This window comes from Melanotaenia boesemani, chromosome 17 (assembly GCF_017639745.1).
Source record: "Melanotaenia boesemani isolate fMelBoe1 chromosome 17, fMelBoe1.pri, whole genome shotgun sequence".
Classification (NCBI taxonomy): domain Eukaryota; kingdom Metazoa; phylum Chordata; class Actinopteri; order Atheriniformes; family Melanotaeniidae; genus Melanotaenia; species Melanotaenia boesemani.
This window is the reverse complement of record NC_055698.1, coordinates 32528363-32600451: the sequence shown is the minus strand read 5'-3', so window position 1 is coordinate 32600451 and position 72089 is coordinate 32528363. Positions and strand designations below refer to the sequence as shown.

Below are 72089 nucleotides of genomic sequence, written 5' to 3'. Positions count from 1 at the left end.
CTCCCGGTCCCTCTCTGCTGTTTTCTAGCTGGCCCGTACCATTACACTGCCTCCGAGTGCGGGAGCATTTTAAGCCACATTAGGCAGGTTGGCGGGTGTTCATTTAGAGTCCTGCACATAACTGTAATATACAGTACATTTCAGCTGTTGTTTGATCTGGGATCATTTCATGCCCTTTGTCATATTTTTTTCATTTTGTCTCAAATCATTTTATTACAGTCAGGAACTCAAGACTTTACAAGATCAAACAATAAAAGCCACTTACCATCGGTCCAATAAAATCACCAATAAACACCACAAAAATAAATTAAAAAGAAAAACAACACACAACTTGGCATCTCTGATGTAGGTTTTGAATCAGATTGTGGATCTTCTGTCTGTGGTCTCTGTAACGTTGGGTCTATTGATGAACTCATCCACAGGTCAACAATCTCTCAGGGTGTTTGGGTGGCTCCACAGGTGGTTACCGGCTCCATGAGGCCGAGCCACCCGCCCGTCTGGACCTCAGGTCTGCCTCCGACCTGGACCCTGACATTTTGAGTACACGTGATTGGCGGTGGTAACGAGCTGAGACGTCGCTGCAGGTTTGTGTCTCGGAGGAAGAGGAGGGAGGACGGCTCTTTGATCCCGGCGGTTTGTCTCAGTCCAGCGGGACGCTGACCTCTCTGCCGCTCGGGTTTGGAAGTAAACACAGACTGACGTGGTTGTACCGGCAGGAATGCGACGGTGATGTTCTGGCAGGTGAGCCTGCAGAGCTTTGGAAGCTGGATCAAAGCTTCACGGTTGTGGGTTGTTATGTAAGAAAAGCTGATGCTGGATTTCTGCTGATTGAGCCACATCTGATCCGAACTAGATCTGGATCCGACAGGGGAAGCTCATCATGAATCTCACAGGAATACGTGACGTAGCTTCACCTGTGGAGGTCATGCCATTTATTTCACCTGCCAGACCAGTTTGCTTGGTTACCATGGCAACATCTAAAAGACCCATTTATGCTCCCTTACGTACGTAAATATCAGCATCCGTTTCAAACATTGTCATAGTCACCGACCTCATACTTCCATGCATCTTTTACGTTGCCATGGTTATTAAGTCAGTTCCTCCACTAGTGGGCAGTGCTGAGTTCAGAGCTCACTTCTGCAAGTCGACATCAGTTTCAGACACCGGTTGACAGCAGTAATGTGTCGCTATAAATTTGTTGTTTTTCCAACACACCAACCAAGTTATTTCCAACCCCCAACCCGCTCTAACCACTCGCATACAGTCTTTCTTCAAAACTAATGCAATTTTGACAGTTGTTATCATTGTGTTCATTCTTCTTCTGCTTTTTTGTCTTCCTGATCTTCTTCTTCTTCACTGTTTTGTTGCATGGTTGCATGTCAGCTGCTCAGCACTTGACATCACTGTTGTCAATGAAAAGCCCTGCAGAAAAAGTTTGGGAATCACTAGTTTACGCCAGTGATTCTCAGTCCTGGTCCTCAGGGACCACTGCCCTGCATGTTTTAGTTCTGTCCAACTCCAGCACACCTGATTCAGATTAATTGAACTGCTTGTCAAGTTCTTTGCAAGCCTGCTAATGAGCCATTCATTCGAGTGGGGTGTGTTAAAGATGGACACCTCTAAAACATGCAGGGCAGTGGTCCCCGAGGACCAGGATTGAGAAACACTGGTCTACGCTAAAACCAGGAATCAAATTACAGGGGAGCTAAGAGGAGCTCGGCTCCCCTGAAAGACAGGAGCTCCCCTAAAGATGTTCAGCTGATAACTTTAGAAGGAGCCCTAAAAGTAGTCCACTTTCAGGTTACATTTCATTTTTCAATAAGATTCCTGATGAAAAGATCAGCATTAATTTCTCAGCTTTGTCTGTTTATTCATTATTTAATTTAATTAATTAATTAAATCTTCCACATTACAGGTCGTTTCCTTCAGCACCGTGGACAGCAGCACTGTTCGTTGTGTGCTGTTAGCGTCCATACAACGACCACTTGATATGCTTCTTTTTGTGGTTTTTAAAGAACGCTCCATTCCTGTTTCTGATTAAACAAGCTGCATACAATAGTATCAGAGGGGTTTTTTGAAAGTAACCATATTTTTGACTGCACTACATGCACTAAGATATATGCATGTGCATGTCACTTGCAAAGTCGCAGTACATGCGTTAAAATAAGGCTCCCCCAAGAGCCCCGGTATAATTCGATCCAAGGCTAAAGCAGAGCTAAATTGACTAATTCTACTGTTCTTATGCTGTGGTACACGAACCACTGATGGTTCTTGTCTTAGCAGTACAATTATTCAGTGGTAAAATTACAGCATTATTGATGTCATTGCTCCAACCAATGTGAAAGTGATCGCTGCCAAAAAGAGAGCTCCATGGAGAAATGCCACGCTGGTAAGAGCTGGAAAACCAGAATGTGGAAAAGCTGAACGCAGGTGGTGGAAAACAAAGCTGCAGGTTCACTATGAGATCTATAAAGAGAGACTGAGGATTTCTAACCTGGAGCTGAGAAATTCAGACCATCTTTCTTTCTGACATCATTGCTAAGAACAGGAATAAAGCTCGAGCCTTGTTCGTTACTGTTAACAGGCTAACTGATCCTCCTGGTCAGTAACCCAGAACTTCTATCCAACCGGGCCTGGAATGAGTTTGCTTCTTTCTTTACTGACTACATCCAGAAAACCAGGCAGTCAGTGCTTCCATGCCAGGGGAGGACATATGTCCCTGTGTCCACTCAGAGACATGAACACCAGGACACACTTTTCTCCAGTCAGTCCCAAAGACCTGGATGAGATCCTTGGCCATCTGAAAACCACCACTTGCTGTCTTGACGTCTTGCCAACCAGGTTTTTAAGAATGTTTCAGGATGCATTGTCTTAGATATTTTCCAGGTTGTAAACATGTCTCTGCCTTCAGGCGTCTTCTCTCAGACCCTAAAAACAGCCGTCATCAAGCCACTACTGAAAAAGAAAAACCTGGACTCGTCCCTCATGAGCAGCTAAAGGCTGATACCAACCTCCCCTTTCTGAGTCAGATTCTAGAAAAAGCTGTCTTCCTGCAGCTACACAACTTCCTGACACTAAATACCTGTTCTGATGACGACCAGTCAGGTTTCCGACCAAACCACAGCACTGAGATGCTCTAGTTCAGGTCTTTAATGACATCCGCCTGAGCACAGATAGCAGGAACATGTCAGTCCTGGTACTGCTGGATCTCAGAGTTGCATTTGACTCGGTCGACCAGAACATCTCACTAGACCGGCAGGAAAACTGGGTTGGACTTTCTGGCTCTGCAGTTAACTGGTTTGAGTCTTATTTAAAAGACAGGGACTACTTTGTGTCTATAGGTAACTATAAATCTGAGTGAATCAAAATAACCTGTGGAGAAGAATGATGCCGCTTGAGTCCTCTCTAAGACCAGGAAAGTAGATCCTAGAAATCCAGTCCTCTCTAAGACCAGGAAAGTAGATCCTAGAAATCCAGTCCTCTCTAAGACCAGGAAAGTAGATCCTAGAAATCCAGTCCTCTCTAACACCAGGAAAGTAGATCCTAGAAATCCAGTCCTCACTAAGACCAGGAAAGTAGATCCTAGAACTCCAGTCCTCACTAAGACCAGGAAAGTAGATCCTAGAACTCCAGTCCTCGCTAAGACCAGGAAAGTAGATCCTAGAACTCCAGTCCTCACTAAGACCAGGAAAGTAGATCCTAGAACTCCAGTCCTCACTAAGACCAGGAAAGTAGATCCTAGAACTCCAGTCCTCACTAAGACCAGGAAAGTAGATCCTAGAACTCCAGTCCTCGCTAAGACCAGGAAAGTAGATCCTAGAACTCCAGTCCTCACTAAGACCAGGAACGTAGATCCTAGAACTCCAGTCCTCACTAAGACCAGGAAAGTAGATCCTAGAACTCCAGTCCTCGCTAAGACCAGGAAAGTAGATCCTAGAACTCCAGTCCTCACTAAGACCAGGAAAGTAGATCCTAGAACTCCAGTCCTCACTAAGACCAGGAAAGTAGATCCTAGAACTCCAGTCCTCAGATCTTTACACTGGCTTCCTGCTGTTAGTTTACAAAGACCTGAATGGTTTAGGACCAGAATCCATTTAGGATCTTCTGGTTCTTATGAAGCAACCAGATCCCTCAGGTCATCAGGGTCAGGTCTACTTTCTGTTCCCAGTCAGAACTAAACGTGGAGAGGCAGCGTTCAACTTTTATGCTCCTCACATGTGGAACAAACTCCCAGAAACCTGCAGGTCTGCTGACTCAGCAGTTTTACATCAGAGTTAAAACTTTTCTATTTGCTGTTTTTTTTTTTTATCAGAACAGCTGTTAATTCCCCACACTAGAACTTTATTTCTGGCTTTTTATCTATTTTATTTGAGCTTTTCTCTGTTTTTATTTAATTTATTTATTTTAAATTATGTTTTTAGTGCACTTGTTATTGGTTCCTGTACCCTGCTCTGATGCTTTTAATGTTTTATGTAAAGCACTTTGAATTGTCTTGTACATGAAATGTGTTATAGAAATTAACTTGCCTTGCAATAAAGAATTTTCCTGAAATTTTAGCCCAGAACGGCTCATATACTATCATTAAACAATCTTTGTGCTCCCTTCAATATCAACTGTGCAATTCCTTAAAACCACCAAAACCATGCAGCGAGTTAGCAGGTATCAGTGAGAGTAGACACAACCAGTTAAACTAGTCAACATGACTAGATATCTTGTAAACACGACCAGTTAACCAGACTATGTCCTACAGAACATGTTACTGCACCAACATTAGATATATCTTCGTTAAATGATAAAGACCAGACCAAAATGATGATCTGCTTTTCAACTATAAATATACCAAAACTCACAAAACCATCATTTCCTGCAGCCACAGACATATGCAGCTTTCCATCAGGGCAACAGTTGTAGTTTAACACGTTTTCATTGTTTAATCTGCAAATAAATTCTATTAAACTATCAAAAATAAAAGTTTAGTCACCCTGTAGTGTGAATATTGTTTCCAGACAGAAGAAGGCAGGAAATGATGTTTTTGGGCCCTTTGTGGAGCAAAACATTAAAGCTGTTTGTTTTGAAAAAGTCCACCAGAAGGGCTTTCAGTATGGCTTCCTGAGAGTCATGTGACAACCTAAAGCATTGCTATTGGCTCCTGTGGTCTTCCCTCCTTTTTAAAGTGTTGCATCATTCATAGGGGTGCATGTAGGGAGCGTGGAGCTAAAAGCTGGTGTGTAAAACACAATGCAAAAGAAAGTTAATACTTGAATATTTAAAAACATTTATAAACTGAGAATGAAATAATTTGAATTCAACTTGTTTTAAATTTGCTGGATTTTTAATACATTTTAAAATAAGTTAAACTGGACCAGTTTCAGAAAAGGACACATTCATTTATGGCACGTTAGCCTCGTTATAAGATCTTCATCTTAAGACAGGAAGCAGCTCTAAAACTTTGTGAACTACAACAATTATTGTTGGTTAAAGTGGATTTTTTAACCCACTTCCCACCTGTAGGCTTACCTGAGGATGCATACAGACAGGTGATCTGGTATTGTGATTATTATATCTCACACTGCAAGGCCGGTTTCATGGGAGAATCCTACATAAAAGGAATCTTACAGAAAAGTTATTGTTAATGTGTTTTTTTCAGTCTCATTCTGGGAGGAAGACATCCCCCATCTCTCAAATGAAGATGCAGTAATATCACAACAATGCACACTTGGGAAATGTCTAAACCAATAGTCTTTTTTCCCACCCTCTGCTCTCGTTCCTCTAAGGTATAGGTGGTGGGTGGGCAGATTGTGGGGTAAAAATAAAGAGCAAAGAGAATGAGTCACCGTTTCCTCAATCCCAGTCTGGATAAAAATACATCCTCATAGACACACATACGTACACGCTTCTCCACGCGTGGCTGATGTTACATAAGCTGCAGCGTGGGAGGTGAGATGCGAGGCATGTATAATTCATCACTGTGGGGCTGAAGTGAAGGGAAGCTCCCAAACAGTTTTGGGTTGAACTTGATGTTTGAATCCGTTCCAGAGATTTTGGGTTTTAAAGTTAAATCATGACCCAAACGTGGAAAGGACCAGAAAACAGTATGAGCAGTATCATGTTGCTCGTACACAGTTACTGATACAGTCCAGATTTCTGCTGCTTTTTTTACTTAAACATTCAAGCATAAAGTTGTCTGGACTGAAATGTCTGGTTGATGTCAGAGGTCAGAGAAGAATGGGCAGACTGGCTGGAGATGAAAGAAAGACAACAGGAAGTCCAGTAAGCACTGGTTCCTACCAAGATCTGCAGAACAGCATCTCTGAACACACAACACGTCCAGCTTTGAAGCAGATGGGCTACAGCAGCAGAAGACACACCGGGTGTCTCCTGTCAGCTAAGAACAGGAAACTGAGGCTACAATTCACACACACTCACCAACACTGGACAATAGAAGATGGAGAAACGTTGCTGGACTGATGAGTCTCCATTTCAGCTCCACATTCAGATGCTCGGCTCAGAATCTGCTGGAAACATCATGAAAACATGGATCCATCCTGCCTTGGATCAACGCTTCAGGCTGCTGCTGGTGTGATGGTGGGGGGAGATTTTCTTGGTCCACTTTGGGCCCCTTAGTACCAACGTGGCCTGGTTTAACCAGCACAGCCTACCTGAGTATTGTTGCTGACCATGTCCATCCCTTTATGACCACAGTGGAGCATCTTCTGATGCTACTTCCAGCAGGATAATGCACCATGTCACAAAGCTCAGATCATCTCCACCTGCTTTCTAGAACATGACGATGAGTTCACTGGACTCCAACGGCCTCCACAGCCACCAGATCTCAGTCCAGTAGAGCAGCTTTGGGATGTGGTGGAACGGGAGATTCTCATCATGGATGCAGCCGACAAACCTGCAGCAACTGTGTGATGCTGTCATGTTAATATGGAGAAAACCTCTGAGGAAGGTTTCCATCACCTGCTTCCATTTATCACACCAGGATTAAAAAGGTCCGACCCGGTACTAGAAGGTAGACCCGATGAAGAGGACGACCCGGTACTAGAAGGTAGACCCGATGAAGAGGACGACCCGGTACTAGAAGGTGGTCCCGATGAGGATGACGACCCGGTACTAGAAGGTGGACCCGATGAAGAGGACCACCCGGTACTAGAAGGTAGACCCGATGAAGAGGACGACCCGGTACTAGAAGGTGGTCCCGATGAGGATGACGACCCGGTACTAGAAGGTGGACCCGATGAAGAGGACCACCCGGTACTAGAAGGTAGACCTGATGAAGAGGACGACCCGGTACTAGAAGGCGGTCCTGATGAGGATGACGACCCGGTACTAGAAGGTGGACCTGATGAAGAGGACGACTCGGTACTAGAAGGTGGACCTGATGAAGAGGACGACTCGGTACTAGAAGGTAGACCCAATGAAGAGGACCACCGGGTACTAGAAGGTGGACCTGATGAAGAGGACGACCCGGTACTAGAAGGTGGACCTGATGAAGAGGACGACCCGGTACTAGAAGGTGGACCTGATGAAGAGGACGACTCGGTACTAGAAGGTCGACCCGATAAAACAAATGAATTTGCAGCCTTTGCAAATGAATTAAACACTAATATAATTGTGTGCTCATGCACCGGTTTACTGGTGAGATCCATCGTCCCTGTAGGCAAGAAGCTTTAGATGTTAGGAGCATGATTTTGTTTTATTGTCCAAACTAGGGGTCAGGAACTATATAGTATAAAAATATGTGTGAGATGTTATACATGTAATGTGTTTTTCTATATTTTTAACATTCTGTGGTCTCTAATGTCCTTTATTGTTCGGCAAATAGATGAGAAAGTGGGTCAGGGAGACCTCTGGATTGAAACTTGGGCAGCTTCTTTGCCAGATTAACTAAACACCACGTCCACAACTTTAGATTATTTTCTTTGTTTTCTGGTCTATTTGCTCCTGAAGCAACATTTCTTTGACGGTTTAGTAACCGCGCTGCTCTGTTCTGTTGCCTTCACTATCGGGGAAACCTCCAACAGAAACAGTTTTTAAACTTTCCTGCTTCGACCTCCAAACTGAGCTCGAAGCGGAGGAGAGGTGATTCCTCCCAGGTGAAGCAGAAGCTAGCTTCAGGGTTAGCTCCCTTCACTTCACCCAGCAGCTAGCTTCAGGGTTAGCTCCGTTTACTTTACCCAGCAGCTAGCTTCAGGGTTAGCTCCGTTTACTTTACCCCGCAGCTAGCTTCAGGGTTAGCTCCCTTCACTTCACCCAGCAGCTAGCTTCAGGGTTAGCTCCCTTCACTTCACCCAGCAGCTAGCTTCAGGGTTAGCTCCCTTCACTTCACCCAGCAGCTAGCTTCAGGGTTAGCTCCGTTTACTTTACCCAGCAGCTAGCAGCAGCTAGCTTCAGGGTTAGCTCCCTTTACTCTACCCAGCAGCTAGCAGCAGCTAGCTTCAGGGTTAGCTCCCTTCATTTTACCCAGCAGTGATGAAGCAGACTTGGGACTCTGATGGAACTAGCAGAGCTGTATGGCGTGTATTGCTAAAGCTTATAGCAAAACATTCACTGCTACACAGAAAGTTCCCCACAGCGACTTCCTCTGCTGCGACGTCCCCCCTCCCCTCTGGCTGCAGAGCTCCACTCTCAGGTCACCTCCACCATACAGTTGGAAGAAACAAAGTTGACCTCGCCCACCAAACGCCACCTCTGAGACGACTAGATGAAGAAGAACAGATTGAACAGATTAAATTCTTTTACAACTTAACATGCAAAACGTAAAATGTGGCTTTTCTATTGGTGGCCGGGAAGTGCAAAACAATATTACATCCAGTGAAACACTTTCACAAGTTTATCAAAACACAATTACAAGGATAGACTTTTCACCAAAATCTGTGACCCATCAGCATCTGGGACTGCAGGGAAGACCAAAGACCAAAGTCTTCAAAATACTTAAGTGTGAGTTCATTATAATGCAGCTACAGTAAAGTAACACATTCTGATAGCTATCAGAAATGTGTTTTCAATACAAGTGTTCAAGACTGTGCTCGTGTTCTAAGATTTACATGCAGAGAAATGTACACTATCACTCCCTGTGGTCACAGATTCTGATGGATCACAGATTTTGGTGCAACACCTATCTTTGTAATTGAGTTTCGGTAAACTTGTAAAGGTGTTTTGCTGGATGTAATATTGTTTTGCACTTCCCGGCCACCATACTTTTCTATGCTCTTTGTAAACAACAACCAAACCAACTTTCGGTTCGTCTCCAGAGTGGCTTTGGCTGTTTTTAGTTTACTGTTTAACCGTTAGGACGTTGGCCCACAGATCAACATGCAGGCCTGGACTCAGAGCTAAGCAGCATACAAAGATCTTGTTGGGATGTTGTATTTCGCCTCAGCTGATGTATAGTTTCAATTCTATTCTGTCTTTTATAGATGCATCCATCTGCTTTATCAAATGGAAACCTGCAATTAAAGCCTGGTACACACAATGATTTTCGAGCTGTTTTTATCCCGATTTTGCTTCTTCCCGACCTCGGACGGCAAACGCTCGATCATCATGAGATTTCCCTGTCCAATCATTTGGTCTGTGGTTACGAGCCAATTTGTCCGAAACGGGTCGTAGCCGACAACTGGGAATATTGAACATGTCCAATATTTCAGAGCTGATTTCTGAGGAACGCTGACGACACGTGCATTGTGACTGCGTGGATGGTGACGTGGTACTGAATGTAGCCAATCAGAAAGCGAGCTGGCTGGGGAACAAGGAAGTAAATAAAGTCCGTGTTCACGCCATCTCCAGTCTGGTATTTTTTTTCAGTTCTGGTTTTTTCTGTATATATATCTATATGTCTTCTTCCATGCTGGGTGTTGTATTTTCCAATTGTTACTATGTTTCTTCTTCTTTGTTTTTTTGCCGGTTGTTGCTATGGTTGTTCTTCTACGTTTCATGTGTGTGTTGTTCAATGATTAGATTATCAGAGCCACCACACACATTATGATCAATACTGTTTAATGCCTGATTTTTTATCTTCATGTGTGAGGTCTCAAACCGATAAAAAATCTCATACGATTAAAAAAATCGTGTGTACCAGGCTTTAAATAAAGCTCAAACTGCTGCAACCTGCTCCATGTGTCTGAAATTCAAACAACCAGGTCGTGCAGGCTCCAGCGGCACCTCCACGTGCATGTAGGTCATTATTTTCTTCAACAAGGACATTTTGTGGGGCTGTGTGCGTTCTTGTTAGCTAATTTATTCAATCTTAAAGTCTCTTTGTTTTTGTTAACTACTTGGTTTTATGCAGCTTTTAGATTTTAGAAAACTTTCGGTCACTGAACCCTTTAAAAAGGAAAGAACTGACGGATTTGCAAATACAGGTAAGACTTTATAGCAAGTATTATTTAAATTCAACAGAACTAACACGCTAATCTACGAACTCCTTGTTTCCAGAACCACCATGACTTTATGCTCCTGGTGACACGTTACCTGTTAATCTCTGCTGACTGCAAACCTTGTCATATAGTTTTTATTCTTAGTAAGTCCTGTACACTGGACTGGATGCAGCCTAGAAGTATCTGATCCAGTTTACTTATAGAGCACTTTAGACACAATACTGTTGACCCAAGTGCTGACAGTAAATCCTGGATGGCACTGAACTTTATTTTAATGATTCAACTCCAAGGTGATGGTGTTTGGACCCAGTTCTGCTGGTGTTCCTCATGCAGATCTGGATCATTTAAAGTATTTTGTAAGCCAGAGATTGTAAATCTGGGTTTTAAAATGGATTCTAAACCAAAGCTTGAAAGCCAGATTGGGTCAGTCGTTGGATCCAGCTTCTTCCTCCTGAGGCAGCTGGCCGAAGTGAAGCACTGAAACAGAAAACCATGCCTTTGTAAGCACCCAGCTGGATTACTGCAATGCACTTCATTTTTGGGTGAATCAGTCCTTTATTTCTCAACTTTAGCTCGTACAAAATGCAGCTGCACATCTTTTATCTGGCACTCATGAGCAAATCACCCCAGTTTTATCTTCTCTCCACTGGCTGCCCGTGCACTTCAGGATCCATTTAAAATTACTTTTATTTGTTTTTAGGTGTTTAAATGGTGCCTCCCCTTCGTACCTCTATGAGCTCCTCCGTCCCCAAACACCTTCTCAGGCTGTTATGTCGGCTGACCAGCTCCTCCTGAGTGGGCCCAGGACTAGCCGGAAGCTCAGGGGGGACCGGGCCTTTGCAGGTAGGGATGTGCGTATCGATCCGCGAATATCAATACTTCCGATCTGGGGACGTGTTTTTTAGAATCAATCTTTATATCAAAATATCGATTCCAAGTCCACTTTTACAGGAAATATTAATACTTTTATGACACCGAATCTGTAATCAATTTTATATAAGTAAATAGTGAAACTTGTGGTCAATATATGTGTCAGATATGGAACTACTTTTCCGTCTGGCTTCCGCTTCCAGTCCGGCTTGTCCACGGTCGGCAGCTCGCGCACTGATATGCGCGTGCATTGCACACACGCGCCAGCAGCCGTCACTTGTCAGTCAGTCACAGCGGAGGAGAAAGAAGCATGTCAGTTCGAAAAAGGAGCATCATTTGGAGCTATTTCACTCCAGTAAGCTCAAATGAAGCTACATGTGACGTATGTACAAAGCGTGTTAAGCATTGTGGCAATACCACAAACCTTTCTAAACACCTTAAAGTAAACCACATAAAAGAGCATGATGACCTGCAGAGGAGGAGGTTAGAGGAGAGTGAGAGAGGGGGAGTGCAGGGAAATGCCCCCACACCTGCAGTCCAAATGAGGCAGACCTCTCTAATGGAAGCCTTCAGAGAAGCAGGCAATACCCAGGTATGGTGAATACATCACAGTGCCCACCATCATAGGCATAAAGACATAGATGAGATAAATGTACAAAAAAATACCAGAATGTTTGTGTCAATTGTGCATTAATGCATATTTTATTTATTTAATTTTATTTAGTTAGTTAGATAAAAATGTTTCCTCCAAGTGTAGGCATTCAATCACATTCCTGCCATCATCTTAACACAAATCCGTATAACTTTCAAATTGAAATTGTATAATAGTTAAAGTTTATTACTTAAATTGTGTATTTCAAGTAAAACTGCGGCTATTTAGTCTACTTTTGGTTGTATGTGAGTTATACGAACCATAAAAAGACTTCCTTTTACATCAAAAATAATGTCATTATTTAATTTCTATTTAATTTCATAGATGACTCCCAAAGAGCTGCAGAGATTACAAGAAGTCTGGGAGAAATGATGCCAAGGACCTACAGCCAATATCAATTGTAGAGGACAGAGGAGGTAAACGTATGATGGAAGGCACAATTACAGACTTGTACAACAGCTGTAAAGAGAAAGTAAAGGCAGCTCTGCAACATGCACAAAGTGTGGTTCTCACAACAGATATGTGGACTTCAAGGACCACAGAAGCATATTTGACTGTATCTTGTTATTTCATTGACAACTACCAAATGCAAGAGTTTGTTCTGGAAACTCGTTGTTTCCCTGGTCAGCACACAGCAGACATCATCAATCTAGAGCTGAAAAAAATAACAGATGAGTGGGCCATAACTCAGAAGGTGATAGCAGTTGTTACTGACAACGGAGCTAATATGGTTTCTGCAGTTCACAAGGCTGGGTGGAAGCACTACCCTTGCATTGCTCACACCTTAAACCTAGTCATAAAAGATGGCATAAAAGCAGTACCTGAAGTTGTTCAGCTCTTGACAAAATGCAGTAGCATAGTCTCCTTTTTCCACCATAGTGCAAAAGCTACAGAGAAGCTGAAGCAGATCCAAAAACAACTGAAGGGTGCAGAGCATAAATTAATCCAATCAGTGGAAACAAGGTGGAATTCAGTTTTCTACATGTTGGAGAGGTTTCACGAACAGAGGGAAGGGACCACAGCCCTTTGTCTACTTGGGAAGAGCTCCCTGTGCTTAAATGATGAAGAGTTCTCCATGATCCATCTAACTGCTAAGGCCTTGAGACCCTATGAAGAGGTGACAAGAGAGGTCTCATCAGAAAAATATGTCTCGGTGTCAAAAGCAATCCCCCTTGTGTCACTACTTCACAGAGCAGCTGCAGCCACTGAGCATCAAGGTAGCGCTCTGTCAGCAGAGTTGGGACTGCAAATTCAACGCAGATTCCATGGGATTGAAACCTGCTACAGTCTTGCTGCAAGCACTTTCCTGGATATCAGGTTTAAAAACCTAGTATTCCGTCACAAAGACAATGTTGAAAACATGAAAAAGCGACTCCTCACTGAAATGCAGGAAACTTATCACCTAACCTCTGAGTCGTCTTCTGCAGGCCCACCGGCAGCTGCCTCATCACCTGGACCAAGCTCTGCCTCACCAGGGAGTCCTGCACCTACTTCCAGCTCTGCCTCACCAGGGAGTCCTGCACCTACTTCCAGCTCTGCCTCACCAGGGAGTCCTGCACCTACTTCCAGCTCTGCCTCACCAGGGAGTCCTGCACCTACTTCCAGCTCTGCCCAAGTAAAAAAAAGGGATATGGGCTGATTTTGACTCAAGTTTTGGCAGCCCAACAGCACCGCACCACAGGTACTGATGCACTTACTGAAATGCGTCGCTACATGGAGGAAAAGCCAGTTCCAAAGGGACCAGGACCCATTACTTTGGTGGAAAAGCCACGAGCAAGCCTTCCCGTCCTTAAGCAGACTTGCAGCCAAGTACCTCGGAATCACTGCTTCATCTGTACCCTCAGAGAGGATATTTTCCAAGGCAGGAGAGTTAGTGAGCCAGAGAAGAAACCGACTGACGGGGGATCATGTCAACATTCTGTTGTTTCTAAACAAAAACATATAAATGTAAAATAAATGTTAATCTACAATGTGAACTTTGTTGTGGTTCGAGTTCAAATTATGTCAGGCTCTAACCTGAAGACCACTCAGTCTGGTCCAAAAAGAATTATATCTAAGTCAGAGGAGCTGTTCTTATTTTCTCTATTTTGAGAGATTTTTTTTTCTAAATGTGCACAGATTTTCAGTTGACCTGTTGGTTGCATGCTCTGATTAAAGAAAAAACAAAGTTTGATATCTGGCAGCTTGTTTAATTCTTATTCTGAGTTATAAAATACATTTTCATAATCACAAGTTTTCATTGTAAAACTCATTTTTTTCAAGTTGGACAGCTAAAAGTATCGGTATCGGTATTGGTACCGGGATACTAGCCTTAGTATCACCTGGTATCGGATCGAAAGGAAAAATAGTGGTATTGCACATCCCTATTTGCAGGAGCGGCACCTGAACTGTGCCTTTATCCATCATACAGGCCTCCTCTAGATCAGTTTTTAAACCTTTAGCACCGAATGACGAGCTGACATTTTGATCTGATTTTAGTTTATTTTAATTATTTTATTTAAATGTGTTAAAATGGTTTCATTTGCTTTCGTTTAATAGTTTTAAAGTCATGTGTACATTGTAGCACTTTGTTCAACTTTGCTGTTTTTAAAGTGCGCTATAAATAGTTTCCCTCTGAGGACCAGGAGCAGCTGGAGACTCTGCAGGCTGGCTCATGTCATGGGGAGGAAACTGTGGAAATGGGAAGCTTTTTTCTAGTTGTACGTATTTGTAGTTGCACCAGTTTTGTTGTAGAAGACTAACATTTTCCCCACTTTTCTAAAGGACCACAAAGTGGTTCATGACTGCAGGAAAGCAGCAGAGTGGCTGCGGGAAGCTAAAATCTTTTTTATGGTACGGTGCGGTTGTCTGATGTGCTGACGGTGGTGGTGGAAAGGGTGGCAGAAGCTGCAGAGCTCTTCAGTTAACTCTGGCAAGAACACAGCGACTGCACTGATGAGCAGTGAGGGAAATGATTTTAGAGCCTTTTGAGTTTATTTCTGAGAACATGTGGATGTTTGTGGAGGAGGTGGCGGATGGCCAGGGTCGTCTGTTATACTACAAACGACCAATAAACAAAGGACCTAAATCACTGAGTATTGAATGATTCCCTGTTTATACCGTAACGAAAACTCAACTGCAACTTTATGTATAATATACTTTAAAACAATAAAGTTAGTTGAACAAAATGCTACAATGTGCACATACCTTTAAAACTATTAAACTAAATAGTTACGGACAACATTAAATATATGAAATATAATTAAATAAAATTAAATAAAATTAGTTTCTTAAAGTTAGTTTTTAATGCACTTGTTATCGCTTCCTGCACCCCGCTGTAATGCTTTTAATGTTTTATGTAAAGCACTTTCATGAATGTGCTATAAACTTGTTTTGCGTCTTTCATCTGGATTATTGTCAAAAGTTATTTTTTGCACCACACTGCTGGGGTCAATGACACCAGGATAATTAGCATGAATGTGGTTTTAGTTTTCACTTCTTTGTGGTGCACAGTATTTAAAATCTGAACTAAATTTAAACATTTGACACTGAATACAACGAAACTAAACTGCAGTAAGCAGAACCCGACCATAGAAACTGAAACTAACGAAAACAAAAATTAAAAACTCAAATTACGAACCTAAAACTGATGTTGTCATGTCATGTTGTCATTAGTAAAAATACATCACACCCAGCTTAAGATCTCATGGCTTACAATTGAAGTACACATACTGGGCCTATCATACGCAGTTATCAATATTTTCCATATTGATTGTGCCTAAACATTCAATTATTAATTATTAACTGAAAAGTAGGACAGGAGACCGTATGCTTGTTTGATCGATGCTCTTATATGATATTTATAACGTGATCCAGACTGCAAGACGCAGCTATAACACATCGTTGGCCAATTTGTTAGTGCATTTTATTTTGAAAAATCTTCAATGCAGTTCCGGAATGTTATTTATCTTGAAAATATTTAGTTTCTTCCTGCCGTACAGTGAAGTTGACCTGAGAGTGGAGCCTGCACCGGATCCGTCTCCACAGCGGAGCTCTGCAGCCGGACCGTCCTGGAGACCCCTGAGCTGGGCGTCTCCCTCCTCTCCAGCCCTTAAAGGAGCCACGCTGTTCTTTACCACAGCGATGTAAACCCCAACCAACCTAACAGCAGGTCAAAGTTAGAACACATTGTACGTCTGAGTTATTCAGTTAAAAATTTGTAAAACAAAATGCCCCAATTCCCAATAACACTCCTGACTGAAAGAACAATTACTGAATCTATAAATCGTGTTGTGGAGGTTTGTCTGATTCTCACTTAACATTAGACTGACTCTCAGTGACTGGAGAGATCTCAGAGGAGAGACGGGATGAAGACGATACCGGATTAGCTGTCGTTAGGGGAGATCTTAAAGAAGAGACGGACGAAGATGATGCTGGATTAGCCGTCGTTAATGGAGATCTCAGAGAAGAGACCGGACGAAGACGATGCTGGATTAGCCGTCGTTAGGGGAGATCTCAGAGAAGAGACAGGACGAACACTATGCCGGATTAGCTGTCGTTAGGGGAGATCTTAAAGAAGAGACGGACGAACACTATGCCGGATTAGCTGTCGTTAAAGGAGATCTCAGAGAAGAGATGGGATGAAGATGATGCTGGATTAGCCGTCGTTAGGGGAGATCTCAGAGAAGAGACGGGACGAAGACGATGCTGGATTAGCTGTCATTAGGGGAGATCTTAAAGAAGAGACAGATGAAGACGATGCTAGATTAGCCGTCGTTAGGGGAGATCTCAGAGAAGAGACGGGATGAAGACGATACTGGATTAGCTGTCGTTAGGGAAGATCTCAGAGAAGAGACGGGATGAAGACGATACTGGATTAGCTGTCGTTAGGGGAGATCTTAAAGAAGAGACGGATGAAGACGATGCTGGATTAGCCGTCGTTAGGGGAGATCTCAGAGAAGAGACGGGATGAAGATGATGCTGGATTAGCCGTTGTTAGGGGAGATCTCAGAGGAGAGACGGCATGAAGACGATGCCGGATTAGCTGTCGTTAGGGGAGATCTTAAAGAAGAGACGGACGAAGACGATGCTGGATTATCCATCGTTAGGGGAGATCTCAGAGGAGAGACGCGATGAAGACGATGCCGGATTAGCCGTCGTTAGGGGAGATCTCAGAGGAGAGACGGGATGGAGACGATGCCGGATCAGCCGTCGTTAGGGGAGATCTCAAAGAAGAGACGGGACGAAGACGATGCTGGATTAGCTGTCATTAGGGGAGATCTTAAAGAAGAGACGGACAAAGACGATGCTGGATTAGCTGTTGTTAGGGGAGATCTCAGAGAAGAGACGGGATGAAGACGATGCCGGATTAGCAGTCGTTAGGGGAGATCTCAGAGAAGAGACGGGATGAAGACGATGCCGGATTAGCAGTCGTTAGGGGAGATCTCAGAGAAGAGACGGGACGAAGACGATGCTGGATTAGCCGTCATTAGGGGAGATCTCAGAGAAGAGACGGGCATGGTAAGCTTCACATCGCTGTTCAGTTCAGGCTCACTGATGCTGCTATTCAGGCTCCTTTCTGTTAATGAAACATTTGGTTGTGTTAAACTGGAGAAATAATTTTCCTTGCCTGATATTCATCACCACAACCTCAAAAGAAGAGTCAGCAGCAGAATCAGCTGATTGGCAGGTTTTTCCATCAGCGCTACCCACAAGGAGTGAAGACGCCTTTGTGTCATGTGACTCCTGTATGGATGCAGCTGCACCAGCTTCCTGAGTGCAATTTAAGGTTCTTTTATTGACATGGAGAGCTCTTTGTGGAGAGACAGCAGGTTATATCAGAGGGCTTCGTCACCCATATGTTTCTGATCCTGAAGTCCTGCGACCAGGGCCTGCTGATGGGGTCTCATGCTACACTGATCAAGTATCATCTTCATTCTACCTGAACTCTGAGATCTCTCCAGCCAGTAAGAGTCTTCTCTTGACTCTTGTCTTCTCTCTTGTTCCATCTCCTCTCCTCTCTTCCTCTGATAATGTCTTCTTGCATTTTGCTGAATCAGCGAAGGCGTGCATTTAAAACGGCCTGCTGCTAGCATGTTACGTGGTGCATAAACTTAGAAGATGGAAGATCATGGAAGATAAAGTAGTGAAGCGGTTTCTCAGCCTCAGGACGCTGCAGTGCTTAGAAATGTAGATAATGGATGTCACTGTGCCATCAAACGAGTCCAGAACGCAGAGTTTTAAAGCCAGAAAGTTGCATAATGCATCTTTAAAGTAGTTTATAATGTTGCCATGAAGATGAGGATGTAGAAGAAATCGAGACAGTCCAAGTAGCATGTTAGGGACTGCCGGGGTCGACACTTTCCAGACTGTATCGAGAAATTTAATGTTTAAATCTGCTTTTATAAATGTTTTATTGTTGTTTGTATTTTGTTTCTGTAAATTGTTAAGCACTTTGGACTCATTTCTGGTGGGGATGAGTCCGCTTACAGGTGGGAGATTGACCATCTGGTGTCTTGGTGCAGTCAGAATAACTTGGAGCTCAATACTGTAAAGACAGTGGAGTTGGTTGTGGACTTCAGAAAGAATGCAGTCCCACCGCCCCCATCACCCCTTGTGACTCACCAGCAAGCGGCAACCTCTGGCAGTAAAATGTGAAGCCTATGCTAAGTACAAAAAATTGCAGTTCCTCCCTCATCCACTAGGGGCTCCAAAACAGAGCAAATCCCCATAGACTCCCATGTTAAAAAGACCAACTACACAGCAGAAATAAACATGTTTAAAGCCTGGTACAAAAATACATTTTAGGATTAACAGGTCAAGTTTACCTTCATGACAACTGTGAGGGGGGTGAATTTTTTTCTAGCTCATCCGTTTGGATGTTATTTAATCTTGAAATTCGGCATAATTAGGGGCGTGTCCTTTTGATTAACGGGTATCCAATATCAATGACCCTTAGCTTTAGCCGACCCACCTTTGTTAGTCGGTTAGCTACCGTTAGCTCCGGGTTAGCTCAGTTAGCTCTTAGCTACAGGCGGCTCGGAGTTTGATTGGTGTCAATCATCCACCCCCACCTTCACAGTCCCCCTCTCTGCTCCACCTCTTTGCCCATTTTTGGATTTTTTGGGACTAATGACATGCATGATGCTGCCAAGATGGCGATGGTGGGAACACCCAACGAGCTTCACTTTTGCAAACCTAAGGGTGACGTCACGGAGGCTCCGCCCATCTTTTATATACACTCTATGCTCACCAGTCAGCACTGTGGCGTCCTTCCGCTTCCTGGACACCATCATCAGCCAGGACAGAACATCAGCTCCTTCACCAAGAAAGCCCAGCAGAAGATGTACTTCCTGCGGCAGTTGAAGAAGTTCAACCTGCCAAAGACAGTGATGGTGCACTTCTACACCTCCATCGAGTCCATCCTTACCTCCTCCATCACCAACTGGTAGCATATCATTCGCTCTGCAGAGAAGGTGATTGGCTGCAACCTGCCTTCCCTCAAGGACTTGTTCACCGCCAGGTCCCCGAAGCATGCAGGAAAGATGGTGGCTGACCCCTCCCACCCCGGTCACAAACTCTTTGAAATGCTCCCCTCTGGCAAGAGGTCCATCAGGCCCAAAACCTCACCCCATAAAAAGTTTCTTCCCTTCTGCAACCGGCCTCATCAACATAGCCCGGGACCCCCCATGACTCTGACACTGGTTCAACCATCACCCCCCATGGACAGTACACGTTACATCATCCCTTACATCAATGCTGCTACAAGCTGAGCGTCACACATCCTCAGTTCAGATTGTACTTACATTTATATTCCATTTATTTGCACAGCTCCTCTTTTTATTATTATTGTTTTTTCCTATTTATTGGCCTATTTAATTTTTATTAATATTATAAAAATTTTCGTAAAAACCTACTTGGCAATAAAACCTGATTCTGATTCTTTGGTTGTTATTTTAATGTACTATACAAAAAAAATTGATTTGATTTAATATTTATTATGGATTTAACTAATTTACAGATTAGTACTATATGATAGTACTAATGTAGTTGTATCAGCTGTGGAGATGTTGGTCCGGATGTCTTCTTGTAGGTGCAGGCTGATATTTTTTTTTTAAGATCTGTATTTTTTGTTTTTTGTTTTGTTTTGTTTTTTTTTTGTTTTTTTACAGTGGTTTTATCTTTTTTATCTTGTACCCTGAGTCTGTAATAAAGATTGCATTGAATTACAGAAAACAACCACAAACAGCAGCCATCAACTCATATAACAGCCCAAATCAGATGTCAGGAAAGCCCAGAAAAATGTAGTTTAAAGCTGGGAATGTGGTTTTAAAAAAAATATAAATAATAAACACAAAGAGGCAGAAAAAAGAGCCGGAAAGCGTTTTACCTGAAAGGCGTTTGGATTATTTTGTCCCAACTTTCTGATTCGAGGCTGTAAATCACAACAGAATATTTAAAGTTGTTTGACATCTTTGCTGCCCTGGACGCCCCCTCCCACAGAAGTTTCTGAATCTGGTTACATAACTGTTCTCAGGGAATATCGTGTTAGACGGTCCTGATGAGCAGCAACGACAAACGTTCTCCCTGCGTGAATCCATTACTGAGGAGGAGGAGGAGGAGGAAGAAGCTTGTTTGGATGGAGACACCAGCAGACGCTCTGCAGTTACAACACGTTACATAACGCAGCAGCAGGATGGAGGAGGAAACCCTTCTCTGCTGTGTGAGAAGCATCTGACATGCTCGGTGTGCAGGGCGATGCTTTCTGAGCCACGAGGTCCCGTCTGATGAGAGAAGAGAGAAGCTGGATGGACGATATTCTGCAGCAAGTTTACAGACAGCAGAAGAGCTGCAGGTTGAATGTAGATGTAAAAACTGATGAAAGATCCCTTCATGTTTCAGTCAGATTATTTCTCCATCCTCACAGTGAAGAGGAGGCCTAAACTGAAAAAAAGCCCAGGATGCAGATAAACGAGATGAAACTCCAGTTTTCCACAGAATCTCGTCACACTCGCCAACAGATGGACGATCACAGCGTGAGACGAAGTTCTGCTGAATCTCACAGCATCAACGGCGACATGCAGACTGTTGGTCCTGCTGCAAGAGGAAAACAGAGTGTGGACATTAATCCAGCCTCATTTCTTTAGAGATTTCCTGGAAAACAGGAAATAGCAGCAGGGATTAATAAATGAATAAATATAAATCCAGAATCTGAGTCAGAAGCAGTCAGTCCCTGGAACTGGTCCCTGGTCTGGTTCCAGTGTCTCCTTTCTTTTCCAAATAACTTGTTTTTATGACCTCAGATTAAAAGATTTATATCTTCATTGCTACATAGCTCAGGATTGTGAGATCAATTTGAAAGAAAAAAAAAAAGATTTGTTGTTTTAAAATGAAAAGTCTTCCATGGTTTGGGTTTTCTGGATTTGGTCTCTGTGCGTTTGCATGTCCTCCTCGTGTCTCCTGGTTTATTAGTGGCTTCCTCTGTGTATGTGTGACAGACAGGTGAACTGACCAGGTGTACTCTACCTGTCAGCGGGGACAGGAAGCAGCTCCTCGGGAGGTTGTACAGATAATTACCTGTCAGTCACCGGCTGAGTCTGGAAATGGAGGAAGCGTGCTGGTGATGGCTGAACAGGTGAATCTGCAGGTGTGAATGAATGACGCTGAACTTTTCTGCAGGTTTATTTTTTAGTTATTCCTCTGCCATCACTCCACCTGGGCCGCAGGTGATGAAAGACTCGGCTTACAGCAGATCATCACCTCTCAGGTCGGATATCGACTCGTTAAATGACTGATGGCTTTGGTGACTTGACGGTTGGCCCTGCCAGCTCGGAGGATGAATCACAGCGGGATCCCAGCAGACCACAAGAGTCTGAGCTAGACAGTAGGGGTACAACGCTGCCCTCATGTGGCCTTTACTGAGAACTACACCTGACCAGCTCAGAGCCAGTTAGAGGGAACTTTTATCCTCCTAGTCTGACTAACAACTTGTGCAGGATGATTGATGAGAATCCATCTTTGATTGGTCAATTTCAGGAAGTTCATTTTGATCCCTGATTGGACACGAGGATGAGCAGCTTCTTCCTCAGGTGACCAGACCTGGGAACTAATATATATATACATATATATATGCTGAAGCTGAAGGGTCATCCTGGAGGAACTAGACTTCATCTCGATCTTTATTCCATCTTTCTAAAACCTGGAAATGTGTTGTTGATTCAGAAGGAAAACCAGAGAAAATTTAACAAAGAGAATTAAACTCCTAATTTCAGAAATGAAATGATTTCATTAAATTTGATTTTTTTTCTCACAGCTGAATCCATCATGTTTCCGAAAGAAAAGCACTAAGAATTTTCTCAGCCGTCCGCGTCTGCTTTGTCTTTTTAATCCAAATTATTCTGAAAGTTTAATGATCCAGTTTGTTCCTGGTTTGGCTTTAAATTCAGCCTAAAACACGAGTTTCTGGTCTAAATAAGTAAATAAAATATAAGTTAAAGGGCAGAAGATCCGAGGGAAACCAAATGTTTTTGTTCCTATATTTAGGATTTTTAGGTTTTCCAGGATTCCTGGTGGTCCTTCCTGTCTGGAGACGGAGCGGTGGCGCAGGAGGGGTCAACACTCGCACGCGACCACTGTTGTCCAGGACAATGGTTCTTCACCAGAAACTCATCAGTGAAGGAGGGGGTGCATTGTTCAAGCAGAAACGGGAGTGACTAAGCCACGTTCTGCAGAACAATGAAGGCAAAGAAAGTTTGTTCCTCCTCATCATCATCATCATTTTAGATGACATCAGGAGGCAGACAGGAGTAAAAAGAGCCTACTTCCAAACCTAATTTTATCAGCGGATCCATTTCCTAAAATCTGATCACTTTCAGCTACTTTGAGATGACCTTATCTCCACCCTTTTAATATATTTTCCATCTATCAGCTATCCCGAGGTTGGGTTGCCATACCAACATGCAGAATATTCCAAATTGGGAACATTTTCTAGACTAGAAAATATATCACTCGTCCAGAAAACAGCAGATTATTTCCAAAACCAGGAATCCAAAAACGTACAGTGTGTTACTGCCATCTAGTGGTCAGATTGGAAACTGCAACCCTCTCAAACACCAACAAGCTGAAACGTGCAGGTAAAACCTAGAGGAAACAAACACCTTCAGCATCACTCTGAATATTTTTATTCTGAATTCTTTGAAAATTTCCTCTCTCTGCTGAACTTCTTCCTCCTGCAACTACTGATTCCTGATCTGAATACACCATTCATTGCTTTCATTCTGGATTACAAACATTACAACATTAAAAAACTTTAGAGATCATCTCAGACATAAATTATCTCCCACAGTCACGTCACATCCAGCAGGTTTATGGTTTGACAAAGTAACTGCCCATATTTCCACAAAGCTGAGCTCTTATTTAACCAAACAGGATTCTCGTCATCACTCCTCTTCATCCTCTGACAGGTTTGCATGTTTCACAAAAGCTGTAAATGACACCCAGGCCCGTTCAAACTCTTCCTGCTTTCCTTTCAGTATACAAGTTATTTCTCTTAAGCAAGTCTACTCAGTTCAGTCCTACGACACGCGCACGCGACCACTGTTGTCCAGGACAATGGTTCTTCACCAGAAACTCATCAGTGAAGGAGGAGGGGGGCATGGAGTCCGAATGGGCTGTGTTCTGTGCCTCTATTGTCGAGGCCACCAGCAGAAGCTGTGACCATAACGTCGGTGCCTGTCGTGGGGGTAACCCCCAAACTCGTTGGTGGACACCTGCCGTCAAGCTGAAGAAGGAGTCCTATCGGGCTTTTTTGGCCTGTGGGACTCCAGAGGCAGCTGATGGGTATCGGCTGGCTAAGCGAAGCACAGCTTCGGCGGTCGCTAAGGCAAAAACTCGGGCATGGGAGGAGTTTGGAGAGGCCATGGAGAATGACTTCTGGATGGCTCCGGATGGCTTCGTCCACCATCCGGCAGCTCAGGAGGGGAAAACAGTGCTCCACCAACACTGTGTACGGTGGGGATGGGGGGCTGCTGACCTCGATTTGGGACTTGTGAGGGAATACTTTGAGGACCTCCTCAATCCCACCAACACGTCTTCCAATGAGGAAGCAGAGATGGGGGACCCTGGCGTGGCTCTGGATGCCGTAGGGCTGTCTTAGCTGACATGCCTCTGCAGCATCGCGTGGACATCGGGGACAGTTCCCCTGGACTGGCAGACTGGGTTGGTGGTCCCCCTCTTCAAAAAGGGGGACCGGAGGGTGTGCTCCAACTACAGGGGGATCACACTCCTCAGCCTCCCTGGTAAGGTCTATTCGGGGGTGCTTGAGAGGAGGGTCCATCGGATAGTCGAACCTCATATTGAGGAGGAGCAGTGTGGTTTTCGTCTCGGTCGTGGAACAGTGGACCAGCTCTACACCCTCTTCGGGGTCTTTGAGGTGGCATGGGAGTTTGCACAACCAATCTACATGTGCTTTGTGGACTTGGAGAAGGCATTCGACTGTGTCCCCCGGGGACTCCTGTGGGGGATAATTCGGGAGTATGAAGTGCTGGACCCCCTTATACAAGCTGTCCGGTCCCTGTACGACCGGTGTCAGAGCTTGGTCCGCATTGCCGGCAGTAAATCAGATTTGTTTCTGGTGCGGGTTGGACTCCGCCAAGGTTGCCCTTTGTCACCGATTCTGTTCATAACTTTCATGGACAGAATTTCTAGGCACAGCCGAGGTGTTGAGAGGATCCAGTTTGGTGGCCTCAGGATTGGGTCTCTGCTCTTTGCGGATGATGTGGTTCTGTTGGCTTCATCAGGCCGTGATCTTCAGCTCTCACTGGAGCGATTCACAGCCGAGTGTGAAGCAGCTTGGATGAGAATCAGCACCTTTTCCGAGACCATATTACTCAGCCGGAAAAGGGTGGAGTGCTCTCTCCGGGTCTGCAACACGGTCCTGCTCCAAGTGGAGGAGTTCTCGTATCTTGGGGTCTTGTTCACGAGTGAGGGAAGGATGGAGCGGGAGATCGACAGGCAGATTGGTGTGGCATCTGCAGTGATGCGGACTCTGCATCAGTCTGTCGTGATGAAGAAGGAGCCAGAAGGCAAAGCTCTCGATTTACGTTCCTACCCTCACCTATGGTCACGAGCTGTGGGTAGTGACCGAAAGAACAAATTCACGAATACAAGCAGCCGAAATGAGTTTTCTCCGCAGGGTGGCCGGGCTCTCCTTTAGAGATAGGGTGAGAAACTTGGTGATCCGGGAGGGGCTCAGAGTAGAGTCGCTGCTCCTCCACATCGAGAGGAGCCAGATGAGGTGGCTCAGGTATCTGGTTAGGATGCCTCCTGGACGCCTCCCTGGTGAGGTGTTCCGGGCACGTCCCACCAGAAGGAGGCTCTGGGGAAGACCAAGGACACGCTGGAGGGACTACATCTCTCGGCCGGCCTGGGAATGCCTCGGGATCCTCCGGATGAGCTGGTGAATGTGGCAGGGGAGAGGGAAGTCTGGGCTTCTCCTTAGGCAGCTGCCCCATGATCTGACTCCGGATAAGAAGCAGAAAATGGATGGATGGAATAATTTTTCTTCTTTATTATTATTTTTTTTTTACTATTTTTGCTTATAACTGCTGGACTGGAGAAACAGAAGGAAAAGGTGAATAGAGGAGAAACAGGAAGAAAAAGATAGAACAAAAAGGGAGAACAAAAAGGTAGAAAACAAAACAACAACAGCAATCAAAGCTAAACAGAGAAGCTGAACAGCTGCTGCACCTGGAAAGAAGCAGGAAACATCCTGGAAGCCTCTAGAGAGCAGCAGACCATCTAAAGGGGCCCTGGGAGTAGGAAAACTAAAAACCACGAACAGCAACAAACCCACCAGCAACTAGTATATGTGTGTGTGTGTGTGTCTGCATGTGTGTGTGTGTGTGTGTTTGTGTGTAGGGTTGTGGTTGTGTATGTAGGTGTGTGTACCAAGCATTTTGGATGAGTTGTGTTAAATGATCATGCAAATGCAACCGCACCTCCTCCAAGAATCAGAGGCAGACTGATAGGACCCCAAGCCCTGAGAGACCAGAACCGAGACAGTCCAGCGCAGAGACCAGAACCGAGACAGTCCAGCGCAGGAACAGCCATGCATCCAGACAGAAGGAGGCAGGGGAAGGCCGCAACCAGAGCCCCCTGCTGGATGGGACTTCTGTTTTTGCAAAGCCATGTCAGTCCAAAACAACGTCGCAGTGAGCTGCAACATTTCAGAGACAATATGACTCAATGTTGTTTTAAGTTTGTAAAGTTTAGCCTATAATCTGAAGGTCATGCGGTTTGGTTCAGTAAACACTGATTTCACTTCCAACAATTATGCCGCAGTTCTTCTTCTTCTTGATGTTTTTGGTGGTTGGCAAAAACTAATTGGTGCATTGTTGCCACCAAGTGGTGGATGTGGACCAGAATGTTTCCAAGAGCCCGAGTTGTCAAAACATTAGTTCCTCTGCTGTAATTTCCCCAAACACATGTGTGCCCCCCCCTTATGTTGCTGCATTATGTTTCTGACACTTCTGTGGTAATCTGTCTCAGCTTTCTGTAGAAACCAGGATTATACACACAGCCCTGGGAGCTGTGAAAATGTACTTTATTTTTTGGTAATTTCAGACAGGAGACAGAAAAATGGGCCTCGTCAAGAAGAGCTAAAATGCCCCTTTATTATTATTATTATTATTATTATTATTTATTATTATTACTGCAGAGGATTCAGTCATCTTCAGGTCCGTCAGTATTTTGATGATTAAAATAGTTTATTTTCTGGTTTACCGTAATCTTTGAATAAACAATTGCTCACCAGCTGCTGTTTTTCTTTAATAAATCTATCAAAGTGATCATTGTCTGAAGAAAAACCTGCAAAGTCTCTTTGAACAAACTTAAACTTGGAACAAATGCAGCACTTTTAAAGAACAAAGTACATTTTGGTCATTCTTGTGAGGTTAAACACCCCCCGCTCAGGTTTCATTGTGTCACCCTGTAGGAGAGGTGGCTCCTTGTTTGAGATCTTACAGTCCAAGAGGATCCGCCTCCCAGACGGAGATCACAGCTCGGCCCAGACGGCCGGCGCTGCTCTGACGGAGACTGTTTGTACGCTGTCTGCCATTTATATACTGCACATTATGATCAACTGAAGTCCAGTTAGTGCACACAAAGGAAAGGTCAATAATGTGAAGTGATCTGCTGGGTCAAAGACTCGGCCGGCCGCCAGACATTGTTCAAGCAGGCGTTTTTTCAAAGCAAGCATGCAGCCCCCTCGTCTCTACTGACGCTCTACTCTGGAGTATTTCCTGTGCAGGAAACAATAAGACAATAGGCTCAGTGGTCGGCATGAAGGGATACGTCCCAGGAGACGACAGGGTTTTAATTATTTTATAGGCAAAGTGGCATCCTTATCTGTGTACACTCAAAAAGCTAGGACAGTTAATGATGGAAGAAAATGATCCAGTAGTAAAACCCCACTTCCCAAAAAAGCTGGGACTCTTTAAAATGTGAATAAAAACATAACTCAATGATTCATAGATCTCATCAACTCATTTTATTTCGAGTAGAAGATTAACATCATATCAGATGATGAAACGGACATTTTCCATTTGCTGGAAAAGTACCTGGTTCAAACAGAAGCACCTGGAGGAGCACTGGACAACTAACCAGGTTACCTGGCAACAGGTCAGTAACACTAACAGTGTCTGTTAGACATCATCAGCATGTTGGCTGCAACTGTTTTTGGTTTGACTTATTTTTGGTTTAATTATTTGTGTGAGAAGGGCAGATTATATACGATTTTCTTGTTTCTGCTCCTATTCATTAGTGTTTGTAAATTATGCTGCATTGATGGTTTTGTTTTTACTTACAAATTAAATACTTTCAAAAAGAAAGATGAAATGGAGACGTTTCACCATGTGATAAAAATTAGAGCTGATAGTGAATCTGATGCAGCAACATGTCTGGAAAAAGTTGGAACAGGAGCAACAAAAGGCTGAAAAAGTACCTGGTACAAACCAGAAACACCTGGAGGAGCATTGGACAACTAACCAGGTTACCTGACAACAGGTCAGTAACATGACTGGTATAAAAGGAGCATTTCAGAGAGGCAGAGTCTCTCAGATGATGGACAGAGCTTCATCAATCTGAGACAAACTGGATCTAAAACTGGAACAATTTCAGAAAAATGTTCCTCAAACTTTGAAGATCCTCCATCTACAGTGTAGAACATCATCAGAAGATTCAGGAGGAATCTCTGTGTGCATGGGACAAGGCTGGATGCTGGTGATGTTCTGCATTAAAAGCAGACATGATTCTCTACTGGAAACCACTGCATGGACTCAGGAAGACTTCCAGAAACCACTGTCTGTGGACACAGTTCACCATGAAACCCACAAATGCAGGTTAAAGCTCCATCATGCAGAGAAGAAGCCAGATGTGAACAGGATCCAGAACCAGCTTCTTCCGTCTTCTCTGGACCAAAGCTCATTTAAAATGGTCTGAGGCAAAGTGGAAACCTGGATGAAGATGTGAAGTAGTTTGTGGAAAGCATGGACGGCGTGTCCTGCAGACTAAAGAGGAGAGGGAGCATCCAGCTTGTTATCAGTGGACAGGTGAAAAGCTGCATCTCTGATGGGATGGGGCTGCATTAGTGCCTATGGCGTGGGCAGCTTCCACATCGGTGAAGCTCCATCAATGCTGAAAAGTACATGGAGGTTTTAGAGCAACATCTGCTCCCATCCAGACAACGTCTCTTTCAGGGAAGACCTTGCAGATTTCAGCAAGACGATGCTGAACCACATCCTGCATCCATCACAGCAGCATGGCTTCACAGAAGAAGAGTCCAGCTGCTGAACTGGCCTGCCTGCAGTCCAGACCTTTCACCAGTACACAACATCTGGAGCATCATGGAAACAGGAATCCAGCAACCAAGGTCCAGGATTGTAGAGCAGCTAGAATCCTGCATCAGACCAGAATGGGACGACATTCCTCTCCTAAAACTCCAGCAACTGGTCTCCTCACTTCCCAGACGTTTCCAGACATGTTAGAAGAAGAAAAGATGCTACACCATGCTGAACACCACCCTGGAACTACTTTTTACACCATGCCGAACACCACCCTGGAACTACTTTTTACACCGTGCTGAACATCACCCTGGAACTACTTTTTACACCTTGCCGAACATCACCCTGGAACTACTTTTTACACCATGCTGAACATCACCCTGGAACTACTTTTTACACCGTGCCGAACATCACCCTGGAACTACTTTTTACATGCTGAACATCACCCTGGAACTACTTTTTACACCATGCCGAACATCACCCTGGAACTACTTTTTACACCATGCCGAACATCACCCTGGAACTACTTTTTACACCATGCTGAACATCACCCTGGAACTACTTTTTACACCGTGCTGAACATCACCCTGGAACTACTTTTTACACCGTGCCGAACGTCACCTTTGAACTACTTTTTACACCGTGCCGAACATCACCCTGGAACTACTTTTTACACCATGCTGAACATCACCCTGGAACTACTTTTTACACCGTGCCGAACATCACCCTGGAACTACTTTTTACACCGTGCTGAACATCACCCTGGAACTACTTTTTACACCATGCTGAACATCACCCTGGAACTACTTTTTACACCATGCCGAACATCACCCTGGAACTACTTTTTACACCATGCTGAACATCACCCTGGAACTACTTTTTACACCATGCCGAACATCACCCTGGAACTACTTTTTACACCATGCTGAACATCACCTTTGAACTACTTTTTACACCGTGCCGAACATCACCCTGGAACTACTTTTTACACCATGCTGAACATCACCCTGGAACTACTTTTTACACCATGCCGAACATCACCCTGGAACTACTTTTTACACCATGCCGAACATCACCCTGGAACTACTTTTTACACCGTGCCGAACATCACCCTGGAACTACTTTTTCCACCATGCCGAACATCACCCTGGAACTACTTTTTACACCATGCCGAACATCACCCTGGAACTACTTTTTACACCATGCTGAACATCACCTTTGAACTACTTTTTCCACCATGCCGAACATCACCCTGGAACTACTTTTTACACCATGCCGAACATCACCCTGGAACTACTTTTTACACCGTGCCGAACATCACCCTGGAACTACTTTTTACACCATGCCGAACATCACCCTGGAACTACTTTTTACACCATGCCGAACATCACCCTGGAACTACTTTTTACACCGTGCTGAACATCACCCTGGAACTACTTTTTACACCATGCCGAACATCACCCTGGAACTACTTTTTCCACCATGCCGAACATCACCCTGGAACTACTTTTTACACCATGCCGAACATCACCCTGGAACTACTTTTTACACCGTGCCGAACATCACCCTGGAACTACTTTTTCCAGACGTGTTGCTGCATGAGATTCACTATCAGCTCATATTTCCATTCACATGGTGAAACGTCTGTTTCACCATCTGACATGTTGTTTATCTTCTACTGGGGATAAAATGAGTTGATGAGATTCATAAATCATTTCATTCTGGCTTCATATACATTTTTTTACCCATTTTATGGAATTGGGATTTACAGGTAAAAAAAAATTTGAATATCGCTAATCACTAGAACTTAATGTACTTCAGTGATTCGACTTAAAAAGGTAAATTAATAAACAGACTCCTTACATGCAGACTGAGATATTTCCAGCATTTATTTGTTATAATTATGATGATCATGTCTTACAGCTGATGAAAACCAAAAATCATAATCTCAAAAAACTAGATTATTACATGAAATCAACAAAAAGGGGTTTAAATCCAGAACTGTAAGAGTCTGAAGAGTCTAGTCCTGCATATGAACCAGGTCTTGGTCTGAGCCCTTCTGCATGGATTCCTGCCTTCATGCGGCTTGGATGTTACCAGCCTGTGGTCCTGCTGGGTGGAATGAAGACCTTCAGTCCTTCAGCTCTTCTGCATCGCTTGGTCTCATGAGTCATCTTTTTCTTGGCAATGGGGGTTCAGGTCGGGTTTTGAGTTGCATGATTAGCTCTTCAGAAAAGAGCCTTTGGACCACTGCTCAGCAGACCAGGTCCTGGTTTCTTTAGTCCAGGTCAGAAGCTGCTGACGTTGTGTTCAGGAGCGTCTGGACTAGAGGACGACGACATGTGAAGTCCAGGTCCAGGATCCGTCTGTGTGGTGGCTCTGGAGGCTCTAACTCCAGCCTCAGTCCAGTCCTGGTGAAGCTTTTCCTGACCGTCCTCTCCAGCTGCTTCATCCTGCTGCTTGTTCCAGCTTCTCCTTCCTCTCAGCTTCTTCTTGATGAGCTTTGATGCAGCACTTTGACCATCCAGCTTCTTCTGCAGCTGCCTGCTGAGGCTTTTCCTCCTGGTGGAGGGAGGTGATGGTTTCTGCCCAGCTGTCAGGTCAGCAGCCTTCCCCATGATGCTGGACTCTACTGGAACAGACAGACCATCTAGATCAGGGCTACTCAATTCGGTCCTACGAGGGCCGCAATCCAGCAGGTTTTCCATGTATCCCTGCACCAAACACACCTGAGTCAAATTAGGTGGCTCTAACAGCCAATCAGGTTCTACAGAATAACTCATTAATTTGACTCAGGTGTGTTGGGTGCAGGGATACATGGAAAACCTGCTGGATTGCGGCCCTCGTAGGACCGAATTGAGTAGCCCTGATCTAGATGGTCAGGAGGCCTCTGCAGGTTTGGACTGATAGCTGGTTAGAGTGGCTCCTTGAGGCTCCAACACTGAACCTTTTCACTATAGTCCAGTTGTCTGAATCTGTAAGTCATAATCATCAAAGTTATAACAAATAAAAGCTTTAAACATCTCACTGTGCATGTAATGAGTCTGTATATTAGTTTCCCTTTTTAAAGTTGAATTATTAAGTTTGGCTAATTAAGTTCTTTGCGATATTCAATTTTTTTTATTTCACCTGTATTAATTTAAGCATTAAAATAAAGAAAATTGAGATATTTACTTGTTTTCTTCTGTTTTTTTTAACTATATATAAAGAAATGATGGAGGCTCAGGACTTCTGCACAGTGGAAGGGACACATGAACACATGGCTGCAGCTTTAGTGTGATTTATGTTCAGCGAGGAGCGTTAACCTCTTTTGTTTACTGAACATCCATCAAACACGACTGCTACCACCACGTTCTCCGGCCTCTTATGCAACACTTCCTGCTCGGTAGCAGCCGCTGACCTCTTATCAGCTCGGCTCAGCCTCAGTCTCTTAGAAAAGCAGTTTAAGCCGCAGTCCCAGGCTCTGGTGGCCAGAGTTAAAGAACAAAATAACAAAAAACAGCCAGATAACGACTGCAGACCTTTGTGCTTTTCAGTCCACATGAATGCTGATTAAATTCCACCCCCCACCTCAGCCTGTTCAGAGATCTGAACGAGCATCTGAGAGAAACCCTGAGAGGGAGGAATGTTCTTCACGTGGACGTGAAAATGCTTTACGTAATAAAATGCAATTAAAAACAACATTTGCAGACTTCTGGTATGGCAACGTAGCGAGCAACAGCCCAAACCAACGATCTTCCAGATGATCTCACCTGTCCGAAGAGTAACCAAGTAAATTCTGATAAAAAAACAAACAAAATGGTTTTGTTATGACAAGAGAGTATTTCCCTGCAGCGGCAAACTCGTCGGTTTTAAATACACTTAATCACCAATGTGAAAAGCAGTCAGCCCCCTCCTCATTTGTTTTCCTTGTTTGTCTTTCTTCTCCAGCCTTTGTTGTTTATGGTGATGTTTTACCTGGTTATCTGAACAGCCACCCCCCAACAATCCTGCAGACCACATCGTTTATGGTCCGATGTGTGCTTTCCCTGCATGGAGATGTATTTATTTTATTTTTTCAAATAGGTAAAGGACTACGTTTTGTGTGGAAACATCGTGTCAACAAGGCCTAAATGTCCAGATGTGTGTTAATACGGTGGCATGTTAGAGCTAATACATGACGTACAAAGTTTCATCTAATGTTTGCTCTAATATCTAATGTTGTTTTATTGGGAACTTTACATTTGAAGTAAAAAAAGCACCTTTATAGAGTTCAGCGCAGCTCTTCAGCTCCTGATGCTTTCCCCTCTTTCTTCTTCCTGACTGCTCCACCTCACTCCTTCCACCACAGAAAAAAAAGTTCAGCATGAAATTGCTCAAAAATGAAAATAATCCAACACGTTCAAAGATAGTGAATCATCCAGCCTTCCTGGCTGGAGCAGAGTGTCTAATGGAAGTAGGATGGAGTAAAGCTGGAGGTACTGGACACATGGGCAAAAAAAGGTTGTTTCAGCGCCGTTGGTTAAACCTTATTTGAGCGTCAGCCACATTACCTGGGTGCCTGCTTCAGAGATTTTCCAGTTTTAGTCAGACTAAGCTGTTTACATGCATTTAGAAGTCTGGATTTGGTTGGATGAAGCAAACTTTGACCTTTAACAGTGTTTGTATGTGGAAGAAACTAAAAAAGTTGATAAATAAGTAAATCAGTTCAAATTGTTTTTTTGTTTTTTTTTTTTTTCCCTTTTTTTTTCTCTTTTTTATATGATTATTTTGATAAAAAAGAAATCAGTTCAAATTGAATGAACCAGCGGTTACCTGCTGCCCATCACTGCCTACCTGCCTGTGGGCGGAGCTTCACTAGCAGCAGGAAGTTATCTTCATTGATAGTTTGGCTTCTTTTTCTCTGAGGTCAAGATGCAGCTTCTCCGTCCGGCTTCATCTCGCTCAGCCGTCAACATCAGCTTCCTGCAGGCAGCAGGAACCCGAACGTCTCGTTTTCATTTTTAAATAATCTCATCCAAACATAAAAGCTCTGATTACAAAAGCAGACCAGTTAAAATCCTGCGTCATGCAGGACAAACAAACCCTGTTCAGCAATCCATCATTCATCATCTGCAGGTGCTGAGCAGGTGTCTGTAATCAGTCCTGCAGCTCTGATCTACCACAACCTGTCAGCTGTCTGGAAATCTCCCATTTTAGCAACGTTTCCAGCTCCGCAAAATATTTTAAATGCACATGCGTGTACATTTCCACATGTGTGTAGTAATCCTGACACATTTAAACTGAAGTCACATCTATGAAGTCAGAAAGATAGAAAACATAGAACAAGTTCTCCTCCTGGCTTGGAAATGTTTTCTATTTAAACAAAACATGAAACTCACCAGAGGGGTATTGCACGAAACCAAGATAAGCGATTAAGCCGGGATATGTTGGTTATCCTGGCTGAATTTAGCCCTAAGTCGGTTGCATGAAAGCAGCTCAAACTAAACCCGGCCAAGTTACTGTGGTGATTTATCCGCTGCAGCTAGCCTGCTCCAGACCAGGCTAACTGCTCAGGCTAAGATTAATCCTAGCGAGTCACCTGCATGTCCAACGTCAATTCTGTGAGGAATTAATGTGTTTTACAGCATGTCCATGGTCTTCCTAAGTATGGCGCGTCATTTTAATCATCCAGTATTAAAATATTACATATACAGTCACTGTACATTTAATTCAAATCTGTTCGTAATCGCAACAGCCTTTTTATATGGATTCGAGTTGCAGTATTATTACTCAGGCCAAGTGTTATATTGCTATGCTAATGAAGACTGCTCGTCAAATTGCTGTCAGAGGTTTTATAAATATGTGTTTTATTGCATTAATTGAGATTACAAAACACAGCGGATGAGGTTACAAAGGTGTATTCAAAGAAATCCGTGACGAGGGCAATGTAGAATATTCAGGTCCAACTCCTGTTCCCTCTTCATAATGGCTTGCCCTTTTTCGGAGGATGTGCTGGATGAGGAAGCCCGCATCCTCAGAAGAGCATTCAGACGTGAACGAGTCTTCAGGGACAGCTCACATCCCCTGGCCTTTGGAGATGACTATGTCATTGAGAGATACAGATTTTCGGTTACTGGATTTCCAGCAGTTTTCTGAGTGTCCGGCGTTTAATCTCAAGATCCAGCTCCATTTCTTGCAGCTTGCTCTTTTTTAGTCAGCTTTTAACATCTGCCAGCTCTCTCTCTCTCTCCAGGTGCCCTGAATAAAGCGTTCTGACAGTTTGTGAGGTCTGTAAAGGAAATGTCAGTTAGCACAGCAGGATTTGTGCATAACGTAGATTTACTTTAGCCAATACTCACAATGTTACCAGGCCGCTTAGGAGACTGTGCAGCATCCGGGTCCTGCTACACATTTTCTATTAGCACCACATCACTGACTTCATATCCTTCATGGAATAAATAAGCAGGCCAATCCCATAAAACTGACATGCCTCAAGCCTTCTGGAGTCCACTGACACAGTCTCCTCATCTGCAGACGTGCATTCTGCAGCTGCAGATGTGCCTTCCCCCTGCCGTATACATGCAGCGAGAGGACTCGGATTAAGATTTCACAGAACATACCAAGCCTGTGATTTCGAGACACTGTACTAACCGGATCATCTTCTGGTGGCTCCAAAAGTGTAATTGTGTTCCCAGACACTGCAAGGTTATCCAAAGTCAGACACTATATTATATGTGATTGTGTTCCATGTGCAGTAGAATTGCAGTACTTTGTGTACCTTGTATGAAGCGGACAGTTTCTGTGGCTGGGACAGAGTCAGTTATTGTCCCTCCCTGGATCCCCTCCATCACTGGCCTCCCTTTATTTAAATGGAGGCCAGTTCCTCTGCTGGAGTCACATCCTGGCTTGGTGGGCCGCCCCCTGTGCCAGTTTATAGGCCTTTTTTTAACTGCTACAATCATACAGACATTGAACATGTCAGCAGACACCTCATCTATTCATCTCATTTGTTCACGGTTATCTACTTTGGAGTCACTTACCAGCCTGCAAAATGTTCTTATATTTAATTTTTACTTGCTGCAGGTCCTTTTATGGCCAGACAGGTTTGTCCTTTATGAAGGACAGAAAGATAAAATAGATAAAAACGTTACATGAGGAAAATAGATTAAATGACACATTGTGGATAATTGTTTGCACCTAATCATACTCTACATTTCCTGAGTAACATGTACCTGCTTGTCACTCTTAAAGTATACAACAGTTAGTGGATTTGAAAAGTAACTCCTTTAATTGTAGCCTAATTATGACAGTTCCAGTGGAGCACTGTTTATTAATTGTACAGTTTTTGACTACTTACGCATTGAGCCGGTCGGCTATTGTCTGCCAGGCTCTCTCGCGTTCTTTACTTATGGCATTGGTTTTGCCTTTTTTCCTTATAATATCCTTAACTTCGTCAGAGAACTCCGTCAGGAGCTGTTGTTCAGCGGCCGTGACGTAGGACGCGCGACTTTTATCCATTTCCCCATCGGTGATTCTGTGAGCGATCGCGAGGTCTGCTTCAGTATGCCGCGCACACACACTTATCCCAACTATCTTCACCTGGCTTAACCTAGCCGCACCTTCTCATCCTGGCTCAGCAAACGTGCAACCAATTAAGCCAGGATAGGCCGCGCAAGCTAGGTCAAGCTGGGCTTTCTTAATTATCCTGGATTTCTTTATTCTGGTTTCGTGCAATACCCCTCTGGAAACATTAGAGATTAGTTATTTTTATTAGAATATGTTTTTTAATATTACAGTTAATATCTTATTTTCACATTTACCTAAATTCATCCCACAGGCCACATTGGACTCTCTGGTGGGCTTCTTTTGGCCCCCAGTCCATACGTTTGACAACCCTGATTTGGAGAATTGCTGCAGCTTTTATTGTTTCTGAAACCGAGACACTTTGGATCATTTCACTCAGGTAGAAACCTTAAAACCAAACATTTTGTGGCCTTCTCAGAGGATCCAAGATAAAGAAGATGAGTGAATCACGCCTGAGCGTTGATACTGCAAAAGGTTTTATTTCAACTGGCTGTAGAGTTTGTACAGTACAGGGTTTGTACATAAATAGGCAGTAGTTATAAATATTAGCAGTCTGGTTGGTATAAAATTAAAAAAGAACATATTTTACATTATAAACACTTTGTCTCTGGTTGGATTGTCCGTACATGGTCACAGAGGGGACGTCGCTCCAGATACACCACAGATACGTCCCTTTCTTCATCATGGCTGCTATGTACAGCTGAGGATGTACAGACCCAGTCCAGTTCTCCCAGTTCTGGCCCGTTTAAAGAACATCCCGTTGCCACAAACATGCACACACACAGACATGCAGAGTTCATCGCCGTGACGGCAGGCGAGTCATCACATTTGCTCCCTAAAGGCTAAAACATACAGATGTGTGCAGAGCAACACCGCCCCCCAGTGTGCTGAGCTGGTACTGCAGGTGAAGCCATGAGGCCTCTGAACAAACATCTTATCTGATCCATCCCAGTCTGGACGGTCAAAGTGCAAATGTTCCATCTACGCTGGCAGACATGTCGACAAAAACGAGAGAAAGAGGATGGATAAAGCTAAAATGTGAACTTTGGCATTTCGACCTCTGACCCTGCATCACCTGTCGGGAAGAATTATGGGAAAACCCGAGGACGTCTGCAGTAGCTTCTAGAACATTCTTCAGTCTCCACCAGAAACAAGGCAGGCTCAGTTCAGTGCAACGTAAAGAACACAGGCTGGTTAATGCAACCATGAAGAAGAGGAGGGGGAGGAGGGATGATGATGAGGACTCACAGTTAGACAGCAGTTTGTATACAAAACACACCGTTCCTCCAACCCAAGCTGGAGGAATTGATCCTGGATCAGGCCTGAGACCTGAGGCCTCAGTGCTTCTTCTTCTTCATTGGTTCAGAGCTGGAGGAGGAGACCAGGGGGATGGTACAAGTCTGGGGTCGGGAGACTTGATCAGCTCGACGTGGAGTCTGTAACCAGAAACGGCTCATCTGTCTGCAGGTTAGAGAACAAAGTCCTGATCTGGTCCCCAGACATCTCCATGGAAACGGGATATAATATACTAACATAACACTAATCATAAATTTAAAATCAGCATCCGAGTCAGAACCAGAGTTGGTCCAGTTCTAAGGAGCTTAAAGTCTGAACCCTCGTAGAGAAGCTTTCTGTCATTTCTTTAAGTTTTTCTGGTCCAGCAGACCTGTTCAGTGTTTTCTATTAATACTTTTATTCATTCATTTTATGTACCGCTTCGTCCAGTTCAGGGTCGCAGGGAAGCTGGAGCCGATCTCAGCAATTAACAGACGAGGGGCAGGTTCACCTGGACTGGTTGCCAGTCCATCACAGAGACACATGATTAATGACTATTATCTAAACTAGTTCCCACCAGTGCTCATCATAGTCTCCAGGAATAGTTCTCCAGGATCTTTGAAAGACTTTCCAAAGCTCTGTGGATGTTTCTGCCTTTCTGCTCTCTGTGCAGACGGGTGTTGGAAGCGTCGGGCATTTTTAGTAAAGCTTTTCAATCTTTCTAGACTATCGCTGCTTTTTTAATCTTATTTTATTTATTGCATCTTAATTTTATTTTATTGCATTTTGTTTTTACTCTTTTTAGTTTAGCTTAAAATCTTTCATTGAAACTTCCAGTGTTTTAGTTTCCTCGGTGCAGTTAGTGTCATCAATTTATGTACGTTGTGTGTTTATATGTGTGTGTGTGTGTGAATATGTGGTGTTTATGTGTGACTGGTAGGTTTGTGGTCTGGGGGACTTGACGGGGGACTTGGTAAAGACGGATTTTATTCATTATGTTTTTAATGTAAAACACTTTTTGTTGCATTTCTTTGTATAAAATATACTTTTTAAATAAAGATTTTCAGCCACGTTTCCACGGAGACCATTTCTGATGAGGCTTCGTCCAACAGTAGGTGGATCATCTGAAGGTCCAGATGCATCTCTCAGGTCCTGGTTCAGGTCTTTGGGAACCACCATGTTGTTTTCTGTCTGATCTTTGCTGGTTTTACAGATGAAACCAAAGAAATGGGAACAGATGACAAAGATCCAGTTTAAACTGGTTCTTTGCTAAGTTGTTTATGTGTCGACACAGCTCTGGTTCCTCCCTTCAGTTTGGAGCCTTTTTCCTGAGTTAAGTTCCTCTGAAACTGGTCTGGTACCAGTACAGGACTAGAAATGAGGTAAAAAGCAGAAAAACCTTTAGAGACTTTAAGACCTTCAGAAAGCTGGAGAAGACAATGACGTGAGGACTATCCGGACTCTTCTGGAATAGGACTTTGGATCAGGACTCTAGAACAGCACTCTGGAACAGGACTCTGAACAGAACTCTAGATCAGGCCTCTGGAACGGGACTCTGGAACGTGACTCTGGATCGGGACTCTGGAACAGGATTCTAGATCAGGATTCTGGATCAGGACTCTGGATCGGGACTCTAGATTGGGATTCTGGATCAGGATTCTGAATCAGGACTCTGGATCAGGACTCTGGAACGGGACTCTTGATCTGGACTCTGGAACGGGACTCTGGAACAGGATTCTGGATCAGGATTCTGGATCAGGACTCTGGATCAGGATTCTGGATCAGAACTCTGGATCGGGACTCTAGATTGGGACTCTGGATCGGGACTCTGGAACAGGATTCTAGATCAGGATTCTGGATCAGGACTCTAGATCGGGACTCTGGATCGGGACTCTGGAACAGGATTCTAGATCAGGATTCTGGATCAGGACTCTAGATCGGGACTCTGGAACGGGACTGTATAAAACATTTTAGGGATGCTCCAGGTTCTCTAGACCTCGACCTTTCTCGGACGTTGCAGGAAGGAGCAACGTAGAACTTCCTGTTTCCACCAGGTGGCGCAGTGAGTACGTTCACCTGCAGATGTCCTCATCTGATTGGATGACGAGTCTGACTTCCTGTCTCTTGTTTAAATCCAGTCAATATTTTACGGATCTGATTAAAAACGGAAAAACTAAAACTGATTAATTGAAATGAGATTTTTTGTTCCTGCTGGGTTTAAGGTTTTGGTTCTAACCTGGTTTTTGAGGAATTTTAGATCCAGTTAAACCTTTTGGTAGTTGATGTGTTTTGATGGATCTACGTGGTATGATGAGTGAGTGATGTAAAAATCTGACCTGATCCAGAACCTTCATTACTTTTCTGTCTCTGGATGTTTGTAGATGTGCAGAGGAAACCAGTCAAATTCTGATTTTGGACTAAAAGGGTTTTGCGCTTTCAGTCTTCAAGCTAAGATATGCTAACCGTCTCCTGACTCCAGCTCAGACTCAACCAGGTTGTGGTTCAGGGTTGGTTCGGGTCGCTGTGAACGTCTCTTAGCATCCGGAGCGCCTCTGGTGTGTTGGGCGTTTCTATAGAGGACTCCTGAGCTAACACGGGCCCATGGTCTGACTCTGTGGCGTTTGTCTCTATGACTCCAGATGCAGATCAGGAAGAAGGTGGAGCTGATCTGGAAGCTGATCCAACCTGATGCTGGTTTTATGGCACCACCAATGTTTATAAGATGCAGAATTCAGAGCTTCTTGCTGCTCGTGAGCCGGTCGGTGCGGCTCTGAAGCTGCTTCCTTAAAGAGACGATGAGGATGAGGAATGTTTTTCTGAAGGCTCGTCGCTCCTGGAAACCCACCGCCGATTTTATCACATCCTCATCTTGTCTCTGTTTCCACAGAAACCTTAAGAGTCTGCAGCTGCAGGAGCCTCAGGACGTCCCAGAAAAGGATTTTGGCACAAAGAAGACACAACGACCGGTCCAAGTCTTGTCCAGCCTCCCAGCTCCTCTTCCTCCTCTTCCTCCAACAAAGCAGCTTCCAGTCTCTGCTGCTGTGCCATCGTCCGTCCTTCATCCTGTCAGGGGTCTTCCTCACAGCGTAGCCAGGATGCGAGAGAAGGAGATGACGACAGAGAGGGTGGTCTGGCCCACGCCGAGCACTAGCGCCTCCAGCGGAGCCATGTCCTTACCGGCCACCCGGTAAACGCCCGCCACTGCCGCGCCTGAGGACGCAAACACACAGTAAACACACACAGAAACTAGAGCTGGTACCACTAATATCCTGAACCGATTTAGATTGATACAGATTCTTTTACAGATAACTGTGGACCTTGTTTACATGGGCCACAAAATCAGATATCTGGTAGTAATCAGATTACTGTAATAATCTGATCTGAAGAGTCTACATGCATGTCTGAAATACCATTTTCTAAAAACTGTTTCCTACATTTACCGGTCCATTATCAGATTTATTTCGGAGTAGGTACATGTGTGGTGATGTCACTTCCTGTGTTTTTTTTCCCTCCAAAACAGTCTGTTTGTTGAACATGGTGGAGCCCATGGTCTTAGAGTTAGCTGTTAATGTGAGAGCCCACAGTCTTAAGGTGCGTCCCAATTCAGGGTCTGCACACTTCGAAGTGCAGATTCGTCGGCCACATACGTCATCGCGGTGCACAAAGTACTGCACACGTTTGGCCCCAAACGAAGGATGCTGGTGGTGCATCTTTCGCGGCCTCTTTTCTCCCAGAATTCATTGCGCACAAGACGGTGGTAATTCAGCAACCGAGCACAGAAGCGTATGTTTTTGGTTTCAGTAATGTTTAATAAAAAAGTATGTTTTTTTTTTAACTACACTTTAGTAGAAACGTTACAAAACCAAGTACATTAAAGGCATGTTTGTTAAATGGTGACATTAAAATTTGGCAATATTGTATATTAATTTTGTTTTTGTTTTTTTAACTGTCGGTGTTGCCGGTCGGTTTAAACGTTCACTAAAGTGCAGTAGACTACGTAGTCTGCACACTCTGAAGTGTGCAGACCCTGAATTGGGACACGCCTTTAGTGTTAGCTGCTAATGTGAGAGCCCATGGTGTTAGCGTTAGCTGCTAATGTGAGAGCCCATGGTCTTAGGGTGTGTCCCAAACCACGCACTTCTATACTTCGAACACTACATTTAAGTGCTTAGTGCGCTGACACAGAAATTTCAGTAAAAACTCAGTGCACTGAAAGTACCCGGATGCTGCCCTAAACTCGGCCAAAAATGTAGTGCGATACGATGGACACTACACGCACTAAATGGACGCCATCTTGCTGACGTAGCGGAAGGGGAGGGACTTTCAACCAGTTTTCAGAGCTGGCAGCCACCGACTCAGTGGTACCGATGCAGGCGGAGGGTATTTTCTACTGTTGTAAGTACGAAGATATTTGATCATAATTCTAATATAAACTGCAGCATGCTTCTTATCTCTTCTATCCCTGATGACAGTTATGGATCTGATCATTTGTTGGAGGCTGCAGTAGAGTTAGCAACGTAAATGTTAGCAGTTTTATTGCCGATTTCGCGGATCTAGATGGGCTATAAGTGTTAAAAATGATTAATACTATAGGTTCCGTATGTATATTCATGATTGTTGAACCTCCAGATGAAGCACTGCGGGGTCTCTGGCGTAAACGAAATGGTCTTTGATCTGAAAACTGATTAGGAAACACCGCTGGTTAGAGAACCCACCCGTTTCGATGGTACCGCTGACGAAGCTGTAGCTCATTGTACATCACTTTAAATAAGCGTCTGCAAAGTACCCATAAAGTACATAATAATGTTTGCTTTTATATAAACTGCCATTCTGTGTTCACCGTAGGTCACTGTGGCATCAAACTACCGAGCCAGCAGTGGCACTGAGGCATTTACCACCTGCGGGCCAGGACGCTGCTGTGGAGAAGAGGAGGCGTAAAGAGAGATATGTTTTAATAAAAAGTTTAAATAAAATGTTTTCTGCATCCCTGTTTTAGCGTCTTCATTACTGCATTTCATATTTTAAATGATGGTTTCTAGTTTAATCGGTTTCCTGTTGCCAGACGTGAACGTATCAGTGTAAACACCAATGAAAACAGATGTATAATGTAACATACTTTAATTCAGTTAAGATATCTTTGTTTATTTAAAAGCTGTTTTTTAGTGTTTTAAATTGCACTTTATACTAACAAGTATGGGGGAGACATGCAAAGACACATGAATGTGTGCTGATGGTTTCTATTGTTATCAACTGAGATAGATTAATACAGTGGAGGCCACGGTTCTTTGTTTCACTAATGAGGCCTTTTAAAAGGCATTTAATAGCATAAAAGTATGATGACATGCAAACACGTATGTTAACGTGATTTTGGTGTTAGTGTTAGCTGCTAATGTGAGAGCCCATGGTGTTTGTGTTAACTTCTAATGTGAGAGCCCATGGTGTTAGCGTTAACTTCTAATGTGAGAGCCCATGGTGTTAGTGTTAGCTGCTAATGTGAGAGCCCATGGTGTTAGCGTTAGCTGCTAATGTGAGAGCCCATGGTGTTAGCGTTAGCTGCTAATGTGAGAGCCCATGGTGTTAATGTTAGCTGCTAATGTGAGAGCCCATGGTGTTAGCGTTAGCTGCTAATGTAAGAGCCCATGGTGTTAGTGTTAGCTGCTAATGTGAGAGCCCATGGTGTTAATGTTAGCTGCTAATGTGAGAGCCCATGGTGTTAGCGTTAGCTGCTAATGTAAGAGCCCATGGTGTTAGTGTTAGCTACTAATGTGAGAGCCTACAGTCTTAGTGTTAGCTGCTAATGTGAGAGCCCATGATGTTAGTGATAGCTGCTAATGTGAGAGCCCATGATGTTAGCGTTAGCTGCTAATGTGAGAGCCCATGGTGTTAGTGTTAGCTGCTAATGTGAGAGCCAATGGTGTTAGCGTTAGCTGCTAATGTGAGAGCCCATGGTGTTAGCGTTAGCTGCTAATGTGAGAGCCCATGGTGTTTGAGTTAGCTGCTAATGTGAGAGCCAATGGTCTTAGTGTTAGCTGCTAATGTGAGAGCCCATGGTGTTAGCGTTAGCTGCTAATGTGAGAGCCCATGGTGTTAGCGTTAGCTGCTAATGTGAGAGCCAATGGTCTTAGTGTTAGCTGCTAATGTGAGAGCCAATGGTGTTAGCGTTAGCTGCTAATGTGAGAGCCCATGGTGTTAGCGTTAGCTGCTAATGTGAGAGCCCATGGTGTTTGAGTTAGCTGTCTACATGACCACCTGAATTATCTGATAACTCCAGAAATCAGGTAATAATCAAATTTTTGTTGTGCATGTAAACAAGCTCATTTACACATGTTAATTTCTCTCCAATACACAGATGTCTGTGCCTGTAAGATAAGATAAGATAATCTTTATTATTCCCACAAATTACAATTAAATGAAAGAAACATCATACACACATTACAATAAAAGTGCATAATTAGCTGTCGGTCATACTGTCATGTGAGTGTGGGTTCCAGTGATGCAGTAGATTGTAATGCAGCATTATACAGTCTGATTGCTGTGGGAATGAAAGACCTGCGGAAGCGTTCCCGTTTACACTTCGGGTGTAGAAGTCTATCACTGATGGAGCTGCTTAAGGCCCCCACAGTCTGATGCAGAGGGTGAGAGGTGTTGTCAATGATGGCGGACAGTTTTGCCAGAACTCTCCTCTCCACCATTACCTCAGTGGAGTCCAGGGGGCAGCCACAGACTGAGCTAGCTCTTTTTACCAGTCTATTGAGTCTGTTCTTGTCCCGCTCAGAACACCCCCCTCCCCAACACACCACAGCATAAAAAACCACGGATGCCACCACAGTCTCATAAAAAGTTCTCAGCAGTTGCCTGCTCACGCTGAAGGATCCCGGCCTCCTCAGCAGGTATAGATGACACTGACCCTTCTTATAAAGAGTCTGTGTTATCTGTCCAGTCCAGTTTATTATTTAGGTGGACACCCAGGTACTTGTATGTCCTCACTCTCTCGATGTCAAGTCCCTGGATGTTTAACGGTGCAGTAGAGGAGGGTTTTCTCTGGAAATCAATCACCATCTCCTTTGTCGTGCTGGTATTTACTAGAAGGTGATTCTGCTCACACCAGTCGATAAAGTCCATGATGACCTTCTTGTACTCGCAGTTGTTCCCCTCGGACACACATCCCGCTATAGCAGTGTCATCGGAGAACTTCTGGAGGTGACAACTGTCCGTGGAATACCTGAAGTCGGATGTGTACAGGGTGAAGAGGAAAGGTGATAGTACTGTGCCCTGAGGGGCCCCTGTGCCGCAGAAAACCACATCCGACACACAGTCCCTCAGCCTCACATACTGGGGTCTGCAAGTAAGGTAATCCATGACCCATGCAGACCCCCACCCTCTCCAGCTTCATCCTAAATATTGAAGGTTGAATCGTATTAAAATGTAGTCCTGTATATCTTTCTTTCTCTTTCCTTTTTTAACGTGTGCATGTGCAAACAACTGCATGGCTTTTTCTTTTCAGCGTTTTCTGTTATATAGAAGAAAGTGATGCTTTCACAATGTGAGCGGATCATAAAAGAAAAACGAGACGGCGTGCAGCAGCAGGAAGTTGGTTTATAAACAAAGGAAACGAATGCCATGTTCAACAAAGGCCAGATGTTTTGCTGTCTACATGATCACGTGAATAATCTGATAACTCCAAATTCAGATAATGATCAGATTTTTGGTGTTCAAGAAAACGGGTTCACTGTGATTATTCTCAGCAGATATCACTGTAACAGACCAGACACACATAAGTAACGTGTGACCACCAGTTATTGATCACATCACATCGTGGTGACGGATGAATACATTTTCTATTGATGTCACCTGATGGGCTTCCTGACACTAAATAACTGTTTTATATGTCTACTAGTCAGGAGTTTTGCCACACCATCTAGTAACAGTATTCAATGGCATCTGCTTGATCACAGATAGCGCCAACATCTCAGTCCTGGTACTGCTGGATCCTGCTAACATCTTGTTAGGCCGGCTGAAAAACTGGCACCTCAATTAGCTGGTTTGTGCCTAAAAGACAGGAATTACTTTGTGTCTATAGGTAACCTGTGGAGTTCCCCAAGGCTCCATCCTGGGGCCCCTGCTGTTCAACATCTAAATGCTGCCATTCGCTCAAATTATGAAAACAACTAAATAAGTTAGCATAACTAAGCTGATGACAGACAAATCCAAGGAAAAAACAAACAACCAAGGCAAAAACCTGGGAGCAGTCCTGAACTCAGACCTAAATTTCAGCATCACATTAAGACAGCTGTGAAGTCAGCCTGTTATCACTTAAAGAACATCTGGAGGATTAAAGGACTGATGATTCAGCAGGACTTAGGAAAAACTCCAGTCCTCAGATCTTTACACAGTCTTCAAAATCCTTCTGTTAGTTTACAAAACACTGAATGGCTTAAGGCCAAAATCCCTTCAGGATCTTCTGGTTCATTATGAACCAACCAGATCCCTCAGGTCATCAGGGTCTACCCAGAAGTGTTCCCAGACTTATCAAAACCACTGTCATTCCATTTTTCTGTTTTATTTCATTTATTTTTAAAGTTTGTTTTTCATGCTTCTTCTGCACCCTGCTGTAATGCTTTTAATGTTTCATGTAAAGGACTTTGTTGTCATGTAGATGAAATGTCACGTACTAATAAACCTGGTCTGTCTCCCCCTGCTGGCAGGGAGAGTAATTACACCAACATTTCCTTCGTCTGTTCTAACCAGTGTTTTTTTCCTCAGAACACTGTTTTATCTGAAGCATCAGAAACTTTTCTCCAACACCGCCTCTGGATTTTCCTCCATCACATTCAGCTGTACTCATCCTTAGATTAACTAATCCCTACAGCAGAGAAATATCCCAGCAGCCTCCATGTTTAAAACTCTGAAAGACTGAGAAGATCAGAGGTTTAACTGGTAAAGAGTGAAGAATTTCCACAGCTTAGATGTGGGTTCAGCTCTAGATCCGTTAAAAAAGCTGATCTATGTGAAGGCATAAATCTTTCTACTTTATCCAGGAAAGATTTAAGCTCTGAGTCAGAGAAAACCCGTCGGTTCAGTTCCTGATTTCTGGAACCATCTGAAGCTTCAGACCTGCTTCTACACAACCAACAGATGGAAACATGGAAAATCTTGGAAGTCTAGAATTCCTGGAGTGTGGATAGTGGAAGAAGTTGGGATTAAGACCTTCATGACTTATCCTGCATTCTTTCTGCTCCTAGAAGTACCATTTTTACTGTTTTCTTTTATAAAACGTTTAATAAGATCTGCAAACATAAAAAAGCTTCTATGAGGCATCAAATGGTCAACAGAACAATAAATATTAATATTCAAACTGTGTCTTTGTGCATGAGGGTTTTTACTGGTGTGTGAGGCCAGTGGACGGGACTTACTGGTGATGACGCCTCCGGAGAGGGAGGCCAGGAAACCCACGCTGACCAGCACCAGGGTGATGAGGCGGCCCCACTTATGGCGCTGCAGCATGACCAACATGAGCAGCCCCACGGCGCCGTGGACAAACAGCGAGGAGAAAAGACACCACAGGAACACCCAGTACCACATCTCTGAGGGGGGAACAAGAGCAGAACCATCAGAACCAGAACCAACAGCCAGACTGGAGAAAATGTTCACACCTTCTTCCAGGTTTCTGACACATCCGCTGATTTAACACCTTTAATGATAATCTGATGCAGTTTTTAGAAAATCATGTTTATTATTTTATTAATTATTTCTTCTTTTAAAGGACAAACTGATCATTTAGAAAACATGAAAAGTTAGAAAATAAAAGATTCAGGATTATTGAGCATTTTGACAGTCAAAAGGTTAAAAAGAAAACATAAAAGAAAACCCTTCTTTTTCCCAACAAGTAGGCATTGTGCATGTCAAAAGTGTTACCACTGAACTAAATCTGTCTATCCAGCTTCCAGCTGGAATCTCTGATCAGATCGATTTCAGTTAGACAGATTAAATATTTGTTAATAGTTAATCGTCCTGAGGTTCTCAGCCTCAGGATCAGAGTTCTGATGGTCTGGGGTGGATCAGGGGTTTGATGGTTTGGGTGGATCAGGGTTCTGATGGTCGGGGTTGGATCAGGGTTCTGATGGTCGGGGGTTGGATCAGGGTTCTGATGGTTTGGGTTGGATCAGGGTCTGATGGTTTGAGTTGGATCAGGGTCTGATGGTATGGGGTGGATCAGAGTTCTGATGGTTTGGGGTGGATCAGGGGGCTGATGGTCTGGGGTGGATCAGGGTCTGATGGTTTGGGTGGATCTGGGTTCTGATGGTCGGGGGTTGGATCAGGGTCTGATGGTTTGGGGTGGATCAGGGTTCTGATGGTCGGGGGTTGGATCAGGGTTCTGATGGTCTGGGTTGGATCAGGGTCTGATGGTTTGAGTTGGATCAGGGTCTGATGTTCTGCGGTGGATCAGGGTTCTGATGGTTTGGGGTGGATCAGGGGTCTGATGGTTTGGGGTGGATCAGGGTTCTGATGGTTTGGGGTGGATCAGGGGTCTGATGGTTTGGGGTGGATCAGGGGTTCTGATGGTCTGGGGTGGATCAGGGTTCAGATGGTCTGGGGTGGATCAGGGTCTGATGGTCTGGGTGGATCAGGGTCTGATGGTCTGGGGTGGATCAGGGTTCTGATGGTTTGGGTTGGATCAGGGTCTGATGGTCTGGGGTGGATCAGGGTCTGATGGTCTGGGGTGGATCAGGGTTCTGATGGTCTGGGGTGGATCAGGGTCTGATGGTCTGGGGTGGATCATGGTTCTGATAGTTTGGGTTGGATCAGGGTCTGATGGTCTGGGGTGGATCAGGGTCAGATGGTTTGGGGTGGATCAGGGTTCTGATGGTTTGGGGTGGATCAGGGTTCTGATGGTTTGGGGTGGATCAGGGTTCTGATGGTCTGGGGTGGATCAGGGTTCTGATGGTTTGGGGTGGATCAGGGTTCTGATGGTTTGGGTTGGATCAGGGTCTGATGGTCTGGGTTGGATCAGGGTTCTGATGGTTTGGGTTGGATCAGGGTCTGATGGTTTGGGGTGGAGCATGGTCTGATGGTTTGGGGTGGATCAGGGTTCTGATGGTTTGGGTTGGATCATGGTCTGATGGTTTGGGGTGGATCAGGGTTCTGATAGTTTGGGGTGGATCATGGTCTGATGGTTTGGGGTGGATCAGGGTTCTGATGGTTTGGGGTGGATCAGGGTTCTGATGGTCTGGGGTGGATCAGGGTTCTGATGGTTTGGGGTGGATCAGGGTTCTGATGGTCTGGGGTGGATCATGGTCTGATGGTTTGGGGTGGATCAGGGTTCTGATGGTTTGGGGTGGATCAGGGTTCTGATGGTTTGGGGTGGATCAGGGTTCTGATGGTCTGGGGTGGATCAGGGTTCTGATGGTTTGGGGTGGATCAGGGTTCTGATGGTTTGGGTTGGATCAGGGTCTGATGGTCTGGGTTGGATCAGGGTTCTGATGGTTTGGGTTGGATCAGGGTCTGATGGTTTGGGGTGGATCATGGTCTGATGGTTTGGGGTGGATCAGGGTTCTGATAGTTTGGGGTGGATCAGGGTTCTGATGGTCTGGGGTGGATCAGGGTTCTGATGGTTTGGGGTGGATCAGGGTTCTGATGGTTTGGGGTGGATCAGGGTTCTGATGGTTTGGGTTGGATCAGGGTTCTGATGGTTTGGGGTGGATCAGGGTTCTGATGGTCTGGGGTGGATCAGGGTTCTGATGGTTTGGGGTGGATCAGGGTTCTGATGGTTTGGGTTGGATCAGGGTCTGATGGTTTGGGGTGGATCATGGTTCTGATGGTTTGGGGTGGATCAGGGTTCTGATAGTTTGGGGTGGATCAGGGTTCTGATGGTTTGGGGTGGATCATGGTTCTGTGATGAGTTGTGTAGTAAAAACATTCATGTATTGTTTGTTATAATCTAATAAAGTGTCTTAACTGGAAATCAAACCCTTTTCCTCCACTGACTGGTTTTTGTTCATCATATAAACTAATAAAGTTTTCTGTCTCCATCATGTGATTTTTATCCTGTTTTCAGACTCAAGTCATTTGTTTTGGGTTTGTTTATGTATCTGGTTCCTTTATAAGTCTGAACTGGAGCTACTGGGCCGCTATGAAAAACATGGCTACCGTGGTCAGGGCCCGTGTTGGCTGCGTGACCGGTTTCAGGGATGACGCATGGCAGACAGAGGTGACTGCTGGCGGGTCATTTTTCACGGTTCAGGCGGAGCTGGAAGGTGTGTTTCGGGACGTAGCAGCTGAAGTGCTGCGTCATGTTTAGAGAGACGAGCCAACGCAGCCCAAAAAGGTCAGAGAGCAGCGTTAACTTCTGCTAGTCCCCAAAGACAGGACGAGGTCTTTGTCAGCACACAGGTTTACAGCTGAGGAGAGGTTGCTGACTTCATCTCTCAGGAGGAAGAGTCGGGATTTATCCCAACGTGGACGGAGGAGGAAAAGGAGGGACTGACTGCTTCCATCTCCACTCAGAGCTGGAAACTGCACAGCAAAGACGATACTGGAAGGTTGTTTCCAGTTCAGAGAACAGATAAAAATCATGAAAATCCACTGATTCAAGTTCCTGTTAACACAAATATCTAACCAGCCAATCACATGGCAGCAGCTCGATACATTGCTGCCACGTGATCCCCCAGAAAAATGTCCCCCTTCACCTTCTTCTTCTGTGGGTCTTTCATGGTGGCGATATGGCTGTTCTCACATATAAAAGGACTCACTGCATGATCTAATATAAATGATTCATTCTGGGGTCATGAAAACATCATTAATCAAGCAAAGCTATTAGATAATAATAGAAACCTTCCTGTCAGACCTGTCTCGGTGAGACCGTTTACATATCCATTTAAACCCAACAATAGGGAGTAATCAGATTACATAACTTCCTGTTATTTTCAAAACATCTGGTGTTTTTTTAACATGGCGGCGCCCACAGTCTTAGCATTACCTGCTAATACATGAACACCATGAACACTTTGTTTTTATGCCAACGTCCCACTGCTGCACATCCTAGAGCATTTTAGTCATTTTTTGGAAAATATTGATGAGTCATATTCAGATTATCGTGTCTCCATGCCCACATAAACAATCTGATAACCCCAGAAATCAGATAATGATCAGACTTTTGTTGTTCATGTAAACAGTCTGAATGTTACTGGTTAGCTTCTTACATGTAGCCAGAATAATCTGATGATGAGAAATTGGATTAAAACATCTGTGCATGAGGACCCGTGTATCTGATTTATTTAGTTTATTTACATCTGCGTTGCTTCTGTGTTGTCGCAGTTTCAACATGAGTGAAACACAATGGCAGGAAGTCTAAACCACTTCTAAATGAGTACAAAGTAAAAATATAAATGTATTCTATTTAGCATTTTATTCGCTTCCACATTAGCAACTAATGCTAAGTCATGGCCAATCATGGGAAAATGTAGACCTGGATTTTTTTTAATATCGCTTGTAGATGCATCAGACCAGATTATTAAAATAATCTGATTACTCCCGGTTATTGGAGTTTGATGGTCAAATAATGGGGTCATTGTTTTCTACTTTGCTTCTTAACCATCACCGTGTCTCCATGATCACACATTTTTAAACAAGGACAACTAAAATAACAGTGATGCCGAAAGGTTTTCGTTTGGGTAAACAGACCCTTTAACCTCGACCTTGCAAGATCACAGACAGAGAAATGAAAGCCTCACTTTCACAGTGGTTTCCACACATATTTAAATGTTCTTTTTATGGTTTCCTGAAGTGAAACCTCACATCTCATAAACAGGAAATAATTTGTTTAAGAAGCTCTGCAGGGCCTCAGAGGAACCAGAGGGTTGGACGGATCTGTTCCCGACTCCTCACTGACAGTATCGGACGTCCCGAGGGGGACGGGGGGATGGAGGGAGACCCGGGGCTGGTGATCTGTGGAGTTGAAGCTGGGGGGTGGGGGGTCTCTGCGGCTCTTTGCAGCAGCTCGACTTCCACAAAGTTCTACATGCTGCAGCTTCCTGCTGACTCAGCATCAGCAACTTTCTGTGTTTCTCAACGCCGGATGTCAGAGATGGTATCTGACTACACATCCGGCTCAGCAGCTCCGACAATGTGTTTACACAATAATCCTGTTTCTGTATTATTTCGCCCCCTATAATTCACATTCTCGTACTTTTAAATGCGACAGAACAGATGACAGTGATGTGAACGCTTGGCCTGAATCTAAAGAAAAGCTCAGGTGTACCTTCACCTGCATGTGCAGCGTTCAGTGTGAATGAATCAGAGCTCTGATGATCCAGCTGACCAGGTTTTTATCACTTCTTATGGAGACTGGACCTTTCAGACTAACACACTCAGCTGAAAAGATGCAGCTCGATCAGCAGCTGGAGAGGCAGAAGAAGACGTCTCCTCCTCTGCACCTGCAGCTCCTCCAGTCCGGACACATAAACCTCCATCAGGTCTACGGTGCTTTAAAATGGACGCGGTGACACGCGGCGACACGCGGCCAGCGGCGGCCGGTCCGCGCGGCACGCGGCGCGCATGTTACCGCTGACGGAACACATGAAAACCTCTCCGTTCACGTACCTGTGAAGTGCTGCAGCGTCGTGCCCTGCACCCAGAGGCTCAGCACTTGCTGCACCGACAGATTGAGGTTGTAATCCCGGCTGGCCGTCATGTTTCCGCCGCCGCCGCCCATGTTCGCGCCCCTCTTTATTGAATAGATGAACTTGGCTTTAGAGGAAGGCATGGAGGAGACCGGGGCGGGGACGGGGGGCGTGAGGCGGCTCTCCCCGGCGCGGCTCCCCTCTACCGGTGCCGCTGCTTCGGCTTTACGTCCGTCGCCGCTGCGGGAAGGGAAGAGCCGCTGGCTGCTCGGTTCATCCACGGTGGTGTCGGCTGCGCGGAGGCCATGATGGGGATGGCGGCGCCAGCTCAAGCGGGCAGACGCGCGGTCGGCTCGTCCTACATCGGCTGGCCCCGCTACATAACCCTTAAAGGGCCAGCAGTCATTGGGAGGGGAGGGGGTTACGGTTTACCGTGACACATCTCTGGTGCATCAAATCTCTGAATGGGAACAAAGAGGCTGCGCAGAGTCACGTGGAGAGGTGGGATGATGATGTAGCAACGTAACGAGGACTCACCGCGAGTGATGCTGATCGTCAAATACCAACATTTGTACCGGAATTATAACCATTAACTAATAACTGGTTTATTTCACCAATTCGACCTGAACTCAAGCAACCTGGTCGCAACACTCAGAAACCATGTCATCATGTTATTAAACAGAGTTTTTCTCTGTAGTGGCTTAAAGCAAACAAACGACATCAGGTATCAGCTGGGCGTTGCCACTGACGACGGATGGACAGTGGAGCTGTCCCATGCGCTGATTGGCTGCTGCCATGTCAACAAAAGGCTAATATAGTAATAAATAAGATGGGAAAGAGGTGAGTGAGGGAATGCTGAACGTTAGTGTTGGATGTTTAAGGGTTTAAACTGAACCCTGCATTCTTAGGGATTCAATTATTTCCAAATGTCATCAAGCCATATTTTATTCCCAGTAACATAAGCAGCGTGTCAATTTTTGTATTTGAAAGGACTCTGGTAAGAAAATATAATGAATGAGGTCAGTTTGTCCTGTTTTGCTCTGTAGTATTTATGAATAAAGAGTAAAATAGAAATTATCTGTTAGAAATCAGCAGCATGTTGGCTGCAACTGTGTTTGGTTAAATTCTATTAGTTAAATAAATTTGACTTATTTTTGGTTTAATTATTTGTGTGAGAAGGGCAGATTATATACAATTTTCTTGTTTCTGCTCCTATTCATTAGTGTTTGTAACTTATGCTCTATTGATGGTTTTGTTTTTACTTACAAATGAAATAAATACTTTCAAAAAGAAAGATGATGAAACGGAGACGTTTCACCATGAGATGAAAATATGAGCTGATAGTGAATCTGATGGAAAAAGTTGGAACAGGAGCAGCAAAAGGCTGGAAAAGTACCTGGTACAAACCAGAAACACCTGGAGGAGCATTGGACAACTAACCAGGTTAACTGGCAACTGGTCAGTAACATGACTGGTATAAAAGGAGCATTTCAGAGAGGCAGAGTCTCTTACATGGAAAGATGGACAGAGCTTCACCAATTTGAGACAAACTGGATCTAAAACTGTGGAACAGTTTCAGAAAAATGTTCCTCAAACTTTGAAAGTCCACCATCTACAGTGTAGAATATCATCAGAAGATTCAGAGAATCAGAAGGAATCTCTGTATGCACGGGACAAGGCTGGATGCTGGTGATCTTCTGCATTAAAAGCAGACATGATTCTCTACTGGAAACCACTGCAAGGACTCAGGAACAGTGATGCCACAGATTACTTGAAAAAGTAATCTGACCACTGATTACTGATTACTTCTTTAAAAAGTAATCTAGTTACTTTACTGATTACTAAGGTTTAGAAGTAACTAAGTTAGATTACTAGTTACTTTATTAGTTGAAACCCCCCAAACAAAAAAATGACGGACGGAAGTGGAGAGGCGGACCTCCCATCATGCACCAGGGTAATAAGTTTCTATATCATATTTTTTTCTAAAGTCATGTGCAGTGAATGATTTGTGTTTGTCGATTTAAAAAAGGTCAAGTTTCAGCAAAGAAAGGTAACTGCATGCTTACGAGTACATAAAATTTCTGTACCACCGTTAATGAGAAGGTGTGTTGAGTTAGATAAATACACTTTCGTCCACGGCGCTTGATTTCAAATCATATGTGAAAGGAGTGGGGAGTGCCGAAGTAACGCAGGACGAATATGAAGAGTAACGGTAATTTGATTACATTGTAGGACATCCTAACGCGTTAGATTATATTTTGTTAAAATATGTAGTCAGATTACTGTAATGCGTTACTTTGTAACGCGTTACTGGCATCTCTGCTCAGGAAGACTTCCAGAAACCACTGTCTGTGAACATAATTCACCCTGAAACTAGTCTCCTCACTTCCTAGATGTTTCTAGACATTTGGGGTAGAAGAAGAGGGGAAGCTACACCGTGCTGAACATCACCCTGGAACTACTTTTTCTAGATGTGTTGCTGCCATCAGATTCCCTATCAGCTTATATTTTCCATCAGATGGTAAAAAGTCTCAGTTTCATCCTCTGAGATGTTGGTTATCTTCTAATGGGGATAAAATATGGCTGGATGAGATCTGGAATTATCTTTGGAAGTAGGGTTGTGTTATAAATACTGAAATAAAGTCATCCTGATGTGCTTGCCTCCAGCAGATCTGAGAGATTGAGTGATGGAAGTAAAATGTTTAAACATCTTATTTTTGCAAACTAAGTACAAGTTTTATTATTAGATGTTCTGGGAGAGATGATGATAACAGGTCTGCCGGTGAGAGTGGAGCAGAACAGCTTTGTAAAACATGATGATGGAGCGTCAGAACAAAGATGAAGGCTGAAGATGAGGAGGAAACCTGACTGTAACATACACAACGAATGTTCTAGCACATTTCTCTGTGGAGAGCAGTATTTTAAGAAGAGCTGTCCCAGATCAGAGGTACGAGGACGAGGAAACGTCTGACATCTGACATCATTTAAAGCTGCAGATTTTCCACTAAATGCAGAGAGAGTAGATTTAATAAGCTGCTGGATGACGAGGGAATTCACTCCCTCACTTCTTCAGCTGCTGGAGAGGCAGAAAGAGGAACTACAGAGAGGTGATGCCACAAGATTCAAACATTCTGGGATGTTTCCTGTGTTAGGTTATCTTCACATTTCACAGCTCAGGGATTCTGTGGTTTTACTCTGATCTACTGAAGGTAACAAACATGGGCAATTCAGTTAGATTTAGCAGAACTTGATGCAAAGTTCACAAACAACATGCAGAACTGCTCATCTGACCTGAAATCACATGGAAGAAAAAACAGGAAGCGGCTGAAGCACAGACAGAACTTTCTACTTCCTGGTTCATGGACACTTTTGAGGAAGGACTTAATTTATGATGTTTAAAATCATGAAATCTACAGAAGGATTCTAGCTGGGCTCTGCATCGATCACCAATAAATAACCATTTTTACCTCCCGTCCAAGTGAACCGAGTTTAGAGCAGGGCCCTCAAACTTAGGGGCCACTAGACGTAGAGGTTGGGTAAGGCAGGCTGGGTGTGTTTGGGTGAGGCTGGGTGAGACTGGTTGAGGCTGGGTGATGCTAGTTGTGTCTGGGTGACGCTTGGTGAGGCTAGGTGTGTCTGAGTGAGGCTGGGGGAAGATTGGTGAGACTGGGTAAGGCTGTGTGTGTCTGGGTGATGCTGGATCAGGCTTGGTGAGGCTGGGTGAAGAAGAGTGAAGATGGGTGAGGCTAGGTGTGTCTGGATGTGTCTGGGTAAAGCTGGGAATCAAGTATTCCATTAAAAAGTGAAAAACTGATCTAATCATCTCAGTTATTCCATCAGAGGATAGACTTTAAAGTTCTGCTGCTGGTCTATAAAGCTCTGAATGGTTTAGAATCAAAATACATCAGAGACCTCTTGACCCACTATGAACCTACCAGAACCCTCAGGTCATCTGGTTCCAGTTTCTTATCAGTTCCCAGAGTCAAAACTTGACAGGGAGAAGCTGCATTCAGCTTCTATGCTCCACATGTCTGGAACAAACTCCCAGAAAGCCTCAGATCAGCTGCTGGATTTTTTAAATCCAGCAGGTGTCTGACTCTGGACACACCTCTCATAAGTCACAGCTGCTACTTCACCCCACAGTGAGCTGAGGGGAAAGTACGTCAGGCTTCTTTTTGTTTCTACAGGAAGAGCCCAGTGCTGAAAGTAGGGTAGGTTTATTCTGGGGGGGTAGGGTAGGTTCATTCTGGGGGGCAGGGTAGGTTTGTTCTGGGGGGGGTAGGGTAGGTGTATTCTGGGGGGGGTAGGGTAGGTTCATTCTGGGGGGCAGGGTAGGTTTATTCTGGGGGGATAGGGTAGGTTCATTCTGGGGGGCAGGGTAGGTTTATTCTGGGGGGATAGGGTAGGTTTATTCTGGGGGCAGGGTAGGTTTATTCTGGGGGGCAGGGTAGGTTCATTCTGGGGGGTAGGGTAGGTTTATTCTGGGGGGATAGGGTAGGTTTATTCTGGGGGGGTAGGGTAGGTTCATTCTGGGGGGCAGGGTAGGTTTATTCTTGGGGGGTAGGGTAGGTTTATTCTGGGGGGGTAGGGTAGGCTCATTCTGGGGGGCAGGGTAGGTTTGTTCTGGGGGGGTAGGGTAGGTGTATTCTGGGGGGGTAGGGTAGGTTCATTCTGGGGGGCAGGGTAGGTTTATTCTGGGGGGATAGGGTAGGTTCATTCTGGGGGGCAGGGTAGGTTTATTCTGGGGGGATAGGGTAGGTTTATTCTGGGGGCAGGGTAGGTTTATTCTGGGGGGTAGGGTAGCCCTGTGCTTTATTTCTCTGAACTTGTGAAACCCTCCTTTCCTTGGTATACTTGGTATAAACGTGTTTTATTAAATCCGATTTTCCAAGTGAACAGATCTGTAGAACATCACGTCTGAACTGTGAACAACCAGCGTTCTATCATTAAGCTGTAAGTTAACCCTGATACTACTCTGTATTTCCAGAACGAGTGTGTTAGGAGAGGAAGATGCTGTGGTGGTCACACACCTGGATGCAGGCATTAAGTGCAGCTGGAACTGGTCTTGGCTCAGATTAGAAGGTCCCAGTGAAGGACAGGAGCCGTCATTTCATCTGTCAGCTGTGTTAAACACTTTATTAAACATTCATACTGGCCTGGAACTCTCACTTTCTCAAAGTGCACTCGATTCATGCTTTTATACAAAATGTCTAAAATTTTCTTCCGGCCTGGCCCCAGACCTCCTAGAGGGACTGTATCCTTCTCACCTTTTTGTCCCCTGACCCGTTTTCATGTCTGTCTCATGCTATTTTTACTCCCTATAGACAGTATGCTCAGATCAGTAGAGCCACCACAGCCTCCTCACCAAACGCCTCCACAGAAGGTGTTCAACATACCCGTCAGGTGAAACAAAGACTACTTTTGCTTCCTAAAGCTATGTACACACACACAAAGATTACTGTTTTTGTCCCAATTTTCCCTCTTCCAGAATGGCAAACGCAGATTATCTTATGTCTTATAAGTTTATTCTAAGAAATTATCATTTGGTCTGAGGTGTGTTACAAGCGAATTCGTCCTGACAATTGGCTCTGAAACAGGGTGTGGCCGACAATCAGAAGTACTGAACATGTTCAATATTTAGGACCAAAAAACTGACGACTCCTGAGTTGTGACTGTGTGGATTGTGACGTGGAATGAAATGTAGTCAATCAGAGAGCGACTGGGGAGCAATGAAGGATTTAAAGTCTGTGTTCACGCCGTCTCCAGTCTGTTATTTTTTTCAGCTGCTTTGTGGCGCCACCGTGCATCAGAAACGTCTTCTTGGCTTTATTCCAGCCATAGAGGAGCATTATTTTTCTTCTTTTCACACACACATAGAACTTTCTGCTCACTGGTTGATCTTTGGCTGCTCCTGATTGGACGTTACCGTCAATCTAAGCTCTCTGATTGGTGGAAAGTCTGACAGGAAGTGGCTTCATCATCATGTCCAGGTCTAAATAGAGGTCTCTTAGCAACATAGTAGTGATGGTGATGTTTTTATGGTGAAATGTGATAAATAATGCTGTTATCATGGATCATTGTGGATTTACCAGATAGAGTCTCTGAATAAAACTACATTTAGTGGCTGGATTGTAAACCTCCTGGACGGGATAGAAATGCTGGAAAACTTCTGTAGATCAGCTAAAGGGTTAAATATCCATCACATTTACCCCACAGAGACACACATCACCGCTGCTGAGACACTGATGGTGACAGCACTAAGAGGGGCAATTTAAAGATGATTAAGGGACTTAACTCTGTTGGTTTATCTTATTAATCACTTCTCTTGTGTCTTAATGATCTGATAATCATTGCTTTAATGAGTACTTTTCAGAGAAAGCTGCTCCTGTGTTAGTCCCGTTGATGTGGAGGGTCAGCCGTGTAAACGGAGGCATGCTGACGGAGGTGGCGCTCCGTGGGTGGAGGAGACGGCAGAGCCGACTCATCGGTGGTCGTGGGATGAAAGAAGCCTTTGACCAAATGCAGCTTGCTGAATCTTTCTCTGAGCATTGATCTGAGAACAAAGGACTATGGAAGTCTTTCAGTTCCCTGTCAGCTAATAAGCACAAACAGCAGCTGAGACATGAATTCTGGGAGAAGCTCCGAGGTCCAGGTTGTTCACTGAGGGATCACGTGGGAACGCTAACAAGTTATTAACATATCAAATACAGTGAAGCCTTAATGAGGCTGGATGCTGAAATTAAGACCAGAAACACAATCAATGATGCACACTGATCCGAGCAGCAGGACTAACATGTCGTGCTTAACCTTGGAATTATTATTCCAAATAGAAAACTACTTGCTTGGATCAGGGGGATGATTCCTCCGTCTGGCCAGCAGGTGGATTCCTTCTCCCATTTTTCCTGAGCTCGTAGTTTTCCACAGCAGAGCTGGGCAACATTCATGTCCATGTTTACATATCTGCACATATCTCCCAGGAATCTGGTGGGTTAGAAGCATGCAGGGCTTTTTTTGTTTTAGCTTTCTGGAATATGACTCTGGACCCACAGAGTTTGCGTTTGGAAAGTGAGGAGCAGGACTGAGAAGCTCTGTAAATCCCCCTGCACACGAGGGGCTTTGACAAATGGTTTTGTCTCAGAGGGGGATTTTTGGGCAACATGAGCCGTCACCATATCCCAGACAGCTTCATTCATCCAGCCTCAGGATCTGCATGGACCTGCAGCATTTTGGAAGCATTTCCTGGTTTTTTTTGACCTTGTGTACATGGAGCCTATTGTTCTCAGGTTTGGCTCAGTAACTGATCTGGAAGGTGAGATGTCATCTCTGAACCTTTTCATCTGAGGCCACTGTCGTGTTCCTGGTGTTCTGTCACGGTGTTGCCCCCTCCAGCAGGTGACCTTGTCTCAGATGAGTCATCAGTAAAAGCCCCTGGTCTGGCTGACATCCCAGTCACAGTGAGGATGTTAACTGGAACAAACTGACTCAACATATGGCTGCAGTACAACGAAACACGCACTCATCTTCCAGCTGTTTCTGTCTTCTTCTTTAAAGCCCCTCACCGAATCACATTTAATGTAGAGTATAATCTGTCAGCGTCCTCTTCACTGCATCTGACCCAGTCAACATAAAGGCATTCTGTAGGGATTCATCGTGTTACAGAGCATCTTAGTCATTTCTTGGAAAACAGTTAAGGAATCCTGATGATTCTTCCTGTAATCAGGGCGTGTACCACCAATCAAACACTTTCTTTGATTTTTATTCAACCAGAAAAGTTAATTGAAAACAAATTCTTATTTAAAATAAGTCCCAGATTTCTGGGAGTAATCGGATTACTGTAATAATCTGATCTGATACGTCTACATGAATTTTCCAGTCGATTATTGGCTTTTTGTTGGAGTGTGTACGTAGTGACGTAATTTCCTGTTATTTTTTAAACATCCTGATTTTAGACATGCTGGTGACTTAGCGTTAGCTGCAAACGTGGAAGCTAATTGTTACGTAGGGACTCCACAGAGACATAGGCGGGTTAACGATACTTTATTTCTCAATACTGAACATAAAGTAAAGGTCTTACTGGAACAGAACAGAAGGAGTCGGCTGGAGGGACAGGAACCAGGAACAGAGGAGGGGTGAGTCCATGAAGTGTGTAGGTTTAAGGTCCGACGAGGACTGAGGGCAGAACTGGGGATTATAAGGACTGGGGGACAGGTGTGACTGATTAGACTAGATGCAGATGAGCAGATCAGGACCAGGTGTGGAGAATCTGAGGAGAGCTGGCAGAGGACTACCAGCCCTGGCCAGGTGAGGTTGTAACACTAAAAAGCTGCAAAACATGAATGTTGTATGTAGTTTATACTCTGACTTCCTGCTGCTGCACGCCATTGTGTTTTTCTTTTACGTTGTGGTCACATTGTGACGGTGTCACATCTGTCGTGACAAGACGATGTGAGCAATGCAGTTTTTTGCAAGTGCAGATGTAAAACAGAATAAATAAATAAATCAGATATCCAAGTTTACATCCACAAAGACACAGAATATTTTTTATAATCACGTAACTGCCATTGAGTCCTGTCTTCTGCCCCCTGGTGGACAACTGATGCACTAAATGAATTTTTCACATCACACAGTAATTAACGGTAAATACAAGTAAAAATGTTGGTATTGCCTATCCCTAATGTGGATGTCCACCACAGCTGTAGTTTTTTGTGTCCTGGAAGAACAACTACTTCTTCTACTGAATTACAGCCGCAGTGTGGCCTATACTGCCCCCTCGGGTGACTCTACCCAGCCCAGCCCAGTTCATCAGCTTCAGACCAGTTCTTGAAACATTTATCTATATTTGTGATTAGCTGTGCAACATGTTAACATATTTCTTTGTTTGTGGACATCCAGTTCGACCATCTGCACGATACTTGTACAGGTTATGGATACTTTTATATCTTCTTTAATTAAACTTATTCTTTCTAATCTTGCTGACATGTTTATATTGTGTATAGATTTGTTTACTTTGCACACTTTGCTTGCTTTAACACTTTGAACACATTTCCTAGTTTGGGATTAATAAAGTACATCTATCCATCTATTTGTTTTGTTGAATTATCATGCGTGTTCCAGCTGTAGCTTTACTGTACATAAAGGACACCTCCAGCGTGGTGCGGAGTCAAACGGAGTTCACCGGGCCAGGCTTTGTGCTGTTTTTGTAGTGGGAACAAAGAGTTCCCAGAGGATCCTACACGGGGTATTCTGTGACTCAGCTTTGATGGCGACTTTAAAGGCAGGTGTTCACAATCGCAGTTTAAACGACGCCGTTTGAAGTGGCAGGGGTTATATCAGGGAGTGAACGGGGTTTGATCTTCCTGGCTCTGCACCTGAGAGCTCAGCTCTTGACCACAACCTGCAGATACACCTGCACCTGAGAAAATGTGCCCTGAGGATGGAGCTGACTTCATCCTATCAACTGTTTACCTTCCAATGAAAAAACACACTAATAAAGGTTTAAAAACTAAGAATCAGTTTGGGACACTGCCTTCAGTTTTCTCAGAAACAAAAGGACAGAAGTGATTAACAGCTACATATCAGCGGCTGGTTGGGTGTATAATTAGAGGGACGTTATCTCTTTGAAGTCCTGGATAAAAAACTGCGTTGAGTGACCGGTGATGGGGCTGCTTGTCTGTGGGAAGCCAGGACCAGGACCCACACAGCTTCAGGCAGTGTAATTGTGATGAAAGACGAGCGAAGCTTCACTGGAAGCCTTCATCAGAGGGTGAGTCACTGGAAACGACGAGCTGCTTCATGTTCTGCACGTGGGCGGATTCTGTTCTTTCATTGAAGAAAACTCTCCCTGAGGGATCAGACTTTCTGTTTGGGCCCATGTCACCACTGCAGAACTGTAATTTGCTTGTTCTCATCGATATTATTCTACTTTTTAGGGGATTCTGCTGTGAGCAGGGCCACACTAATGTGGAGGCAAAATGAGCAGTTGTAGGTTAAACGCTGGGAGAGAGACAAGACATTCACCACAAGACAACTAGAACATGCTGGGTCCTAGTACCGGGTCGTCCTCTTCATCAGGACCGCCTTCTAGTACCGGGTCGTCCTCTTCATCAGGACCGCCTTCTAGTACCGGGTCGTCCTCTTCATCAGGACCGCCTTCTAGTACCGGGTCGTCCTCTTCATCAGGACCGCCTTCTAGTACCGGGTCGTCCTCTTCATCAGGACCACCTTCTAGTACCGGGTCGTCCTCTTCATCAGGACCACCTTCTAGTACCGGGTCGTCCTCTTCATCGGGTCCGCCTTCTAGTACCGGGTCATCCTTTTGGACATTCCCATCAATCTAAGCTCTCTGATTGGTGGAAAGTCTGACAGGAAGTGGCTTCATCATCATGTCCAGGTCTAAATAGAGGTCTCTTAGTAACATAGTAGTGATGGTGATGTTTTTATGGTGAAATGTGATAAATAATGCTGTTATCATGGATCATTGTGGATTTACCAGATAGAGTCTCTGAATAAAACTACATTTAGTGGATGGATTGTAAACCTCCTGGACGGGATAGAAATGCTGGAAAACTTCCGTAGATCAGCTAAAGTGTTAAATATCCATCACATTTACCCCACAGAGATACACACTACCTAGTAGAAGAGATGCACCTCAGGGATCTAGAGGAGGATTAAGGGTTAACAGAATCAATCTTTGTCTTACAGCAGGTCATCATCTTAGTTTTGGGTTGTTTTTATTCAGAAGCAACAATTAAATGGTGGTAAATCAGAGAAGTCACAGAATCATCACATTTAGTAGCCCCTCTGCAAGTTGTGGGATATTTTGGATCTTGCAGATCACCTGAAAGGTTTTTACTGCCAGTGACACGGAAACAAAACTTAAACTAAAATCCCTACAAAACTAATGAATTACAAGAGAATAGTGAGATTCAGTATAAGAAATTCTAGTTAAGTGTTGTTTAACCACAAGTTGAAACTTCATTCATTTGAACTCAACTCCACCCAGAAGGACCACATCCATGTCAAAGCCACTATAACTGGGCTGGAAGTGGGAGAGCAGAGGAATACATGCCAGCAGTAAGTGGGTGATGCAGACAAACTAACACCAAACTTTCCAGGAGCATGAACGTTCCCGGCACATTTCCACCTATCAGCGTCTGGGATCTGGCTTCCAGATCCTCCTGCAGGGCAGGAGGCAGCTTTATAAAGCTGATGGGTAGATTACAGCCTATCTGGCCCGTTCCCATCATAGAGTCCAGGTGAGCTAAGAAAAGCCAGAGTAGGTCTAACAGCAGCAGCTCCGAACAACCGTGAGGCCTTTTACTTCATCCTGATAAGATGTCTACTGTTTGTGACACAAAGCTCTTTAATTACCAACAAAGACCTCCATCTATGATAAGCGCCGTCATGTTTGTGTTGTAGAAGCCTCAGATGGGACATGTGCTTAATTTAGAGGGTGAATTCCTCAGCAGCATCTATATCACAGGCTGAGAATATGTCGGCCTTATCTCCTCTACACACTGAAAGGAAGGGAGTCTAACAGCTCTGAAAGACCCACATTAATCCATCACAAACACAACCTTCCTATTCACTCTGTGGCTGAACTGCTCCCAGGCTTTCTGCCACAAAACACACATTTCTACCCTTTCAGAGGTCATCGGAATCTGACTGAGATCAAATTTTCTGGGAAACTTGCTTATTTTTGCTCTGGCCAAGCCACAAAAAGAGGAAACCTTCAAGTTACACTGTTGAAAATGTTTAACTCTTTCCTAATATTCATAACTGAATGGACTTTTTTGTCCTTTCAGGTAAATTTTCCCTCCACTTTGGCCATCATTCCGGTTTCATTACGCCTTACAAACAGGAGGCAGCATGAGATCCTGCAGTCCAGCAGATGTTTGCGGACAGGAAGCAGTGATGCTAACATGTAGCAATGCTAACATGTAGCAATGCTAGCATGTAGCAATGCTAGCATGTAGCAATGCCAACATGTAGCAATGCTAGCATGTAGCATAGCAACATGGCAGGAGAAACTCGGCTAAAAGACTCTACCAAGCGTCAGCATCCAAACCAAACACAGTTATATGGGAGTGTAAGAAAACCATGAGAACAGCTCTGTCCGCTTTAGAGCTCCTGCTAATTCTCCACTTCAAGCAAACCACACAAACAAGGTGGTTTGTTTGAACCTACTATTTCACAGGGCTGTTTTACTAATTCTCTCAGTTTTCTTTTCAGACCAAAATTATACATGTATTATACTTCCAGTCCTGGTAGTTGTGAAGATATACTTATTTTATTTTGGGGATGTCATTTCAGACAAGAGAAAGAAGAAAGAAGAGGTCAAGAAGAGGTTAAACGTCAACAGGACAGATTTACTACATGTTCAGGTCGTTAGAGTGTAGCCGGAGCTCGCCTGCACACCCCGACTACGCTGCGTTGTGTTCTGGTGCAAAGGGGGGTGGGGGGGGACTGGGCACAGAGGGACGCAGGACGCAGAGGATGCTGTCTGACTGCCGTTTATTCCTGCATAAAATGCAATATCAAGCAGAGTGTGAGTGTTCATGCCATCCAAAAGGCCACCTCCCGCAGTCAGGGTTAAAGCAGACTGACTTTAGCTTTACACTGACAATTTGATGAAAAATAAAATAAAACAACAAATGATATGACAGTGCTTAATGCACAACATTAGAATCATATAAACCAAATTAGTGGAAATAAAGAAAATACAAAAAAAACTTGTCAAACCAAAATACATATGTATAACATATTTAAATCAAGAACACACTTCTCATAGGAACGCTTCCGTGTTAGTCGGCAACGCACTTTAAATTTAACACTAATTTATATAATTTCTGAACCCAAACAGCTGTGTACATACATACCTGCATAAAATGCAATATCAAGCAGAGTGTGAGTGTTCATGCCATCCAAAAGGCCACCTAACATAAAAGTTTCAGGAGAGATGGATTAGCACGTGCGTCGAAGCGCACCCCTCCATGGCCACACCCACATACACACACACGCAGGATGAGAGGAGAGCTGCACGGTAAGCCAACTTACGTCCTCACTCAAATACAACAGCACAGTTCCATTACGTGAATTATAACTTTCACAACATGTTACCAAACAACAGCACTTTGGCTTGTTTACATGAACTGATTAATAAAACTTATGGGAATAACTTTTTGTTACAGCGGCCTCAGATACATACCTCCCGCAGTCAGGGTTAAAGCAGACTGACGAGAGAGGGACCGGAAGTTACAATCACTTCCGCTGGCCTTCAAAATAAAAGCGCTGACTTTGCAAATAAAGAAAATATAAAGCATAAAGCCAAAACAAATAAACGTGTCAGGTTGAAGATAAAATAATAATAATGTAATGAAATGAAAATAATCCCAAACACAATGTGACGGATTTTGGTGAAATTAATAATACACATATATATACACATCAATATAAACAATCCTCCTTTCTCTTGCATGTTACATTCACCTCTCCTTAATTTCTCCAAAATCCTGAGCATATGAAGAGAACTACATTTTGTATATTAGGTGATAACAAGAGACAAAACGTTCACACTCACTCAAACCAAGATGACCCCTTGAATCTGGGTCCTGGACACAGCATATAAAGCTACTTGTGAAATAAGTTCAGAGAAGACAGGAGTTGATCAGGCTACTCTCTCTCCTAGTCAATATGGTGCCTTTTACACCACATAAAACCTTGGCACACGTACTACCGTGAGAACATTAACCACAGAGGATAAAAAAAAAGTAAAAATTGTAATACATCTTCTAAAACAAAACAATAAAATACTGCATAATATACATTGTTGTGCCCCCTTTGTACATTAAGACAGGGTCAACAAAGACTGAGATTTTCTGCTTAACCCTTTCACAATACCCCTTGTAAGTGGTTTCTGTGCCATGTTCTCTATGAGACGATTAACTGCCTTAACAACTCTGCCTGCACGTGTTCTGACAACATGTCCCCCAGCCCCTGAATTTTGTGCTGGTGCTTGATTCCCACCCACTGTCTCAGGTAAGATGTCATCATGTTCTGCCCCACTCATGTTATGAACACTGGTTTGAGAGTCATTATGGTCATCTGGTGCAGGTGACCTGGAAATCACATTGGAGTCAGGTGAGTCTCTCAGAGGTAAGTCCTCCCCACTCTGCCCTACAATCCCACTACTTGCAGAGTTATCCAAGGAACCTGCACACGAAATCTGATCTGAGTCCCAGATTGCAGATGGTGACACTTCATCCCCTTCCTCCGACTCATCACCGTTCCCCAGTGACTCACAGCCAACATCTGAAGACATGCACACCCATGAGAGGGTCCGGTTCTCTGAAATTTCTTCCGGCAGACCTCCTAAAGCATCCGATGGCTGAGTCTGGGATCCACGGATCCCATCTGTGCTGGCTGAACTGGGTTCTTCGCTGCTTTGCTCAGGGACTGGTAAAAAGCTCACATCTAATATCAAGTTCCGATGCACCACCCTAGTCTTCCCACTCCCATCTTCGATTTTGTAGATGTGAGTTCGGGGGTTACAGTCCGTCACTGTATAGATCGTGGGTTCCCACTTATCTGCCAACTTCCTTTTTCCTCTCTCTGCTTTGTTGGCAAGCAAAACTCTGTCCCCCACATTTAGACAGGCGCCCCTGACCTTTTTGTTGTAGCCGTCGGCTTGATGCTGCTGCTCCTTTCTTGTATGCTGCCGAGCAATGCCAGCAGCCTCATGAAGGCTTGCCATCAATTTGCCTGCATAGGTCTTGTAGTCGACCACACTGGCGTCTTTCAGGACCTGCCGGAAGACCATATCCACTGGGAGCCTAGGGACTCGACCAAACATTAGATAGAATGGTGCATATCCAGTAGTTTCGTGCACAGTGGCATTGTAGGCAAAAGTCAGGGCTTGTATCTGCTGTGTCCAGTGCTGCTTTGCTGCCAGTGGTAAAGACCGCAGCATGCTGCCAAGCGTCCTATTGAATCTTTCAGTCTGCCCATTTCCCATGGGGTGGTATGCAGTTGTGCGTGACTTTGCCACCCCTGCGAGACTAAGGAGCTCTGATATGAGTTTGCTTTCAAAATTGGCTCCTTGATCAGAATGTATTCGCTCCGGAAACCCATATATGCAAAATACATTGTCCCACAACTTCTTTGCAACCTGTTTTGCTGTCTGATTTACACAGGGGAAAGCATGAGCCAATTTTGTAAAGTGGTCGGTTACGACCAGGACATCCACCGACCTTTGCTTGCTATCCTCAGCACTCCAGAAGTCTATACACACCAACTCCATGGGTGCTGAGGTATGGATGCTCTCCAGCGGGGCTCGAGCAGCTGGTTCAGGGGATTTTGCAAGGATACATCGCTGGCAGCATTTGACGTAATCCTTAATGTCTCTTTCCATTTGCGGCCAGAAAAAGCGTTGTCTGGCGAGGTGTAGGGTTCTAGCTTGTCCTTGGTGCCCTGCGAGATCATGCACCCCAGAAAGGGCCTTAGCTTTACAGGTGGTTGGTAAGACAAACTGATACCTTGTGTGTCTAGTTGATGGGTCTTTTATAATCCTATAGAGGACTCCATCTTGGATTTTTAGGCGATGCCACTGTTTGCATAATGCTCGTGCCTTGTGAGGTAAGTTACTTCTTTCCCTCCTAGATGGTGATTCCCCCCGTTCTACAAGCCGTAGGACCCCCTGGATGTCTGGATCTGACTCCTGACTGTGACGGAGCTCCTCAAGGGACAGAGCCGGAAGTGCACTTTGTTCAGAGATTGCCATCTGTGGAAGCACTTTAAGAAACTGCACTGCTCTTGACTCTGCAGCCTTTTCCCACTCGATGTGAGCTTCACAGATTGACTTAACATCAGAGGAGCTCTGACTTCCCACTTGATTGCCACAGAGAGCTTTTGAGGTTGTACAGACTGGTGCCTGAGAGCAATGAACCCTGCACCTGAAAACATCTTGCACTCCTTCCATCTTTGTAGCCTCAGCTTCTGCCAACAGGTTTTCGTATGGCTCACTGACCAACCTTTGACCCACTGACCTGGAAAAGGGGTCTCTACTCAAGGCATCCGCCACAATGTTTTTTGATCCAGAGATGTGCTTGATGTCGAATGTGTATGGGGACAGTTTGGCCACCCACCGCTGTTCGCAGGCGTCAAGTTTGGGTTTTGTCATCAAGTAGGTTAGTGGATTATTATCAGTCCACACTGTAAAAGTGTGTCCCTTCAACCAATGACCAAATTTTTCACAAACACTCCACTTGAGCGCCAAGAATTCCAAGCGATGGGCTGGATACCTCTTTTGTGAGCCAGTCAGAGTTTTGCTGGCAAAGGCGATCGGACGGGCTTTTGTCTCACCCTCTGGTATTTGGGACAAAACTGCCCCGAGACCGTCGAGAGAGGCGTCAATGGACAGGATCAGTGGTTTGGAGAAGTCTGGGTGAGTGAGGACCACACAATTTAGAAGCTTCTCTTTGAGGTTGAGGAAGGCGGAGTCACAATCATCAGTCCAATCTGCGGGTTTTAGCTTTCTGAAGACTCCTGGCTTCTGGTTTAATTTACCAGTCTTCCCTCTCCGCTTTTGACCAGCTGTGAGGGCAAACAGAGGCTTGGCAATCGAGGAGCAGTTGGGAATGAAGTGTTGATAATAGAATATCATCCCAAGGAATGACTTCACTCTCCGAACTGAAGGCGTGCGGCCGTCATCCTCCATCAAGTCATTCTTTGTCATCCTGACAATGACTTCAACCTTTCCTGGGTCGACAGCCAACCCATCACCATCGATAACATGACCGAGGAATTTCACAGACCGCCGCAGCAGGTGGCATTTTTTTGGGCTCAGCTTCAAGTTGTGTTCTCTCAACCTCTGAAAAACAGCTTCCAGTCTGCTGAGGGCTTCTTGCTCTGATGGGGCAAAGACCAGGAGGTCATCGAGATAACACAGCAGGGTGCTAAAGTTGAGGTCGCCAAAAATGCTGAGCATCATCCTCATAAAGGATGCGGGGCTGTTACAGAGTCCTTGCGGCATTCTGTTATACTCATGCAAGCCCAGGGGTGTTGTGAAGGCGGTATACTTTTTGTCTTCCTCATGCATGGGCAGGTTGTAAAACCCGGATGTTAAATCCATGGTGCTGAAAACAGAGTTCCCGCCAAGGGCTGCAAGACAGTCTGCCTGATGAGGCAGAGGATGAGCATCCTTTATGGTCCTCGCATTCAGCCACCTGAAGTCTGTGCATAACCTGAGGTCGCCGTTCTTCTTCCAAACCATCACTAGAGGGGACGCAAATTCGCTTACGGACTTTCGTATGATCCCCTGCTCTTCCATCTCAGTGAGGACTTGGCGTAGCTTTTGGTAATGAGCTGGAGGCACTCTGCGATATGGTAGGCGAAAGGGACGGTCATCTGTGAGACGGATTCGGTGCACAAAGCCCGTGGCTTCTCCACAATCTAGATGGTGTTTTGAGAACACATCTTGATATTGTTCCAGCATTTCCACCAGCTGACTCTTGGTGGAGGGGCTCACCTGGCAACCATCAATATCAACATCTCCCAGTCCAAGGTTTCTCAGTTTCTGTTTCAGGTCAGTATTGTCAGGAGTCTTATTTCGGTCATGTATCGTCTTATCCGTGTCATTTCCTCTCTCACAGGAGTTTTGAAGCAATGTGAAATCTTCAGCTGCCATGCAAGGAGAGACATCTGCTAGCTTGCAGTTTCTTTTCAGGGTGAGGGGCCTTCCTGTGATATTTGTCACTCTTATAGGAGTCCAACCATCCCCCCACAGATGTGTGATCACTCTGCCTACTATAATGCCTCGAGAGGCACACTTTGATGAAGTGGGCTCCACCATCACTGCACTGCCAGGTGACATAGGGACATTACCTGGTAGCCTGCCCCATAACAGATACTCTTTTTTGGGTTGTAATGTGACTGCCTGGGTCAGCTTGACCGTGCCCACTTTGTCTGGCATGTTCTCCCCTCTCCACCTTGTGAGGCCAGCCATCATCTCCAAGAACCGTTCACACTCTTCAGACTCCTGTCCGTTGCATGAAATAAGTTTCCAGTAAGTGTCGTCATTTTTCATCTGACGGAAAACATACTTCAACAGATTAGTGCCTACGATGATTTCGTCTTTCTGACCAGCAACCACTAGAACCGGCACCATACACTTGATCCCATACAATTCCAACTCCATATCGTACATGCACTTGGGGCTCACCTGTACTCCCCCACAGCCGACAAGGACAATGTGCTGTGTCAATTCTTGCAGTTGTGTCAGGGTATTTTCAGATAAGAGTCTCTGTTCTGCCACCTCACTTATTGTGCACGCCATAGATCCAGAGTCAAGTAATCCTTGCAGCTGAACAGAGCCATTTACAGTCACTGGGGCGTGGAATAATTCGTCAAAGGCTTCGACTCTGTGAATGTTTTGGACTATTACGGTACAGTCGTCGGTCATTGCTGTGCACACATTTGAGTATACCTCCTTTAAATCTTCACCATATTCGAGGGTTATGTCTTTGATGCCCACACATCCCCTCTCCAGGTGTGAGCCCTTTAGTTTAAAGGTGCTTTATCTTGTTCTTCTCCGGGCTGAGACTGGTTGGGGTGAGGTGGAGCGTTGTGACTTGGCTTACGTTGTCTGCATTCCCTTCTCCAGTGACCAGGCCTGAAACAGCTCATACATAAGTTTTCCTGTCTGCAGTGCATTGTTGTGGAATGATCAGCTGCCTGGCAGACTTTACACCTCCTTTGGAAGGGATTTGCTTGCTCTCTGCTTGGTCCAGTTTTTATTGCTGACTGAGTTTTCTGCTCCAACACACGATCTAACAGACCAATGAGGGACTGAATGCAAGCGCTCTCAACAGGAGAAGTGGATGGCAGCTCCATCATGTTCCGTTCACTAGTGTGCTCCCACACTCCATCAGTAGTTACATCTTTCTGTGTTGAAACCTGAGCATGGGCACCAACTTGCCTGTGCTGTGGTGGGCGGCATGTTTTACCTTGAATTTTTTTCTTGGCCTCTCTCTGGTGTTCAATGAGATGCTCCTGTATTTCATGTGATGTCCACTTCTCTGCTGTTTTACATTTCAGGACACTAGTGAGTGCAGGGTCAGGACAATGCTTTACAAACATCATGGTGACCTCATGAGCGGGATTCTCGATGTTTCTCCCCTGTCTTTTCAGGCACTCATCAGCGACATCCACTGCTTTGTTCAACCGGATCCAGTAATCCATTGGATTTTCTCCAGTCAGGGGTAAGGTGTTGTAGAAGTCTGCTAGGGGCATGGAGGAATATGTTACTTCACTGAAGTGCTGTTTGAGAATGTCAAAGACAAGCTTGGGGTCTTCAGCAGGCTTTAAAGAAGGGATGCTGCGGAGAGTCACCCTTACAACATCTTTAGCTTTCCCCATTAGTTTTGACATTATCTCTTGGGAGTGTTCGTGTGGTGGAATGCCCCTTCTCATCAGATAAATATCCATAACTTCCTCCCATTCATGTACTGTGTATTTGTCTGTTTCGTCACCCCTGAAGTGCGGTGGCTCTTTGACATCTGCCTGCATTACAAGCTTCATCCCTGTCAGATTCAACTCAGGATGACCCTCTTCCACATTTACACTAGGTGTAGGGGCACTCCTGTCACTCTGATTACTTGCAGTCTTTTGTATCTGGTTTGCAATGCTCTCGCCAATTTGATGTGCTAACTGGGTTATTAGGCTTCCTATGTCTGGAGAGCTGAGGTCCTCACTAGACTTGTGTTGTATGGGAGAAGATGTGTCAATGTGCATGTGACTGGAAAATGAAGCACGGGGACGTACTGCACTCATCCCTCTCCCCATGTCTGTGATGTTAGTGGCTGGATCAAATGCCTGTTGTTGCGGGCTAGTGATGTCTCGATGCATGTGAGTGGAGGATAAAACTGGGTGACCC

General features: G+C 44.5%; 1 protein-coding gene and 1 long non-coding RNA gene across 3 annotated transcripts; both read right to left on the bottom strand.

Annotated features, from left to right (window-relative positions):
- Positions 1-36729: 36729 nt before the first annotated feature.
- On the bottom strand, positions 36730-52920 carry tmem170b (transmembrane protein 170B). 2 transcript variants are annotated; one of them, XM_042012136.1, is made up of 3 exons: positions 52140-52920; positions 46955-47125; positions 36730-40751 (listed from the first exon to the last, which is right to left on the bottom strand). In XM_042012136.1, the coding sequence occupies exons 1-3, from the start codon at positions 52300-52302 to the stop codon at positions 40621-40623; spliced, it is 465 nt and encodes a 154-aa protein (XP_041868070.1). In that variant the 5' UTR covers positions 52303-52920; the 3' UTR covers positions 36730-40620. The 2 variants fall into 2 exon arrangements, with proteins under 2 accessions (XP_041868070.1, XP_041868071.1); XM_042012137.1 differs by lacking the exon at positions 36730-40751 and adding an exon at positions 43941-44763.
- Positions 52921-64655: 11735 nt separating this feature from the next.
- On the bottom strand, positions 64656-66616 carry LOC121657132. The gene is made up of 2 exons (XR_006013520.1): positions 65367-66616; positions 64656-65094 (listed from the first exon to the last, which is right to left on the bottom strand). It is a non-coding gene; the product is annotated as an uncharacterized LOC121657132 (long non-coding RNA).
- Positions 66617-72089: the final 5473 nt, after the last annotated feature.

Excerpts from the sequence above, each read along its gene's own strand:
- tmem170b (XM_042012136.1), bottom strand. The coding sequence starts at position 52,302 with ATGCCTTCCTCTAAAGCCAAGTTCATCTATTCAATAAAGAGGGGCGCG. Across the intron at positions 47,126-52,139 it reads GACGCTGCAGCACTTCACAG|AGATGTGGTACTGGGTGTTC; the intron begins GTACGTGAACGG and ends TTCCCCCCTCAG. Across the intron at positions 40,752-46,954 it reads CTCCGGAGGCGTCATCACCA|GCGCGGCAGTGGCGGGCGTT; the intron begins GTAAGTCCCGTC and ends TTGCGTCCTCAG.